At 34.9% G+C, this 72,089-nt stretch overlaps 2 protein-coding genes across 3 annotated transcripts; both read left to right on the top strand.

Annotated features, from left to right (window-relative positions):
- The first annotated feature begins 15,536 nt into the window (after positions 1–15,536).
- On the top strand, positions 15,537–38,299 carry LOC132302779 (inositol 1,3,4-trisphosphate 5/6-kinase 4). 2 transcript variants are annotated; one of them, XM_059799724.1, is made up of 12 exons: positions 15,537–15,851; positions 21,014–21,049; positions 23,506–23,704; positions 24,703–24,797; positions 25,994–26,062; positions 26,506–26,708; positions 30,551–30,704; positions 32,396–32,509; positions 34,843–34,905; positions 35,893–36,038; positions 36,193–36,349; positions 37,799–38,299. In XM_059799724.1, the coding sequence occupies exons 1-12, from the start codon at positions 15,717–15,719 to the stop codon at positions 37,955–37,957; spliced, it is 1,530 nt and encodes a 509-aa protein (XP_059655707.1). In that variant the 5' UTR covers positions 15,537–15,716; the 3' UTR covers positions 37,958–38,299. The 2 variants fall into 2 exon arrangements, with proteins under 2 accessions (XP_059655707.1, XP_059655700.1); XM_059799717.1 differs by having other exon boundaries at positions 24,703–24,803.
- Positions 38,300–51,418: 13,119 nt separating this feature from the next.
- On the top strand, positions 51,419–69,303 carry LOC132302768 (la-related protein 6B). Its single transcript, XM_059799708.1, has 10 exons — positions 51,419–52,107; positions 57,163–57,244; positions 58,465–58,559; positions 58,675–58,746; positions 59,028–59,107; positions 59,230–59,329; positions 67,505–67,552; positions 67,651–67,719; positions 68,173–68,328; positions 68,691–69,303. The coding sequence occupies exons 1-10, from the start codon at positions 51,544–51,546 to the stop codon at positions 68,937–68,939; spliced, it is 1,515 nt and encodes a 504-aa protein (XP_059655691.1). The 5' UTR covers positions 51,419–51,543; the 3' UTR covers positions 68,940–69,303.
- The last annotated feature ends 2,786 nt before the right edge of the window (positions 69,304–72,089 follow it).

Genomic DNA, 72,089 nt, shown 5'->3' with positions numbered 1-72,089 from the left:
AATTAGCAATTCCAAAAAAAAATTGGGATTGTCTTCAATTCAAATGTAGATTTCATATTTCTCCTAAAAATCTAACTGGAAATTAGAACCTATTTCTACCAGGGTATCAGTCTCAACACTTGCCTTAGCTAGAATTTTCATTCTGATTTAATTTTTTCCCCAAATAAATAGAGCCTAAAAGAGACCACACATTCTGCAAATCAGTAACAACCTAAGAAGTACGGATATTGACAACACGATACTAACACGGTGATAGCGGCAAATCTCAAAAAAAAAAAAAAAAAAAAAAATAGAACAAGGGCATGGATAAGTTAAAAAATAATATAATATATTATATATATTAAAAAAAATCAATTTTGGTCCCTTCATCCCTATAATTATAATTATGATTGAAATCACTCATTTGGACTTAAAGTTTAAATGTTGTTTTTTCAATAGATTTTATAATATATATTTTTAATTAATCCAAAATATATTTTAAATTTCATTGAATCTCATTCTTCTAAAAACACAATTATAAAATTTTCCACTCGTGTCTTAAATGCGTGTCTAAACTGTCAATGCAGTGTCTAATTAGAAAATAAAATATCCAAATTTAAGAACACGTCCAACCTCCGTTCACATGTTGGACAAGTGTCCAGACATAACATCTCAGAGAAAGGCCATAAACCAACTTATAACAAGGTGGTCAGTTGACGACATATGGTTGATGGAAGACTACACATAGCAGCCATTTCTGATCTTGACTGCCATGAGCCTGCATCTAACCGAATCAAGCATTTTGTTGATCACTTCCAAGGTGGATGGATTTTCCTCGAAGATTCTCAGGTTTTGGATCAAAATGGCCTTTTTTTGAAAGGTAAGAGCATCTGGGGCAGTACTCATTTTTGTGAAAAGTAGAGAGAGAGAGAGAGAGAGAGAGAGAGGGTGTGCATGTTATCTTTAGTACTCCATTGGTGGCCCCCACATCATATTCTCTATCACCTTCCCTGCATACAGAGATCTGTTTGGAGTACCGCTATTAATTTTGTGACTTTCTTTATTCGCTTTTTCGTGTATTGAATTGTACAACAAGAGCTACTTTACTTTTCAAATAATAATAAAATAATAAATAAAGAATGAGATAATTTGGTTTCACACCATGAAATATATGGATAAAAAAAATAGAGTACCACATCATCACTTTTTAACTTACATGATACTCTACTTTTTTAAAAGTAAATAGATAACTTGTGTGCCCACACTACTTGTTCTAAAACCACGTCCTTGTTTGGCTTGTTGGCTGCGGGAAAAAAAAAAAACAAAAAAACAAAAAATAAAAAAAGGGTGTACTATATAAGAGAGAGCCATTTGGTCGGTGGTAAACTATTATTTGAAATACACTCCTGTTTCAAAAAAAATATGTCATGTTTTTTTTTTTTTTTTGGTCCTAAAATAATTGTTTACTTTTTTTTTTTTTCAAATACATCTTTTTATATATATTCTTAAATTTTAAAATTTCAAACTAAATTAATAACTTTTCAAAAAAAACTAAGCATATCGTACATTCCCTCTTAAAAATTTTACTCCCCCACATCTAAGTTCTAAATTGGGATAGAAAACGTACAAGTCATCAAACTTTGACCAGATCACATTTGTAAATGAGTTGACTTGGTTGACTATCTATCAGATTTTGGTGGCTCTCTGACTGTGACTTTTTTTTGGTAAAAAAGAGAAGCCAAATCATTCTCTAACTTGTTATTTATTTATTTATTTTTAAAATAAAAAAATCATTGTATGGTTGTGTATACCCACTAAAAGTAACCTGTTGTCCAGATTGCTATGAACCTATGGTCCAACAATTTGGAATTGATTGTTGTTTGTTGCATGTTGAAATAAAGTTTATTTTCTTTTTCATCTTTTGATTCCGTTCAGAAATAAAGTTTTTTTTTCATTGTTATACAAATTATTGAAATGATGATTAGGAATGTTCGTATTTTACAGGCCACCCATTAACAAGAATAGAGGAATAAGCCTCAACTCCGAATCGTTTGAAATAGTATTTTGATACGAATGGAATAATAAATTATTCTCTTAGTACTTATGAATTCTTCCCATGTCCATGTGTTCAATCAATTAAATGATCAGATTAAATTTTTGGTTGACCAAGCCAGTCACCTTAACCTCACCTATGAAAAAGATAAAAAGAAAACCTTAGTTATATAATTTGTAGTAGAGAATTAAGGAATTTAGGCATGGTTTCAACAAAATGAAAGAACAGAAGTACCATCATGTTATTTCCTCCGTTCTATATTAAGAGTTCAATTCGAGAATTTTGTGAGTCTTAATTTTTGAAGTAAAATTTTAATATAAGACAGAGATAGTACAGAAAAACAAGACATACAAACACATATCTACCCCTGAAAATGATCAAATCTGATTATTTTCCATTCAGAGAAACTATTTTTCATTACATACTCATGACCATCATACATATATATACATATATATATATATATATATATATAGCACATTTCAAGAGCTCGAGAAAAACCTTCATGCTAGGCGTAGAGCACATTTCAAGAGCTCGAGAAAAACCTTCATGCTAGGCTTACGCCCAAAGGCAAAGTGCATTTTGGTGAGATAGGGTACCAAGTGCCGGAGCCTGTTGGGAGCGGTGGGGCCAACTATTTTTTTTTTTTTTTTTTTGGTATTATTTACACATAAGTTATGATAATTCTAAAAGCACCCACTAAACTTCAAAAAATTTCATAAAACATTTAATTAAAAAAATAAAAAAATAAAAAAAAATCCCTCATTTTGTAAATTATTTGCCTAACAATATTTTCAAATTTTAGTAAGGACTCATGTTCATGAATTAAAATTCAGAAAAGACTCCTCCTTTGCTATTGAATTTTAATTATTTGTATTTTCTAGGGTTAATTACAATGACACCAGCCCTTTAAAAGAGGTGAAAAGTCAAGATTGTCCTTCAATATTTTATTAAATTAGAATGTAAAATATCAAAACTCTTAAATGATAGTTTTGCCCTTATAACCAACAGTACACCTCACCACACACTCTGTCTTCTCTTACCTCATCCATCAGAACGATGAAACCTACTATTCCCTCTATTTTCTCTATTTCATGGGTATTGAAAAACTACCATGTTTGAAAAATTAAGGCAAGCGAATTAAGGCAGAAAATTCTCCAGCGAACTCGGTCAGATTCCAAACGATTAAGGTTGATCCGTCTTCATTCCACCAGATCATGTCATCAGTTGTATGATCCATCAACGAGCTCATACGTTTTGGGCAAGAACGACGTTGAAAGAGATCTTGATGAATCGTCGGTCATCACAGATCTTGATGCCTCGCTAGCCGTTAATTCTCCACCGGCCGCAGAGCCATCACCGTCGTACTTAAACCAATTAAACACCATCAATACATGCCGCTGCCACTATTGAAGTCGTGGCTGGACAATCTTGAAGGCGTGTATATATATATATATATATATATATATATATATATATTTATTTATTTATTTATTTATTTGGGTTTTGAACTAGGTGAAGTGGTGGGTAATGGTAGGTGATGATATAAACAAAATTATTGGTTTGACATTCATACCCATTTTTAACAGGTTTGATATTTTATTTATTTATTTATTATTATTATATAAATATTATATTTGGGTTAAAAAAGTAATTTCATTATTTATATAGGTCAACAAATAAGTCAAAGGGTAAAAATGTCATTTTATTATGTATTAGATGTTTCAGTGCTTTATTGGGGTGTCTTTGTTAACTTTATCCAAATTAAGGGGGTGTCATTATACAAAAAAAGCCTATTTTGTATATAGCTGTCATTGCAGCAAACCTCAGGGGGTGTCATTGTAATTAATCTTATTTTCTATACATCTTCATGGAGCACAAATGTAACACCCCCACATTTTCCACGCATAAGTTGATCAGGCTTATACACGAAAAACGAGGGATATCAAAAACAATTGGCAATATACAAGCATGGAATACAAAATGATGATAATAAAAGAATTTAGACAGGAAAGGAACACTAAATAATACAACATCCATCCATCTTTTATTTAATACAGTACTTCATTACAACTTGGAAATCCTATGTTAAGGATCCCTAAATATAACCTTGAGAGTTCAACGTCAAAAGTAAATAAAAACTGAAACTGAAGTAATACATAACACTTCTACCCTGAACTGGATCGTAAGAGTAGATGAGTTCGGATGGTGGTCCCTCACTGCTAACCTCAACCTTGGAACGGGTACTGACCGTATCCTGAAATAACAACAATGGTGGGTCAACCCCACGAGCAAGTCCTCTCTACTATGACCCAAATCAGAGAATCAAATAAATTAATCATTAAGAATCGGATGAGTACTATATCTGTATACATCCTAAGGGAACTATCCAATGTATAACATGACCTCAACCAGAATAGACGGTGATCACTTAGACTCACACTAGGTGGTTAAGTGTCGCCTTTCCCTACCCGGGAAATCAGCTATTATACATGGTGCATGGTACTGACAACACAGACTGTAAAGACTACGCAGTAGTAACACATCTCAATGTACTAATGAGGTACCGAGCATAACAATTAGGCAATACATGCCAATAATAATACTAAATAAACTGAGTATGTCAATTAGGCAACACATGCCAATAATATTAAACCACATACCCCGACAGCCACACATCTGTCTATAGCAACGAATGCATAAGGTATAAATGAGTCTAAACTTATTAGCCAGCTCACATGGTTCTATATGGCAACTCATCCATATAATATAAATGTGACATAATTAAACAGTCCATTTATTTCCTGAAATGCACACAGCGTAATAATCATGGTTTGTATATCATTAACAACATAAATAATCCTGCAATGTATAACGGACAATTTATTTGAATTAAAACCATGTAATCATTTAATTTTAACATTAATGATTTAATACTGTTTAATAAAATAATAACACAATTAATGATTAACAATGTCATTAAATTAACTACATCCGTTTAATGGTGATCTGTATTGAAAACGATACAATTAATATTTAAAAATATTAATCGGACATAATAATAACTAACGGTTAATAAAATAATAATTTAATGTCCCGTTAAACCCGTAAGTACCAACCATAGGCCCAAAAGTGCAAGTTTAAGGTTCTGGAAATTCCAAAATAGGCCCTAGGGGTATTCTGGTAATTTTCAGCAGCTGACAGGGCCCTTCACGCGCCCCCACGCGCCGCCCTAAGCTTCCCCTCGCGCAGCCAAGCTTTCTCGTTCTCCCACGCGCTCACACGCGCTTGCACGCGCGTTTGGAGAGTTCCACGCTCGCGCACGCGCTCCCACGCGCGTCTGGAATCAGTCACGCGCGCGCGCACGCTGCCACGCGCGCACTAATGGTTCCTTGCTGACGCGGCGACCTCCGGTTGGTTGGCTGCATCATCTTTCCTACATGCGCGCCACACAGGATCAATCCACCTACCTTCCCTCCATCCAACGCTCACGGATCCGGGTGTACCGCGGTAACATGGATCGCGGTGCACCGGATCAATCGCTGCTGTTTAATGGTCCAGATGCGCGCGCATACCCTCCTATGGTGCGCCGCATCACACCGGATCACTCCGGTCATCTCCCCCATTGCCGGCGACCGGAAAACTCGCCGGAAGGTCGCCGGAAATTGCAGAAAAGCCCCGGAAAAATCTAGAAAATTCTAGAAAAATCCCTAAAGCTTTATTTAATTATTTTCGGCCATTATTAATTTCATAGGATATTAAATAAATATATACCATCCTATATAATTAAAATTTTATTAATTTAATAAGATAAAATTTATAATTTATTAATCTACTAACCTTGGCTCTATGCATACAAATAAATTAAACAATTAATTTATTAATTCAAAGGGGAAAAATAGATAATAACTTGCCTTTTTGGATTTAAAATAAATCCGCCGGTTGCGCGTAGTCGGGTAAATTTTTCCTACACCGGTCCAAGCTCATTTCTTTCTTTCTCTTCCTTTCCACACTTTTACAATGGCTTACTAAAATTTATAATTTGTGTCTAACTCCCTTTCCTTCCTTCTAAGGTAGGCTAGCTAATTTATATACAATTTATATAATATAAATATTACAAATATCTATTTTTGCATTTAATTAACCACATTCCCAACCATAAGGCTTTAAGGCAAGCAAGCCAAGTCAAGCAAGATGTCCTAAGGTAAATCCTATCCTAAGATTTAATTTCTTCATCATTACATTGATTTAATACTATTATTATTTATTATAAATATTATTATTATTATTATTATAAATAAACTATTATAATTATTATTATTATAAATATTATTATTATATTATTATTATTATTATATAAATATTATTATTATAATATTATTATTATTCAATACAAATTAAATACTTTAATTAAATAATAATAATTAATCTAAAACATAACCAATAAAAATTTCAAAACTAATTATTATACTATATAGAACATAAAATCAATATTACATGCACACTTAAATGAATAAATTGACTACTTTAACATACACAATTGATTCACATGCACAATTAAATGAACTTAATATAATAATGTAGCATGCACAATAATAGGTAGAAAAATCTACACATAAATGAAACTAAACTAAGCTCTTTAATTAAATATGGGGTATTACAACAAACCAACAAAAAGTCCAGGCACATTTTAAATTTCCAAATTATTGATGAAGTATTTTTTATAGTATGACACAGAATTAAGGAATATTTATGTAATCAACATGAGAGGTCTGAAAGACGTATATGGGTTCACATTGTATCCTTGCATCCGCAAAAGCCTAAAAGCCAAAGCGTCCTTGTATATTTTTGCCGGTGCAAATTTAACTTTTGTCATCAGTGATACTTGTTTCTTATACATCTTGAGTGTTCGAGTTAAAATTTTCAAAAAGACTAATGAGGTTAGTACATAACAATAATCAGCATATTTAGTAGGGTGTTGTTTTATAAAAATGAAAAGGCAAAAGTGCAAAATACCCTTATGATATTTATTCAATCGAGCAAAATAGCCCCCTGAAGTAAAAAAAGTGAGCAACTCAGTCATAGTAATTCTGAAATGAAGCATATTGCCCCCTGCAGACGCCGGATTCCTCTTTCCGGTGAGCAAGTGGTGCACGTGATTGATTACTTTATTTGAATGCCAAAACTGTCCTCCATGATGACCATTATGCCCTTCAATGTTTTATCGTGGAGAAGTCTATTGAGCAGTTAAGAGCTTCTTCGTTCGAACAGAGATCCCTATTTAGGTAGGCTCTGCCTACTGGTTTTTCGATCTTTCTCGATTAGAAAGGATTTTCCCACGCAATTCCATCTGATTTCTATCGCATGTTTTCTGGGTTGGATTCTCATTCCATCTTTATTGTTTCTTTATGGGGAAATTTTTGTTTTTCTTCTGTCGCGTCTCTGCAAAGTTTCTGTGCTGTTCGAGTCTGTGTCTGAAATTAGGGTTTGTAGGGATCGAAATTAGGGTTCCTTCTGTGAAATTGGGGGTTGTGATTGGGGAGGATGATAATCAAGCGGAACTTGAAATTGGCAATGCCGAGTCTGAAGCGGTGCAGAGTCGGCGACTCGAGTGGTGAGGACGACGAGAATTCAGGGAATCGGAAGAAACTGAAGGTGAACGGCTATTATCCTTTGCATCTGCTAGGGGAAGTCGCCGCCGGCATAATTCCGTTCGATGACTATGGACTGTGACACCTATTAGGCGCTGGCGAGAAAGCTTTTGACAGTATAGCGGCGGCGTCGTGGTTCATGGAGGTTTTGTACTGCCCCAACGAGGCGGAGTCGAAGTCCATAGAGGGCGTGAATGGGAGGACTAATCGAGTGCCCGAGGCAATGACAATAGCGAATTCCGGCGACAGCCCAACAACTCTGGCAATGATGACTACAAAAAGGTGACCGGCGAGCAATAAGTAACAATTTCAGCGATAAATCAAGAATTCCAATAACCGTGACCAAAGAGGATTTCGGTGGCAACCCAAAAAATTCTGGCGACGATGGTGAGGTCTGTGATAAAGTCACGATTTCGGTGGTGGTTTTGGCAGTTCGTTCGGTTTTTGAGATTGGGGAGTTTTTTTATTATTTTATTTTATTTTATTGGGTTTGGGTTTGGGTTTTGTGATGGGGGATGATGATGGTTGTTGGTTGGAGGAGCGGTGATGGGTGGCGGCTGGTGGTGATAGTTTTGGTTTAAGGTGGTGGTGGTTATGGGTTTGGTGTAGCAGCGAAGATGATGGGGTAATGATTTTTTTTTTTTTTTTTTTTTTTTTAAATAAAACAAGGGTTTGGCTGTGTGATGGGTGATGAGGGATGTGCTTGGTGGTGGCGCTAATGGAGTGTTGGGTGAAGAAGCAGTGATGGGGTGATTGTAATGGTGGTAATGGAGGTTTGGCTTATTTTTTATTTTTTACGGTCCTTGAAAACAGTGAGAAGAGAAGGCTTTACATGTGTCTAAAATTAATTGGTCTAGTCCACCAACTCAACCTGCTAAAGTGCATGGACTTGATCCATACAATTAGGGATGGCAAAATCCCCATACCCGGTGGGTCCCCGCCCCACTCCGCCCCTGTTATGGTAGGTTTGGGGACCCATTTATGTAAATGGGGAGGGGATGGGGATTGCATTTGAAACCCCGTGGGGGAGACGGGGCGGGGTTGGGGGAGGGTAACCCAGCCCTTTCCTGCCCCGTTTATAATACATTTTTACAAAATTGCCCTTACATGTTATAAATATTACTAAATTACATAACCATATATATAATATATTCACTTCTAAAACCCTAGATCTATTCCCTCGCAGCATAGTCGTTGTTGTAAGAATGTTATTTATTTTGATTGATCATGTTGAAAATTTCCAGACTATTCCAAAAAATGTTATATGTGGTTTTGCTATAAGTTTGATCGGGTTAAAATGATATGTTTTAAATTGTTATAATTGTGCTGAAACTTTATTAAATTATTAGGTTGAAAAATATTATAGTTGTGTTGATTTTGTTGAAGGTGAATTGGAATTTTAAAAAGTTATGCGGGGAAGGGTGGGGCGGGGACGGGGGCTAATGTGGCGTGGCGGGGCGGGGCGGGGCGGGGACGGGGGAGGGGGAGGGAGTTGAAATTTAAACAGGTATGGGGGCGAGGATGGGGGTAAAAATTTTGACTAAGGATGGAGATGGGGAATGAGATCCTCGCCCCACCCCGCCCCATTGTCATCCCTATATACAATAATTTCTCCTGCAATAGATGAGGCATTTCTGGCCGAACAAGGCTTTACTGAGATGGTGGAGACTTTACAACTACTAAGGGTATAAACGACATTTTGCATTTTCATGTTTTTTTATTTTTTCTAAAATGATAATTATACGGGGCATATATGTAATTGCATTTATATATATATCACCGGAAAAAGGAATCCAGGGGGCAATATGCTCCATTTCAGAACTACTATGACTGAGTTGCTCACTTTTTGCTCGATTGAATAAACATCAGGGGAATATTTTGCACTTTTGCCAAATAGAAATTAAGTATTTTCTAATTAAGCACTAACTGTTAACTGTCTTAAGTTTCAATCTCCTCATTATTTGGATCTTAATTGTATATATATATGATACACTACCTGTAAACCTCTGATAAAGTGTTTTCGATCTCCTCATTGGAATGCTCGGACAACCCTAATCTTTGAATTTGATTTACCATACAAAGCTTTATGAGCTCCTCATCCATGGGATAAATTGATGGAACTGCACCAAAAAACAAGTTCAGATATAAAATCATAGAATTAAGAAGATTTTCATAACCTCCATGACCACATCTTCGAACAAGAGAGACTAAGTAGTCCATGCACTTCTGATTTCCAGTAGTCATATAGGCGCATGCCGTGGCAGAAGGTGATTGGAACAACTAGCTGTCTGATCCATTCAAGTGCATCATTATATCTTCTTGATCAATATCATATGTTGATGGCAAGGCCTCCAAATATGACAACAGTGGAGGATAAAGGTATTCATCAACAAATTCTTCCCCACAAATACATGCATTCGTGTTACTGATTAATTTAATATCTTGGTGTTCAACAATAATTTTAAAATTATATATCAATATGAATATGTGCATATTTATAGGTAATTACGAATTTAAATTTCAAGAATCCGTTGCCTGTGGAAGAAACATCCAACACCACTGCTCTGAGCTAATCAGGGAAGACATTGTCTAGACCTTTTGCTTGAGAAAGTTCAACCATTGCAGGGAAAACAATAGAAAACCGACGTGGATATATATATCCTTCCTGTTTTACTTTGAGAAGCATCCCCATGTTTGCATGAATAAATTCCAATCCTAAAATTTTGAAAGAAATAAATTGCTTATAAGATCATCTCATTAACTGATATATATACTAGGTAAATTTAAACGTACAATGGTCAGTTTGCATGTGTTTCTTACATTCTTTTGCTTTGTGGTTTTTGGTTTGGTAGTGAGAATTTACAAAATATTTAGTAGCTGTAGGTATCATTTATGAAATTATATTTTGGTAATGGAAATATGGAAATGCTGACAGCGATTTTATATATTTTTTTCTTTAAAAATTTCATAATAAGGTAGAAGTATATGATTGGACACTCATAGTTTAAAATTAATATTCATGCACATGGTCCGATAGTGAATATTTGGTAAATCATCACTACCAAACCAAAAATATATACCTATCAAAGAAACAGGACTGTATGTGTACACACACACATACATACATATATACCTTTCGTTATGTTTTGGTCTCCAACATTCCAAAGGGCAAAAAAAGCATTATCAAAGAAGTAATAGTTATTGTGTCTTATCAATTTAAAATTATTGCATTAACGATTTAAACTCATTGCATTGACAAACGACAAAAAATGGAACAGGAGAGGATGGCGTGTGTGAGACCGTACTTAGATGAGAAAGAGTACCTTTCTTTATGTTTTGGTCCCCAACGTTCCATGTTTTGAGCACAACCATGCAAGCAAGAGTTGCAGGAAGAGTATCAATGGTGTATTGATCCTCTCCCCAGAACCCTAGCTTCGTCTCTTTGGTTGTCGAGACCCCAATCCAAGCAACCCTTGAACATGGGACAATCATGGCTAACAATGCAGTACCGTCATAAGCTGAAGGACAAACAAATGAATAAACATCAATAGAATTAGTACTACTACTAGTAGAGAACACCTCTTCTTTGATCTCATTAACTAGGGTTTGAAGTGAGGTTGGTACAGAGGATCCATGGAAACAAAACCAAGGTTTTATATATATAACACAATTTCTTTATGCGTAGATGGGACAATGTGTTGTTTTTTGGAAAAATTACATATAAATGGAGTTAAAGTTCCATATTTACTTAGAGACTGAGTCAAAGTTCCATATTTCTCTAAAATGGATTGCTGAGGTGGCACATGGTTTTTTACTGTTTAGAAAATTGTGGTGCCTAAAATGCCCTTCCCTAACAAAAAAGTAGTACCTTCGAAGAAAAAGTAGTACCTTCGCAGAAGGGTATTTTAGGCACTACAATTTCTAAACAGTAAAAAACCATGTGCCACCTCAGCAATCTATTTTAGAGAAATATGAAACTTTGACTCAGCCTCTAAGTAAATATGAAACTTTGACTCCATTTATATGTAATTTTCCCTTCTTTTTTTTACGTTGAATGGGTACAACTGAGCTACATCTAGCTGTTACAAGGTCAACAACCAATGTGTTGTTGTTCCCACCTTTGTGGAGCCAAAATATGTTCAATGTACATTTTTGATGATTTGACGGAGTCGTAGACTTGTACATAGTTCCTGTAGTATTATTGATTCTGACGATAATCAATGTTTGGTTCGACTTTAACACATGAACAAATAATTATTGCCAATACTCTCCCTACCTACCATCGTGTGCTGTTTAAGATTATTCTTCATGCCTCCATATTTATGCGCCGAAATCAATGGCAGAATAGGATACAAGCAACCAATGGACAAAACCAGCTAGGTCTAAAATGTCCTAATAAATGGACTCAGCATCCAGAGAGAGGGCCCAAAACCCATCCCAGTGGGAGGTCTGACCTATCATCATAAGCTGATGGTCTGGGCTTTGTTTAAGGTTTAGAGGCCTTACTCACCAACAGATTGGCCTGATAATACCCAAAAAACAAAAAAACAAAAAAAAAAAAAGTCCAGCCATTTCTGAATGTCATAAATACATATATATTTATATAATCCAAAATCAATAATTTCATCTGGAGAAGTATAAATACAATGTAGAAAACCAAATAAGAGAGGAAACAATAAAAAAATTCAGTTTCACGGATGTATGCACCAAAGATTAGTGCCTATCATTTAACATTAGCACCACAATACTATGGATTGAATGGAGCACCAAAAATGAAGTCGAGCAAAAATCATTTATCGCTGACATAATCATTTGCGAAGCCCAAAAAAAAAAAAAACCCCGGATAAGTTGCATTTATTGACAATTATCAATGATGTTCAAATGAATATGTTTTCCATGATATTTGTGGTCACAACTTTTTTACCAATTAGTATAACGTTCTATTTGAATGAACATTATTAACTTATTATCATGAAAAACATCAATAGCTTTGCTTGAATTAGTAAGGGAAAAAGTAAAATTTCTGTTTTATTTAAAATATACAATGTGTTGGATATATAATGTCTTTTTTAAATTTATTATTATATTTTATAAAGTATGGGAGGAAATTAATAAAAAATGACAATATTTGCATCCAATTCAGGTTGGATGAAGTTTGTCCAATTTAGGTACGTGACTTAATAAGGGTATGACAACCTTCAACCCTATTTAAATGGGTTTGACCTGGCAGGACACTGTTTTTATTTTTATTTTTTTGTTTTGCTTTCAGAAGATCGCTCCCTTTGCTATTCCTCCAGTAGCACTAGTTTTTTCATTTTGCCTTCTTTCTCTCGCGACGAAGATGGCTTTCTCCTTTTGTCCTATATCTCTTGAAAGATGATGATGACCTAGTATTTTTATTACTGTATTCGACATCAGATTGAAACCTTTGCTCTCACTCTCATTTGGTTCAATTTTTGTATTCGACATCAAATCGAAGCCCTCTGGTCTCACTCCCATTCGTTCAATTTCTGTATTCGACGTCAGATTGAAGCCCCGGGTCTTTCTTTCTCTCTATATCTAGCTCGTTATATATATGTATATATATATATATATATATATACACACAGAGTTTGATATATATATATATATATACACAATTTGTAGTTCTTCGTTTATATATACTATTTCACTACTCGCAATTTGAAAGAGTATGTATGAATGGCTTGTTGTCAGTAGAGATATTTTCAAAAGGAAATAAATATCCCTGCACATCTTTAACGCTGAAATGAAATTACAATTGGATAAAAGGCAAGGGTATAAAAAGGGGTGGAGAGAGCACAAGGGAGTGATCTTCTGGAAGCAAAGCAAAAAAACAAGTGTTCTGCGGAAACATTTTCAGCTTCAATGTAACATCACAGATTTTATTTTTATTCAATTTATTACCATTTTTATACCTATTAAAGTAATTTATTACAATTAGATTCTTTCCAAACGTAATGTACAATAAAAGGCAAGTGCACAAAAATGGCTGGAGAGAGCGCAAGGGGAGTGATCTTCTGAAAGCAAAGCAAAAAACAATTGTTCCACCCAAAAAAATAATTGTTCTGTCAAGTCAAACCCATTTAAATTGGGTATTACCCAACTTAAATTAAATAGTGCTGAAAGACACATGTCGTGCCTTTATTGGGCCACGTACCCAAGTTGGACAAACTTCATCCAACTTGGATTGGATGCAAATATTGTCCAATAAAAAAAACATCAATTTGCACATTTTACAGCCGAAAGATAAAAACCGTTTTGTACATATGTATACTAAAAATGTATGTAGGTGTAAACTGTTGGATTTTTTGTTTACGATAATCAGCTCTTTTTTTAGACAAATCTCAAATGTATTTAATGGTATTTGAAATTAGGCATTTTTACTAATTTTTGAAGATAGAAAACATTTATCAAATTGACGCAGAGAGAGAGGACTAAATCTTTCAAACTGCTTAGAATAATATTAGTCAAACTGGTTAGAGGATTTTTAACCTTAAAACTACACTTTATTTATATGATAACTCAAACCGGCTACATTTAATGTTTCCACGAGATCTCAAACGATTAAAAAAAAAAAATTTCTTGAACGATGATGTTCAAACTAAAAAAAATAAAAATTCAAACTGCTTAGAGGGCTCTTTAACCTTAAATTGCGCCTACTTTGTTTTTATGACAACTCAAACCAGCTCCACTTATTGTTACTATTTATACTTTTAACTCAAACCAGCCTTGGAAAGTGAGAAAATATTATTAAGTTGTAGCTTTTGGTTTTTTTTATTTTTTTTGTTATCCGAGATATATATATATATATATATATATAGATAAATATAAATGTAAAGTGCATAAACGAAAATGTTCAAAATTGATTTTTCCTCCTATATTTGAAGGACTCTGTGTTCCTTAAAAGCATCTGCATCTGTCTTTTCGAATTTTGGCTCTAAAAAAAATACCACTTTAACTTTTTCAAGAGCTACTTCAACAATTTTCAAAACCACTTCAGCAATTCCCAAAATCACGTCAACAGCTTTGGCTATTCAAAAACAGGCACTCCATCAAGCTTTCCGGATTTTCTCTTTAAAAAAAAAAATTTTAATTTTTGATTGTGTGTTATAATAATATGAATATGGATGATTCATGGAACTAGATTGGTTTTGAAAATAATAGTTAAGATTAAGAAAATAGAAGATAAGAAAGATGAGTTAGAAATGAGGTGAATGGTGGTAGGAGTTGGGGTATTTATAGAAGAGAAATGAATGTTTAAATTTTTTTTTTAATTTTAATTTTTTAAAATAAAAATTAACAAAATTAATTTTTTGAAACTTTTTTTAAAAAAATTATAACCGTTAAAGGCACCATTTAGTGCTTAACGGCCATAAGCGCAGGTTGTGGCATAATTTAATAAAATAAAACAAATTTAAAAAAAAAAAATCAAATTTTAAAAGAATAAATAAAAAAAAAAAGTTTTTTAATTTATTTTTGATCAAAATCAAAATTATTTTTTGAACAACCAATATATTTTTTATTTAATGAATTTTATTTATTTTATTTTATTATTTTTTTAAAAGTTGAAATAAGTTGACGCCAACACAGTGTCGTTTTGGAAGAGAATAAAAACAAAAAAAAAAAAAAAAAAATCCCCATCGGGCTAGCCATCGCGCTTTTGCGCGAGTCAGCCCGCTAGCGGTTCGTCCAATTATCGGTCGCCTGCTGCGGTGCATTTGGGCCTCCGTACCGCCAAAATTGGGTTTGGCTAGCACGTGTGCATAATTAAATAAATAAAATAATAATAATAGAAATAAAGAAAATCTCAGACCCCACTTCAATAGACTAGAAACACTATCAGGCAATCACAACCCAGCGGCAAAAACAAGCTGAGAAGTCAGCGAGTACGCACTTCAATGCGCAGCGATTGAGTTCCGAGTCTCACAGCTCTAAAGCAAGTGTATAGTGTGCATCTCTCTGTATATATAGAGAGAGAAAATAGAGAGAGAGGTATCTCGAGACGAGTTCGAATGGGTGCCATTGCGGGAATTCTGCTGGACAGCTCAGTTCTGTTGGCCTCCGATGACGACTCAAATGGGAATGCTTCTCTCCGACCTGGAGCCGGTTATCTTCTTCGCAGGCTTCACTATTCTAAAATCCACACGGTATTACTGTTTTCTTCATTTAGTCTCTCTATATATATTTGTGTATCTATATGTTAGGAATTATTATTTAGTTGATTTAGATAATATGTTATTTCCTTATTTTCTTATATAAGAATATGTCAATGAATGAATGAGAAGTTAAAAATATTTGGTGGGTAATCCCAATTCAAAGGATTGTTGGTGGCTGATCTACAATCAACTTAGGTTCCAGAACCCTATCACTATATCTATATATAATTTGCTGAGTCTATATTTGTTTCTTCTTTGTGGAATATATTTAATTAGGCAGTTCCCCCTTTTAATTGATTTTATATGTTGGGATTTGTGGTTCTGTTGTTGGTAGTTTACATGCATTTAAGGATGATGGTCATGATGATGGTAATGGTTGGTATATGATCACTTTTTCTGGTGTTTGGTTGGTGTAGAACTTATAGAGGAAAAGAGGCATTTTGCGATGTATCATTCCTTAACATAAATGGAGTATTTGGTAATGGAAGATTGTTTATACCACACCAGTTTTTTTTTTTTTGTAAAATCTTCAACACCAACAATGGTGTATGAAAATGAGTTGGGTACTGGCACTGGTGATTGTTTATACCACACCAGTTTTCTTATAAAATCTTCACCACCAGCAATGGTGTTTGAAAATGATTTGGGTACTGACACTGGTGATTTTAATAGTTTATTTTATTTATTGAAATATGATTGCTGGTTGTGCCTGGATCAAATTTGATATGAAAACTTTGAATGATAAAGCTTTACATGCTGGGGCTTGTTCTCGATTGATCATTTTTTGTGGGATTGAAACCGAGAAAGTTTAGAGTTGTGGTTCTAAGCTATGATGGGAAGCTGATAGCTTACCAAATTAACTTAAAAGTTTCGAATTTGATGACATTGTGCAAAAGCAGGGATAACGAATTTGCTGTTGTGAAGTCTTCATTATTCAGTGCATGAAGCATTTATACACATTGTTGATGGATAACAGAATTGTACTATCAACATGAAAGACTTACCAAATGTGTTGTTTACAATCGTTTGTTATTTTAGCTAAAGAGAAAATGATTTTTGTGACTAAATAGGGAAGACCTAAACCAACTAAACCACATCCATTGGATGCATATATGTGTACCCTACATAAATGCAACCAATGGTTGTGGTTTAGTTGGCTTGGATGCTGACCCCATTTACTCTTATATTATTGGTTTAACATGACTGTAAATTTTTTACCAGGCCTCTATCTAGTTTAGACAGTGAGCTATGACTTCAGTTTTTAAATTTGTCAAGAGATTACAGAGCATGGCAACAAAGGATATTCCAAATCAAGCTAACCTTTACATCCAAGAGATTTAATGTATGCATTGTCAGAGTCCATTACTTTAATGGATATTGCAAAGCTCATTAATTGCTTTTGGAGGAATTGCAGGAGTGTGGAGCAGTATGTGTTTGGATGGATATCATTTACCAAGCATGGTCAAAGTGATTGGTAAAATATTGGGCAATTTGATATATAATATGGTTGGAAACAATCCATAGTTTAAGGAGCTGTGTTTTGTTAGGTTGAATTTGCTTTATATTTAACCTAATTAAAATAAACATGCTTTAGTTCAATTGTACCTTCTGGTGCAACTCCACTAAGATTTTTAATAGTTGAACTTCAGTGACACTATGACTTAGCACCCATTTTGAATCTAGGAAAGATCACAACGGTTGCAGCTCGGGCTAATGTCTTTAGTTTGTCAAAAAGTAAGGCTGGCTATTCCAATTTCCTCCTCACCCTCTCAGCCTCACCCAAATAATAATAATAATAAGAAAAACAACAACAATATTAAAGCATTATAAAATGGTGTCTGTCAAATAGCATTGGAAGCAGTTTTGATGGTCATCAGTCCCTAGGAGGAAAAAGGAAAAGTTCATATAGGCCCCTTTAGTGAATTGTGGCAGCAGCCACTGATGCCACATGATAGAGGACTACTTTTGTATGGTTGACAACATTAATTTGCTTAAATCGGATGTGCTTGAATTTTCTTTGGAAAGTGGAAAGATGAGCTTGGATTTTCTTTCATGTGGGGGAAAAAGGGCAGATGCAAGCTTGATTACCATTTAATTTCTATTGCAAGATCAATTGCATGGCTGCCCAACTAGGCTCCACCAGTGATTAACCCTTGAAAGTCATGTGCTAGTTATGTACTAAGGTGATTCTATTTTTTTTCTACTCTTCCAGTATAAAAAAAAATAGAATCAAAGTATAACACATGCTTTTGGGTTTTGGTCTGATTTCCTTAGTGTTTTTACGGGGTAATCTTTTTTATTAACAAATAACAAACGGCATGAATTGAACGCTACCCTTACTCACCTATAGGATGCCATGCCAACACTTATATTATTTTGAGACAACGATTTTGTTCTTTCACTAAGAGTTTCCGTAGAGTAATCTTTCAATTGTACTACCCTCTTCTCGAACTAGAAGTTTTAACCTTGTCTGCTGCAGCTCCAAGGGGGAAGTGTTTCTACTTCATGTGCTATACTTTTATCCTTGTCTCTTTCCTCTTCAGCATCTAACCGACTTAGTGAAAGGGGAGGGTTTCTACTTCGTGTGCCGTATGTTTATCCTCACTTTCTTTTCTCTTCAGCATCTAGCTGGTATTCTATGCCAGTCTACTTTTTCAAACCAACTTGGTGAAACAACTCATGAATTGGACAATTGTCCAATCAAACTTAAATTATTTTTTTCTCCAGTTTTTGTCACATTTTCTTGGAATCTTTTATTGGAAACGTTTCTCAAGTCTCACAATTTATTGGAAACTTTTTTTTAATCTCCATGTGAAGCTAGGGCAGGTGTGTCAAGTGCATTCCATAATTTTAATAATCTATTAGATGTTGCCCATTACTAAGAAATAATATTCTTCATAGGTTTGTGTTTCTTGGTGTAAGTACTTTTGATGTGTATTGAAAACGTTTATGTCTCAGGCTTCGAATTCATAATCGATTGCTAGTACATTTTTGTTCTCAAACTTCTTTGACTGTGCTGAAAAATCATGCCGCTTGATACCTAAGGCCTTTGAACTCCATTACTAGTTGGAATAGAATGGAAGGGTAATATATATATAATATGCATACATATTCACAAAGAAAGGTAGGTTTGTGACTACTTGATGTTTGGATGTCTTTGATTTCAAAACTGTTTAATTTTCTGTAACACTTTAATAGTTTCATTTTCTAACCCATAACAAACAAAGTTTAATTGAGAATACAAACAACCCCGCAATATTAAAATTTGTTTCATGTTCTGATTCCCTTCAAAGGATCGCCTATTTCTTTCCCACCACAATCCCCACCATATACAAAGGGGAGTCACTGCTTGCGAGCCGATTGTACACCCATTCTAAGCCTCGAACATGCTTATCATGGAATCGTGTGAGAGTGTGAGACCCATCTAACTCCAAAAAGGGAAAGGAATTTGCCCCACACATCGCTAGCCACCTCACAATGAAGCAACCGACTCTGCATTCCTTTTGCACATGCAACACCAATTCCCCACAATTTGGTGCCTCTTCCTAAGGTTATTGGCTGTCAATATTTTCTCCAAAACAACCGTCCATCCAAAGAAGGTTACCTTGAGAGGAGCTTTGGTGCACCGCATTGCCCTCCAAAGGGATAGCCGGCCTCTAAACATTCAAAAGCCTCCAATAGAAGGATTTCACCTCACTCAAACCTGCCTCGCCTAGAATTAGTCCACACCACTTATCCACTCACGCCCCCAACATCCTCTAATGATATATTAATGTTAGGAACTCAACCACGTCCTCCACACCATGGATCGAGCCAAAACTTGATTAGTCTCCTAGATCTCACCCTGAACCAGATGCATTTTGAAAATTCATTCCACCCTCTTTGAATAAATTTCAAAACTCCTACACCACGGGCTATTCACCTCTCTCAAACTCCAACCTGCCCAAATTTACTCTAGATAACCCTCCTCCAAATCCTATCCCTCTCTTCCCCAAACCACCAAAGCCACTCCCCTCTCAACGCCTTGTTGATCACTATGTTACTTGGACTCGGTATGGATATGTCCGCGCGTCAAATGTGTCAAATTTCCAAATAGGATACATGGGCCATGCTAAATATTCATGTTATTTAATATTTTATTATTATCTTTTAGAGTAAAATAATGTCTTTGTATAACGAAGTGTTTAGTGGAGGCATTTCACTTGCTTTAAGTCAATAATATAATAAAATTGAATTACTAAATGTGTTTTTAGGTGCATGCTTAACCAAAAGTGTCGGACACATATTGCATACCCATGTCCGGGTGTTGTGTGTCCGACACGGGTACTTTACTTACTTTTGAAGAGTCCATGTAACATTAGTTAAATGTGCCAAGCCTCTTAATCCTCCACCCCTCCAAGCTGTAATGGTCTACAAACTTCTTCCCACCTCACTAAATGATACTTAAACTCATCTCCCATCCCACCCCAAAGGAAGTTCCTCGGCAACCGATCAATGCTTTTCTCTGCAGCGGCAGGCATTTGGAGCATAGATAAAAAGTAAGAAGGTTTGAAAACCTTAATTTTGATTAAGGTTACACTACCGTCCTTTGATAAATATTGCTTCTTCCACCCTGCAAGTCTTTTCTTGAACTGCTCCACCACTAGCTTCCAAAATGAGAGACATCTTGACGATGAACCCAAAGGCATATCCAAATACGTCAACGCCAACCTAGAATACTAGCCAAAGAAACTATATCCCCATTCCCCAACCTCTCCTGCCAGCACGATCTCACTCTTCCCTAGGTTTATCCTCAAACTGGATACTGCCTGAAAACATACCAGAACACCCCTCAGTTAATGCAACTGCTCCTCCTCTGCCTAGCAGAACACTACTCACAAAAAGTAGATGTGAAATCTCCAACAGAACAGAGGGGTCCCTGCCTACCCTAAAAATTCTGATGAAACCCAGCTTCACTGCCCTCACCATCAGCCTGCTAAAAGCTTCCATGACCATGCTAAAACCCTGTATCATGTTTGCATATGATAGTATGACGATTGTATGAAATGTATATACACTCACTTCCGAGTAGACATGGATATCTTACTTAGCCTCATTTCTGTTTTGTGTTTATTATATTCTATTACTGACATGTATACTTCAATTTTCTGCAGGGAATAGCTTATGGACTGGGTCTTTCAGCTCATAAGGTGATTTTCGTACTGTGCTGCTATTAGTATATGGACTATTCTTGTATGAAAATAATATCTTATGAAGTAATTTTTATTTTAGAATCAAATAACTTTAAATTTTCTCTCTTTTGACAATAAATTATATAATGCATTTAAATTAGACCTAACATTAATAAATTACCTTTCTAATCTAAAGAATTCTTAATTCTGCCATTGCATATATAAACTCCACTAGTGTTCTGATTCTCATATACTTCACTAGATTCCCTTTCAGCCAGCATCTCTCACCCTCCACCCAACCTCCCCTTTCTTTCTCAAAATTCAACATCTTAATGTTGTCTACAGGCTCTACACACAAAAAACTTTACCCCCTCTGTTATCGCCATTTCTGGAGTTTGTTATCATTATTATAGTTAAAGTTTGGACCTTAATTTTCATTTATCTTTATGATATGTGGAATGAGAATCTCTCTCTCAGATCTGTGGGTTATCAAAATTTCGGTGGTCTTATAAATTGTGAAGCATGTACTGGAACTTCTTACTCTCATATATGTTGGTCTTTGGTTGGCTGGCTTGTAAGTTTGACTTTTGTTTTATTTTTATCTCAATCTTTTTTGTATGTGGAAATATAAGTATTTTTTTATTTGATGAATTTTACGTTTGGGTTGGGGCAAGATCAGTTTTGGAACAATTTTTTGGGGTTGAGGATGGGATAAACAAGGAACATGTCCAGAAAATTGGCTGGGCCTCAGGCCAGAAGGCTTCCGTAGCTAGGTTGGGGATCCCTGTCCCACAACTGACGTGTTGCCATTCCACACCCAACCCGTTGCTGGACCTAATGTGGGGATTCTGCTCTACTCAGTACATACAATACTCTTAAGTGTCTCTCTATTCCCTATGTTGTCCATCTTTTTTAATCATAACACAATGTTCTCTTCAATCCTCCCTTACGGGTAATTGGCTGGGGATACTAAAAGCGTCGCCTTTATGTATCTAGTTAAGCTAACTGGGAAAGTATGAGTTTGTCTTTTAGTTGCTCTTTTGACCTGTCAGTTTACAGAATACTAGAATGTGTGATTCTACATAATATTTCAGGTTTTTGACTCTCTTGCGGAATGGTTTCATTTTGAGGAATCTGGAACTTCTAAGTAATAGTGTATTAAATTCTAGAACTCATTTTCCCTGGGCATTAGTTGCATGATTTGGGGCCATTCACGTAGAATTCATGTGCTTGATATTCATGTTAGATTGCCACTAGCGTTTAAGGTATTGGGAAATGGGCCAAATAATGCATGTCAAGCTCTCACACCCTCCTCTTGAACGTGGAGGGAAATACAAACAAAATAGAGTGTGCCATGACACAAATAGACTATGGTATAGCTAGGCAAATTGACTGGGGTGTAAGAGCAGACAGAGTGGCTTGAATCATAAATTTCCTATAATCAAAGCCTAGGAAGCACGGACACTCCAAAATGGGCGAAGAATCCGTGTCCGACACGTGTCGGACAAGGACACGCGTCGGACACACCCCGACACGTGTCGGACACGCCAAAAAACGTGTCTGGAATTTTTTTATTTTTTTTAATTTTCGGACACGGCTCGGACATGGCTCAGACAGCTCGGACACGGCTCGGACACACTTTCTGGAATTTTTTTTTTTTTTTTTTTAATTTTTAATGCTGATATGTTATTTTTTATTTTTATTTTTTTAATTTTTAATGCTGATATGTTCTATTTTTTGTTTTGTACTACCCTAAAGATGCTGATATATATATATACTAACCTAAAGATGCCACAATTCGCCGTGTCCGTGTCCTAAAGATGCTGATATATATATATACTAACATATCAGTGATATATATATATATTCCAACCTAAACATATCAGTGTTTTTTTTTTAAATTATTAATGCTGAGATATATATATATATATATATATATATATATATATATATATATATATATATATACTATTCGCCGTGTCCGTGTCCTAATTTTTTTGGATTTGCCGTGTCGCCGTGTCCGTATCATGTCGTATCCGTGTCCCGTATCCGTGTCCGTGCTTCTTAGATCAAAGCTTTAATACAACGTTAGACAGGTAACGTTGGGATTGGATTATATTATTTCTCCTTCAGACGATTGTCTGGTTTTTTTCTCACTAATTGTTTTAGGTGGATTCGCTGAAATTTTGGGTTTTTACTTCTACAACATATACTGTACTATTCATTCTGATTATCAGTCCATATTTTATAGGGGCAAATTTTTTGTTTTTTGTTTTCTTTTCGATTTCTAGATTTTGTTCTGTGTTCAGGCATCACTGATTGTATACATTTAATCTTGAAGTTGTCATTCTTTGTCAGCTTACAACTGACACTATAGACTGATGTGCATTATTTTGATATCATCATCTTCTTCTTTTCTTTTCATTTTCCTTAATAATGCTGTTTTTGACAACTGTTTCTGTTTTTATTTGTAGGTTGAACTTCTTGAAAGCATGGCAAGGCAATATTCATTTGATTGCTTTATCCTGAATGCAACAACTGTAGAAAACACCATGAATGAGATTGTTCAGGCTTGGGGTGACAATGGAAGGAGTTTTTTGCATGTCATTTCTAACAAAAATATAGACCTCTTTCTTAATATACAGAATCGTGGTTGGATGATTGTCATTCTAAGTAAGTACCATCACACCTTCTCCCCCATTCTATGAATTCCCTAAATTTCCACATATAATCTGAGCTTCTATAGCACATACCACACATGTCTCACTAATAAAGAAGGATGACCAACCATTTCTCGGTTGTGTTTTGTTGAAAGAAAAATAAAAGTTGAGAGAAATTAAAACATGAAGAACACAAGAATATACGTGGTTCAGCCACTAGAGCTTACATCCACGACACAAAGCCCAAAGGGCTACATCTCTTTCATTACATTCTCACTTAATTTTGTTTACAATAACCACCTCTACTTATAGGTGAATTGGGGAAGACTGGTAATAAAGGAATTACACAGAGAGTCAAATATAAATATGGCAACAACTTGTTGCCCAAGTATAGCAACATTAACATTCTATCAAGGAGTGATTTAAGGGCTTAAATCACTCCTATAATTATTCTCCAACATGTTTCAATGATCTTTTAGATCAGTTGGCTATATTCACGGTGTTACTTATCCTTGTTAGAATTTTTTGATCTCTTTTTATTGGAAGTGAAATTAATATAATTCCAGTTTCACTTCCAAAAAGGTGTTGGGCAATTCCAATTTTATGTTGAATTTTTACACTAGACCAGATAGTGTTAACCTCTCCTTGTGTTTGGATAACTAAGTAGCAGAAAGAAAGGAATGGATACTAGTAACCCTTAATCAAATTTTAGTTGATTATTTTAGTATCTGAGTGGTGAGCCCACAACAGGAATTGACTTGTCATAAACAATAGAGACAAAATGGATAATCAGTACCTACTCTTATTCTTTCATTCCAAATCCCTCCACTTTTGGGAGGATAGTCAAAACACTATTTAAGGGGGGTTCTCCTGCCTCTTATTCATCTCCTTACCCTCCTTATTTTCTAAACAAGCACAAGATAAGCTATCCCTCCTCTTTTCCTCCATTTTCCTCCAACTCCTACAATTTGAAGTTTCATGTGCTGCTAAATTGAATTGCTTTTCTTTCAGATGTTGACAGTGACATTGCAAGAGATAATTCAAGCATGCTTTATATCGACAAATTAGAGGAGCTGCCTCTGACTATTTGCCGCTTGAATAGAAAGGTAAGGGTGAGTATGATACCCTTAATTTTATAACTGTTCCCAGGGACAACTATGCTCCCTTTCTTATTTTTTCAATAAGCAAGGAGCTACCTTTACTCACTGTGATATGACATTTCTAGCTAAGGTCAAAAGTAAAAATGAGACATACTAAAGTTGAACACAAATTGAACACATCTGTGGCACCATCATTTCCTGGACTTTGGTAGTAATTATGATCTCCCATTCTATTATGGTCATATGTAGACATTGTTTTTAAGTGAATATCATAACAACATTACTCCCAGTAAGCTTATCCTCTTGTACATTTATATTTCTGAACCAACTCAAACTGGTTTTATGAAACTATCTTTGTTGATCATTTGGTAGTTACTTTCGCTGCGAGACTTTTTATCAATAGCAACCACACCGAAGATCTGATGTAAGTTATGTAACAGTTTAATTATATATTGGAGATATACAGTAAACTTTTTCTTTTTCTGAATGGATTTTAGACAATTCTTATTAGATTGGCATCTAAAATATGTCATGCTCTAGTTCATGTTGTTGAAGTAGAGAACCTTGCTAAATGTTTATGAAAAGGTAGTGGATCGAACAATTTCCATTGATCCATTCAAACTTTAGTAGCTGTCTTGCCTTCAGAAGCTGAAACTATCTGACTGTGGGTTTTCCAACAGCTTTGGGGTTTCGTGTAGAATTTGAAATTTTGAACTCTGTGGCCCATGCTTACAATTTCTTTATCACAATCTTAATTATATCCATAATTTTCTACTTTTAGTGATGTTGGTTTTCATAAAATCAGCGACTCAGTCCCTTTGAAACATCTCGAATTGGCATCATACATATATGTGTCTGTGTCTTAGTTTAGATTACATTCAATTACCTTCTATTGCTAAATGTAAACCAACATCACTAAAAGTAGTATATGATAAGGTCATGTGTTGTTTTATAATGTGTTTGTGTTCTTTTATTAGTTAGGTTTGCTAGGCTTTTCTTCACCATCTATACATTGTTAAATACAATATTTAAGGGTTCTAATCAGAAAATATTCACTTAAATAGAGTCCTTTTGGGAAAATTTCGTATTTTTGAACTGCCTTAGCATTTTTATGATCAAAATTTCAATGTTGATATATTTAATTAATGACTTCCTTTTTCTTTTTTCTTCTTTTTCATTTCTGATTAATTTATTGTAAACAGGCATCAAGCAATGATATAGTGACAGTTGGCTATGTTATGAAGCCTTCTCGCGAAGAAGATTTTGCAAAGGTGAGCCATCTATGAAAAAGTAATCATAATAACACTACAGTCCAAAAAAGGGAAGAAAAAAAAAATGACAAGGAAAAAACATTGACGGTATTTGGGCAAAAAATGTTGTTACCGTATGCACACCCATTAGCAATATAAACTCGTGATGATCCTCGTATAAAAGGTTCATGTATGACTCATTTTTTGTCCGAGTTTGAATATATCTATGACAGTTACTTGATGGTTGATAAATTCTGTTCTTATTTTCATTTGATCTGATAGTGATATATTATATAATTCCATTATTTTGATCTAGCTGAGTTTGGCCCCTTTGAAAGCTTATGACCTTGCACTGCCGTCTTTTATAACTCAACCCATTTACAGATTATAGTGTTTGCGTTCTTTTACATTATAATTTTAAATAGATGTAAAAGCTACTAAAGTTGCCATTTTTGTTTTGGCAGAGAGGTGCATTCCCCTTGTATCCTACTCAAAATGGATTAATATTTATGCCGCTTACATTTGAGCTCACTATGTCATCTCAGTTACAAGAAGTTGACATAGTTCTCCACAAAGCAACTGACGAAATTGTCTCCGTTGAAATGAGCAATTCTTCAGAATTCATTAACAAGGTCACTTACACCAGGGGCATGCAGGAATTGGCAAGGTAACTCCGAATTCTATAAAGTTGTTGCTTCATGATAGTGACAAAGAGATAATAGAAAAGAATAAACAAATCCAACTTTTTACCTTTTACCATTGCTGCCATTTGTAACTCGCTGTGACATTCTATAAAAGATCAAATGTAGAGTGAGTTGTCTTTCAGATATGCCATTGCATGGACGGCATCTTGGTTTTGATTCATTAGGAAAAATGAAATATAACATCTCCTTTAAGCACGGTTTGGAAGTTAACAAGAAATGAATGCCTCTCTTTATAGGATGTAACACAGTCATATTAATAATAGTTTTAATGTAATAGGATTTGATGTGAGATCCTATGCTTTTGGTCTTGTTTAAACACCAATTCAGTCAAATGAGTTCTCACAGTTTGTTGCTGCAGTACAAAGCCCCAAGAAGCTTTAGATTTGAGAGAGGAATTAAGTGAGGAGTTTGTAACATACCAGTGTCATCCCTTTGTGCTTTGTAGATCAGCTCAATATCATTATATAATCTCATATACGAAAAAGGGAAGCAATTTGTAAATTCAATGCTTTAGCCAATAAAAATTTAGAAATTGACAGTAGACTATTCATCTTGTTTGCTTCACTTAGAAGAAAAGAATAGGAGATTCTTTGAAAATAGTTGCAAGAATATTGATCATATCATGGATGTAAGGTGGAGCGATTATAGGAATTTTTTCCCCCCTAATTGGTAATCACCCCCCCCCCCCCCCCCCCCTCTCTCTCTCTCTCCCTCTCTCCAAGGAATTGTTCGCACCCAAGAGGAGTCGAACCTTAGACCTGATGCGATTATAGGATTCAACAAGTAAAAAGTTCAAAAACATCACTCTTTTTATTTTACCAACTTTTCTCAACAATAACTAGGGGTTAATGCATGATACAAGGGGGGAAGCTCCGGCTGCGAAGCTTAAGAATGCAGGTTTAAGTGTAAGGGCAACCACATTGTGCAAGGGACCTTATTGGGTCATGGTCTTTTTTAGCGTTCTTTAATAAACTACCAGATACTTCTTTCCCTTGTTTGTTCTAATAAGTAACAAATTTTAGCATCTTATTCTTCAGAAACTAAGGAAAGAAGGATCCCAGTGTGCATATTGACTGAGTAACCAGACCCCAATGTATGTGAAAGAAAATAACAATTCTCCGGGGTTGACATAAGAATCTGTCGAGATGATTAGGCTAACACAGACAATTTAAGCATCTTATTCTTCAACTTTGGAACAAGTTATCCCCACAAGCATTTCCGCAATGCTTTTAACATATAATCCCAAATCAGAATACTGCAAAGAAAATGGGTATCTTGTCAGTCCACAACCCCCTCTAAAACAATTTCCCGATCGTGCACAAGGTAGCTGCTCTAAGACAAACTCGTAGCATCACGCTCTTCAGCCCGAGCCTTTACCAATGCACCGAGCAATGGCCATTCCTTTTTTATATACTTGCCGCATAGAAACCTTTCACATCTCAATACAAACATTCAAAAACGGAATAAGTTCGATAAACCTTTATCAACTATATAGACCCAGTGGAAAAAGATGTTCATTTCTCCTCACATTCGTACTTTTCAATTATTCATAAGCCTAAACTAAAAATTACGTTTTTGTACAACAATAATAATAAATTGAAGCAAAAGCCATCTGAAATCAGTGGAGGAAAATCTTTCAGTAATTGATGTTGTTTCCTATTATTGAAGATTTGGTGTTACTAGAGGAATCAGTGGAGAAAAATCCTCCTTGTTTCCTATTTTCTAATTCTTTCCATTCTCATAATTTCTTCTCCTATATAAAGGAGCCTCCACCATGTATTGTATATGAATTGAAAGAGTATTATAAAAGTGATGTAGCCCTTTGGGCTCTTTGTGCCGTGGATGTAGGCCCTAGTGGTTGAACCACGTAATATCTGTGTATTTTTCTTGTTTAATTTCTCTTCGCTTCCGTTTTATGCTTTTCAACATGGTATTAGAGCCTAATTTCTCTTCCTAGGTTCGGACCCCTATTTTGGGGTATTCCCTTAGCATCTGAAATGTTGCTAAGGGTTTCTCGGTGCTATTTGTGACTTGTTTGGGATGCCGGTTTGTTCGGCAGTAATGTTCTTCACCTTTGTCGTGTTTCCGGTAGTTTTTATCAACTTGTTTGGGCCGTCGGTGTGTTCGATAGTATTGTCCTCGACTTTGTGGTGTCTCCGGCAGTTTTTTGTTGCCTTGTTTGGGTTATCGGTGTGTTCGGCAGCATTGTCTTTGTCTTTGCCATGTCTCCGGTAGTTTTTATCGACTTGTTTGGGCTACCGGTTTGCTCAATAGCATTGTTCTCACCTTTGCCGTATCTCCGACAATTTTTTGTTGACTTGTTTGGGCTGTCCGTGTGTTCAGTAGCATTGTTCTTCGTATTCTCTCTTTATCATTCACACTTGTTGTTAATCGTCATCTCAATAGCAAGTTGGGCATTCATGCTCCAACTTGAGGGAGAGTATTGAAGATTTAATAGAGAAATCAGTGAAGGAAAATCTTTCAGTAATTGATGTTGTTTCCTATTATTGAAGATTTGGTGTTACTAGAGGAATCAGTGGAGAAAAATCCTCCTTGTTTCCTATTTTCTAAGTCTTTCCATTCTCATAATTTTTTCTTTTATATAAAGGAGCCTCCACCATTGTATATATGAATTAAGAGAGTATTATAAGAGTGATGTAGCCCTTTGGGCTCTTTGTGCCGTGGATGTAGGCCCTAGTGACTAAACCACGTAATATCTGTGTATTTTTCTCGTTTAATTTCTCTTTGCTTCTGTTTTATGCTTTTCAACATCCTGTAAAATCGCAATATACAGAATATAAAAATATTTGAACAATAAGCTACCATATGCCTATATGATAAATTTATAGATTGGTCAAGAAATTTACATACACTTAAAAACACAGAGATATATCCATTTATGCATACACACACATTATATATAACAAAAACAAAAATTCAACACTGTATTGTCCATTTTTATTATTTTAAGAAAAATCAATTAACAAAACGAGCATACAAACAATTTATATATTATATGAAACTAAACATTCCTCGTGTCAGTTTTTCTTGAGCTTTTCTTCTTCTTCTATTTTTTTTTTAAATAATTATTTAGCAAACTCATATTGATAAATTTTCATCAGTTTTGGTGTGCTCCAATAACTTTCAAAGAAAAAATGACATAATTTTTATGTGATACACTGATCGTGTTACCAGGTGTCTAAAATGTCTTATAAATCTTAGGGTTGGATTGGACCATTCTGTTCGGGGAGGCCTTGTAGTTGTATTTTGAACAGTCTGGTATTGTATAACAAAGATACCCCTTTTTTATTTTCTTCCAATTGTTATTTATAGTCAGACGCCTCCTGGCTTTGTTAAAGACAACATCCATGTCACTTGACATTTGTATCAGACACTACTGAATTACAGTTCCATTGTTTGGCGACTCGTTGTTGCAAACACACGTCTTGGACACAGCATCAATATCTTTGTCCATGTTAAGTATGTGATGTGCGTCTCTTGCACTGTTGTGATATGTACTGTTATCATTGTATTCTGCTCTTTTAATTTCTCTTCCTTTCCATTAAGATTTTTAATTTTTTTTTTGGCAACAACACACTCACACACAAAGGTAATAATAATAATTTGCCAAAGAGGTACTTCAAATATCAGTGTAGTGTCATACAAAAAAACCATTTGGATAGAAGTATAAGGGAAGAATGTTCTCACATTGTGTTTGAACTTTGAATCCAAACAGTTGTCCATTACAAAGAATAAACTATCTAAGATGAACTAAAATCTTATCTGGTATGTTCTTCTTGCACAGGTTTATTGAACACCAGCCAAATTTCTGTGTGATCGACCCACTAAATAACATTTACCCTGTACTAGATCGGTTGAAGATCCAACAGATTCTTCTTGGTCTGGAAACTCTCAAGAGGGAAGGTCGCTGTGAAGTCAGGCCCCCCAATTTTCTCAAGGTCTTTTCGCCAGAATGGTATCTATTTGTACATATATTAACTTCACAAATTAATGGAACCAACTCAGATAATTTACAGGCTATATTTGTTGTTCTTATTTATTTGGTAGTCTTTTTATGTTTATGTTCACTGATTAACAGCTATGCTATTAACTTAGCCTACACTACTCATGGTTGCTAAAACTAGCGCCTTATATTGTATCCCAGTAGCATCAGTGAACCAAGAAAAAACTGTACTTTTATGTAGTTGCTCCTCCTAATTTTTTTCATCAACATTACGTACGAAGTCCCGCTGGGGAGGGGGGGATCCTTCCAAATTTCTGGTTGCATAGGGTCATGTGAGACTTAGGGATGCTCCATTTGGATGCCCATAGAGTGCAATTTCAGCAACGGGATGGTAAGAAATGTGTTTTCCTAGTCCTTTCTGAATGATATGATTAAGCACCACTGATAATCTAGCCTATTAGAGAGTTGAACCTCAAGAAATCAAGCCCCACCAAAAGAAACAATGCAAACCATAATGTAGCTATCTCGCTGGTCATGAACAAGTGGTCAATGATTTTTAACTCAATTTCAATTAAAAGCATATTTCTGGTTCAAGAGCCTCTTTTGTTGGGACAATGTTGACCAATCTCCAGAGGAAAACTTGAAAGTTAAAAGGAATTTGAGAATTTTATCCGAAGCACCAAAGGTGGTTATCTTCAGAATCAATTTTGTAGTTAACATGTATTTCATTGTGACAGACGTCACAGACCATTCCTGGAGATACAGAGTACCCTTACCAAAGACATACATAAAGATGCCAAAAAGGGTAAGATGGAAGACCTTTTTCGGGAGAGGGAAAGCACAAACACAGTTAGTTACAGTGGGAGGACAAATCTTAATCACTAATCCCCATTGCACCCCTATTTTGCCGATTGATAGGTTCAGCGTTCAGATGGTTATTGACACCAATATGAGGTCTTGGAATTGATAATTGTGGATTTGGAATCCAAGGGGTCTCTCATACTTCCATATGATCTCCAGAAACGGTACTTCAAAAGGCAACTCCTTCGCATAGATAATCCTCTTCCAGTCCCAGGGAAGCAGATTCAGGCAGTCCCACTTCTAAAAAGTCCTTAATCTTTGTAATTATTTTTCAGGAAAACTTGGCTCATGAATCGTGACAGGGTTAACTGTCTGGACAATTAGTTCACCTAATCGGAACTATACTCAGAAATTTTTTATTTTAACTGCATGGTCTTTACGCTTTTTAGTGAAATCAGAGATTTTTCTTCTTCTTCTTGTTCTTTCTTTTGTGGGCGGTTTGGAATTTTTAGGTGGTTGGTTTTGAGTTTTGTCATCTGCCCTTCCTCATCATACACATGGGTCTGACTAAACTATTTAAGTGGTGAAAAGTTCCATTTCTAGTTGAGAAGTTTCTATACTGGACAGTTCACTCACATCAACAAGGGAAAGCCTCCCTCTGCAGAAGTGGATAGATTGTTGCTGCTATTTTTTTTTCTGCATTAAATTAATGATAATGCTTTTCTCATTCAGTGAATCATACAGGTTCAGTTGGAAATCGTATTACTTGGGTACTTTACTTGCTGATGGTTAATAACAATTTTGTCCACCCCTATTTATGGTTTAATTGCGTATAAGCTACTATTTTACCTCAGATCTAGTTACCTTGGGAGCCTTAATGTGCAGGTCGATAATTTCAATGAGCCCAATTTGGTACAAAGGTTATCAGAAGCTAAACTGTCTCTTCCATGTATAGTGAAACCTCAAGTCGCTTGTGGTGTAGCTGATGCTCACAGTATGGTAATAAATATATTTAGTTTCATTGAGTTTTCATTTCAAGTATTAGAAACCTGAATTTTAATGTTATTGTTGATTGAACTAGCTGAATAACTTGCACTGATGCTTTATTTTCTTTGGTTATATATATTGCTTTATATCTTAATAAAATCATCAAATTTTTGTCTGCTTGCTGAACCATCATTCGGGAGGAATTCTTAAATATGCAAGATTCATGCACTTGGATGAATGATTTGCTTAAGGCCTCAAGTAGATGAATGTCAGTCACTTATCGAAAAAAAAAGGTAGATGAATGTAAGATACTTAAGATGGTTGCACTTTTACTGTAGATATAATTACTGCTTCATATTCCCATCATGATAAATTTTGTCAAATACATAACCTAGCTCTTGGCCACCACTTGTCCTCTTCTTGATTTGAGGTATCTATTTCAAACAGCTAAACTATAGGTATCTAAATGAGCAGTCTTGAGTTACTTGCATACACCACAAGCAACTTTGGCATAGTTTCTTGTCTATAAAATTAAGAATGTCTTAAATTTTTATTATAATTTAAATATATAAGACAGGCTTAACAGCTCTCATATGGTATTTCAGTAAAATAAAACTTAGATATTCTATGGTGTTGAATGGATCTTAAACTATCATGAGGTATTTTTCTGTCTGTCAATCTATAGGAAAATTTTACATCCCTAGAGCTATGAAGTTGTGGCTTCCAATATGGAAAGGAAGTGGGGAACTGGGGTGGGGAGACATCTTCAGAATTGTTGTTGTGTAATGAAAATGCCTGTCCTTCTTGATCATTCAAGATTTCATATGTCAAACAATAATTTTTATCCTTAGGTCCAAATACCTTGGAACTTTGTCATGTTATAAGGTTCACCAATGAAGGAGGAAAATCCTAGTTCCTATAAAAAGGCAAGGAGAGCTTCTTGAAATTTAATGCACTTTTATAAAATATATATGTAAAGACATTTTCTGAAAACTTATTGGTTCAGCTATCAGATTCAATTTTTACTCCTTTCCTGACCAATCAGCGCTACTTTCAATGTATGAATATGTGCATTTCTATATTTTCATTGTCTTCTCACACATTTATCTAAACATTCACATTTCTGCTACATTTACTTCATGAACAAGTTGTTTTCTTGGTTGCCTAGCATTTTATGCCATTAAGCATGGCTCGTCTTACAGGAAGCAAGAAATTGAACAGTTATCAAGCAATGGTTTCACAAATCATATCTGAAATTTATTCCCTGAAATTTCATGTAATGGACATTGCAAGAGTATAGACCCCTCGATCAGAAAATGAAAAATGAAAAATGAAAAATGAAAAAGAAAAGATAATTCTTTAACATCCCTAAGAAGATAGCTTTTTGTACATAAAAGATCCAAAAAACCTGTAAAATTGAACTTAGACTTAATTGCATTGTACTAGGACCCAAAACTCAAAATGATAAAATTACACCTAATCACAAATTTATTATTGAAGCGCCTCATAACGCTACTTTGACTGTAATGTGCCCTTTATGATTAAAATAGAATAAATTACTTACCATTACTTACTATTACATATACTTATTTGTTTTTCAATCATATTCCTTTTATTTTCAGAGTTACATGTATATCATAGTGCTCTAGAACCCTTCTCCACTTAAGCTAACTTATCTTAATTTTACAAGCAACATTCTCTCTGGTATTTCTTTCTCCATTATATAATCTAACCTAAATGAAAAATATTCACTCTTTGATTTCTCTTGGACATCAGCCTTCAGTACTTCCCTCTTTTCAATCTAGTATTGCTAAACGTGAAATTTAAAATATTCTGTTTTAGTCCTACTTATCTTAAACCTCTTGATTCTAAACCATCCCTTTTTCAATGTTATTATATTTAAAATTTATTCCCTAAAAACCTTGTCTATTGGACATTGCAAGTGTGTAGACCCCAATGACAAAAGGAAAAATAAGAAAAGGACAAGATAATTCTTTAACATCATAAAGAAGATACCTTTGTGTATATAAAATACCCAAAAGATCCTACAACAACGAACTTAGACTAGATTGCATTGTACCAGGACCCACAACTCAAAATGATAAAATTACCTAATTCAGAATTTTTTTTATGTCACATTACGGAAATGTTTGCACATTTTTGTTTTTAGGATGTCTGAGGAGTGTGTTGTTGAGCATGGAGTCACACACTCTACGTGCTTGAATCTTAAGTTTCATCTTTGAACAATAATTCTAGTTTAGCATACTGGGCTATAATGATCTAAGTTTCTCAATTTATTTGTCATTCTTTTTTAATAAGTTTTGTCTGTTTACTGTAATTGACAGGCAATTGTCTTTGGAGTTGAAAATTTCGAGGGTTTGAACGTTCCTCTTCCAGCAGTTGTGCAGGTAAGCCACAAATTGTTTATATTATGACGACTTTAGTCTGATCAAGCTGATCCATTCTAGCCTGGTAATTGGTGGGCGAATCACTAATCATAAATTCAATAGTTCTGGTGGTTGGCGAGTATTTCACTAATTACATGGTCGCATTCAGGGACGGGGATTCTCTGAATGACCCATCATCCAAGACTTTCATTCACCATAGTTGTTTTATCATGGATTAAGGTTTTAACTTTTTCTTTTTAGTTTTATGAAATTGTCCGCTGGTGATTTTGCTTGTGAGTACTCTCTTCTAGACCTGAACAAGTTGATGAGTTGACATGCAGACTCAGCTAGCATCTATGCTACCAACCATTTCCATCACTTGGGCTCACAGCTCACGTAGGCAGAGAGTGTGTTTGTAGATTAATTTGGTGCTATTTTGGCATTGTGGTTTGTTTGCAAAGTTTTTATTTGCAAGAACCTGATGATCTAGTATATGACAATGCCAATAATAGTAGTTAACAAAAAACATCTCAAACACAAAATACCCTGGAGGATTAGAGTACTCATTTTACCAAAACTAAACCTATTCTCACAGGGTTCTAGACTGGTCTCTTAATTTGAAGGCTGTTTTTATTATAGTGAATGCTACTAATGGCGATTATTCAAGCTTTATAGTGGAGTTCAGAATTTTCAATGGACCTTAATTACATGTATATATGTAGAAGAGAAATTTTTTGTTCTTTATTTATCTTGTTCTGTTGGAGATATTCCCCTATTAACTCTCTTATAATTCCCATGTTCCAATTCTCCATGCTTCTTAAAGTGGCATAATAGACTTCTGTCAATGGTAAGGTCATGAAACAAAGTTGCAATTTGTTAGAATAGCTGTCAATGACTCAATGTCATCTGCTTATGTGGCCTAATTTTTTGTGTACAAGGGATTACTTTTCCAGTAACTGTCATGAGTTTCTTATCTGGAATGATATATTAAAGTAACTGGAACTGCAGGAATATGTGGATCATTCATCTTCTCTGTTCAAATTCTATGTATTGGGTGAGAAAGTTTTTTATGCGGTTAAGAAGTCTACCCCTAATGCAGATATTTTGGCAAAATTATCTGAAAGAAATGGACCCAAGCCCTTACACTTCGACAGGTACACATGTTCACTTTTTCTATTCTATTTTTTTTTATTTATAAATTTAATAGTATGGAGCATGCCTTGGCAACCTGTAACCACATGGTTTCTTCTTCTTTTTCCTTGTTTTTTTTTTTTTTTTTTTAATATATTGTTTTTTTGGTCCCCACAGCTTAAAGTCTCTACCTACTGGTGCTGAAAATCCACATTTTGGAGATGGGGATTTCCACAAAGTCAATGATCAGCGACTCGATGTTGGGCTAGTGACTGATGCTGCAAGTTGGCTTAGGAGAATGCTCAACCTTACCATCTTCGGCTTTGATGTTGTTGTAAGTACCCAGTCATTTTCTTTAATTAACTATTTATGGCAGTTTGCAGTTTAGCATAGCATGATCTCTGTGTACTTTATAAAAATGATTGCATCGAGATGAAAGAAGTACAAAATGTACATGAACGTGAATTTTAGAGAATAAGAAAACAAAAGAAAACTGACCTAATTTTAGAGAATAAGAAAACAAAAGAAAACTGACCAAAAACCTTCAGCAGCAACAATGTACTTCTAGATTGAGATGCACATAATCTTCATCCACTCTATGTGTGGACAATCAGTGCAACCTCTAGACACCAATGTCCACTATGATGGCATCTTGCCGAAATTCTTCTACTCCTTTCCTCCCACCCCATTCTAGTTAAGAGCAAAAGTGATCATCCTCATGAGTTTTGAGCGCAATAAAGACTGAACCTGTACTTTTGTGAAATTAATAGCTCTTAAACAAACCTGGGTCTACACTATATTTCAAACTTGATCAGGTAGTAAAACCAAAAGTTGAGGCTGAAGAACAATGGTCTTATATAAAATTAAGACTACGGAGTACCTTTATATTATATATAATTCATCTATTTGGAACCACTTGTGTTTTATGAAGTTAGGTGATGAATTATTAGGTTTTTATCCCAGGCTACTTCCCTAACTTAAAAAGCCACCTTGTATGGGATGGAAATCTTATAGATGTAAGATTTGGTGGAAATTCCTCTCATTCAATACCCACTAAGCAATTAACAGTGCACTTAAACGAAAAAGCGGTTTGATCATGACAGGATTTACACCTTCCTATCTAGAGTTGGCCAGGCCTACATGGAATCCTATAAAGCATTCTTAAAAACTCCTTCACAAATTTAATTTCCCACTCCTGTTAAGTTCTTATGGTACAGAGCATTATACAGAACCAAAAGGTAATAATGATGCAAGAAAAGTTCAGAGCATCTCTTTATACATATATTAGTAAAATCTTTGTCAGGATATTGAGTCAGAGATTGTCTTTGCCAAAGTGAAGTCAATTATTACATACAAAAATTGTGTACCTTTTGTGATCAATTTCATGAAGAAGAATCCCAAAACCTCAGTGATGGTACCCAACTGTGAACTTTAAGAATGCATGCAAAATCACTATTAGTGTGTTGAGTTACTCAAATGTGTGACATGTGTCTCCTACATATCCCTTGCTTTAAGCCAGAGTCAAAACCGATTTAACCCTTTGTCAGACATGGAATTAAATTTGATTTGTCCTTTCATGTCATGTTCTAATTTTGTAGTGGATAGGAAAAAACATGGAGCATGGATAATACAACATGCACAGACATATTCTATATACATATATATATACATATATAATAGTAGGACAATGAGAGAAGTATCTGGGGTTTTTATTTTATTTTTGTTTTCCTCTTAACGTTCTTTCTCATTGGTTTCCCCCCGATATCGTTATGTGGAACTTCAGATTCAGGAGCGCACTGGGGACCATGTAATTGTGGACGTAAACTACCTCCCATCATTCAAGGAAGTGCCTGATAATGATGCGATACCTGCCTTTTGGGAAGCCATTAAGAGGAAGTTTGAATTGACAGAGACTAAACAAACAACGATAGCCTCCTCTTAACTCATCGTTTTGCCGGAAACTGAACCTACAGCTGATCAGAACAACAAGAAGAAGAGAGAGAGAGAGAGATCTCCGTTAAGAAGTACATGTTTGTTTCCTCTGGAACAGATATCTGAGTTCCCGATAACACATTATATTTGAGGATGAATTGCCTTTCAGTCTCTAGTTCATTTGGATTTCTTCAGAAATGCACTATACTACCTTGATATTTGAAATTTTGACAGTGCTTGCAACTTTGAACAGTGTTTATCTTCTTACCTGATATTCTAAGTAGCAACCGGTAATCATAATTTTGGAGGATGACATGGTTTGACTTTATAGGTTTATAGATTGTTTGGGTAATGCTGACATGGCATGATTTTTTTAGTGTTAGAGAATCTAGACTTGCAGAGAAATTTACCGTTCATTGAACCTCAGTGTAAAAATCCGCCATGGAGGAGCTAAACTCAATTGACCTGTAAGAGAGGTTCTACATTCACACACAATGGCATTCTGTTCATAAAATGTCCTCAAATTTGCTCCAATTTTGCCAAAAAGATACTTAGTACTTCTAGGAAATTAAAAGTTTCTGTATTTTATCCAATATTTTGAACCTTACCTACAATTTGTGTCAGAATATTTGATTTTTTGCACATGCTGATACACATTGTATAAATAGAGAGGTCATCCAACTTCTCTCTGTGTTATTGCCTTCCAAATTAGAAGGTTAAGGCCCTGTTAGGTACGTGTTTTGTTTTTGGTATTTTTGTTTTTTATCGGGTACTATAACAGTGAATCATAAAAAAAAAAAGCATGTTTAGTAAAAAAAAATTTGTTTTGCATATTCGTGAATAGTGACAAAAAATCAAAACATTAATTTGGTGTTTTTACATGATTCAACTCTATAGGCAGAGATGAACGGTAAAAATAAATTTTTTTTTTAGCCAAAAAAAAAAATACTTTTAAATGACATTTTTAAGCACTTTTTAATAAACATGCTTTTATGTTTTTGTTTCAAAAAATATTACAATAAATGGACGTTACTAAACATGTTTCCGAGTACTAGTCAAATCACTATATAACAAAATACTTGTTTTGCTTTGGGTTAAAACAAAACGTAAAAAACAAAACGCAAACCAAACGTGACCTAAAGTTTCAAGTCGGATTACGGGTTGAAGTTGGACAAGTGGATGCTTGAATATGTCTCTTTGAGGTAAAGGTTGGTGCATTTAGTCATCATTAATCTTGTCAAACAAGGTAGAAATGGAACTCTGATGGCAATAGAAATATTTAGTTTGTAATCTGATCAATGAATTAAAAGGGAATATAAAGCTTTCCCATATCTCCCTTTTCAACTCTCTTTCCCAAAGAAATAGCCTTGATCAACTCTGGAAAGTTTTGATCTCAACTATGTATTAGAACTATTTACGAAGGATTAGGTTTGAATATTACTAATTCAGATTAATCCACGTTACATGGCCGGCTCCCAAACTGATACGAATAAAAATTGTTTGGCAGAAAATTATTACGAAGTATTATTTTTTCATTCAGAAAATATCCAAACGCGCCATAATTCACCAAAAAAAAAATATCCCTAAACAATCTTCTCAAGAAGCGTGTACAATAATGATTTGAGACGATTGTTGAGAATGACTCATTTCTTCATATTCTTTTGTCTTTAAAAGTGACGAAAAAGTGATAATAATTTTTAAAAAATATCTTCATATAAGATTTGTCCAAACCTCAATAGTGTATCCTCAAAATTTTACTAGTACAACATATGACTCCTTTATTTATTCTCTGCCATTTTCCTTATATATTAAAAATATATATATATTGATGGATGGTGTGAAAAATAATACCTTAGTTACCTTTCAATAATAGCTTGCCCATAGTCCAAGTGGTTAGTACTCATTGGTGTCAAGTGGCTCAGATAGGTCTTCCAAAAATTATTTATTTTTATTCAATAATAATAATAAGGTAATCAAGTAAAATTAAGGATGGAAATGGATAGCCAATTATTAATAAAGTCATATATATATATACACATACGTATATTTCATGGACCATAAGAATCCAAGTGACTGGCCTTAGTCAAACCATTTCTCTTCTTCTAATTTATCGCACGATAAAATAATATTTCACAAATATTCCATTATTAACTTACAGTGTTGTACGTTCAAGAATTGGCACTCACGGACATGGATAATTTTTATCTTGTTTACGATAATGAGAATAAAAAATAAAATAAATTATATTGAATTTTTTTTTTTTTTTATAAAGTTTGAACAAATTACACATAGGTAGAGCGTTTGGCCTTTAGTACTTTGATTTCTTATGATATTTGACGCGTTTGTTTAACGACACCCCCTGTTATTAATAAATTTTTAAAATGACGAAGTTGTCATTTCCTATATTAAAAGACCTCAATAACTTTATATTTTGATATGAAATGATAAAAATACCATGAAATGCCATTGAAATTGCAAAATATGAATATTCATACCAATTTCATATTATTAATTTTACAAAAATATATGTGTGTGTGTGTGTGTGTATATATTGTTAATGGCATTTGACTATGTTTTTTTTAGGGGTTGATTAGGTTTTTGATTTTTTTTAAAAAAATAAAATAAAATAGTAGTAATTAGGTAGACTAATATGGTATTTACAAGAAGGGGGATAAAAGGGTAATATGGTCTTTTGGTTTGACAATTTTTTTTTATTAAGCTATTATTAAATTGGATAAGAGTATGAAAGACATTTTACATTTTAGAAAAAAATTAAAGTAATAAAGGCCAAACATTCTATCTATATGTAATTTGCTCAAATATCAGAGAAAGTGTACTTTACTGTTTGAGTAATGATACTTGCACCGATTTGTTGCAGTAAATTACCAAACCGAATGTTTCTGATTGATTATTTATGTACAATACATGTAAGTGGATGGCTCACTCCTTCATAATTACTCTGGTAAAAAATCACGTTATCTGCCAACTGGACTGCCATATCATTCTTCCTAACAATTCGGTGGTGTAAATATTATTTCCCTTATTGTTTATACTCACTATACCCCACTGAAAGAAAATTATGAGAAAAAATTATGAAAAGAAAATTAATAAAAATTTAATAATTTACCCTAAAAAAAGTAATACCTTGATTTTGACTCGGGTCCAAAAAGTTAATACTCTAACATCCAATAAATAACTTATTTGGCTTTAATATTCCCACCAAATTACCAATTCATGATACTTGTATTCAAAGTCCAATGACATCATGCAATTGATTTGAGGGTAACAATTATCTATCCAAGTATATATAAAGTTGTGATTTTTCAGTTTATTTCATAAATAATTTTTGTATTTATTTATATCAATGGGAGCTGAAAACGGAGAGGATTTTGTTCTCGCGGGCTGCAGCACATACGCATATATGCACAAATAGGCATATCCAAACCACATAGGCAATCACGTGTCTATTGGAAACCGATATGACTACGGGAAAACAATTTAATACATGAATATCTCGGAACCATCATTTTTTTTCTTACGGGAAGGTCTACAATTCTTTGGATACTGAAAATTTTAATCATTTTTACTTAATTAATGATCCAACGAGTGAAAAATTTCAAAAGTACAGTATCCCGAGTATTATAGACTTTCTCATTTCTTACTCTCAAAAAATTACACATACAAACATTCTCATTTATACCAATTACATCAAATTGAACAATAGTCAATAATTATAGTACTTTCTATCCTAACTTCAACAAGAATTCTTAAATTATCATTTTGTCAAACATTACATAGGCATTCAATTACAAGCATGCTTTCATTATAACATATATTCATGTATTAAGACGTAAAATTATCCAAACCACACTACAGTACCAACATGTAAATAATATATGCACAAATAAGAAAGTTAGTATACTCTAAGTCACACAATTCTTTTTAACGGGTACCGCTCCCACACTCTGAGCATACTTTCGCTCTCATGTTCCGCGCGCACTCTTACTCATTTTTTCACTATTTGTAACTTAATTTTGCCTTTTTCGTGCTCCCGCTATCGAATTCGCTCTTACTCCCGTTTCATGTGACTTAAAATACACCCCTTCGAAACTATCAAAATTCAAGGACTGTAGAAGAGTAGAGAAGATTGAGATGATGCAAGAGATGAGAAACATCTGTAAAAATAATTTTAAAAGTGAACTATTATTTTCTATACCAATATAAATATTTAGTACCTTTTGTGACTATAAATATTTTCCATACCATTAATTGTATTTAATTTTTTTTGCATTTTCTATGTACCATGTTCCATTGCCATCATTACCCCCACTAAATATTTGCATTTTAGGAGCATTAGTTGATCAGTAAATCATGTATAGTTGTATACATGTGGTGTGACGGTTCTATCCAAGTGGTAAATGGTCAGGTTTTTAGTGTTCCCACCTATAGGTCCAGAGTTTGATTCCCCTCCAATCTAAATTCATATCATTAATCAATTAATTGCTTCCCTGAGAAACACCGTGTTTATCATGAAATTACTGAATAAGCCCCCTAAAATTCCTAAAATAAACGAAAGAGAAGTTTCTTACAAGATAATTAAGGTTTCTATTAATGGCCTTCTATAAATTTTTTTTTTTTTTTTTGGTATTGTTGAACGCTTAAATTAGGGTTTTCTATTTGGGTCTGGTATTATTCAAATGGTAACAACCGATTATTAAACGATACAAACCATACAAAAAAAAATGACTACCAAACAAGCCTTGTGATCTCGTGGTCCATTGTTGAAATATTCTAGAATCCTTCAAATAATAGACTATACAATGCTAAAAAATTCTAGAGCAATTTATATACATTTATACAAGTTTAGACAACTTCATACTATTCTCGAGACTTCCGTTTATATAAACAAGTTTAAAAAGTCTTAGTTTATGTAGGCTGCCATGTCATATTTGTTGTACGGCTGAGGGGGCCAAAGTAAACACCCGGATTTTGGTTTGTCATTATGACAATTGATATTGTGAAAGTTATGTTTGGCAAACATTCAAAAACAAAGTAGGTTTTTTTTCTCCTGAGGCCCATGATTCATAGAAGTGTAGTGGATCGAAGTGAATTATTGCATCAGACGGCTAATGATTCAATTATTCTAGATAATCCATTTCACTACTTGGTTGCAACATCGTTTTCATATATTAAATTGTTGGACTTTTGAGCTAGGTGTTCGTATACATTACAATTAATTACAATTAGTTTCTAATTAAGACATTCGATTATACCTAGTTTATCGAAAAATCAACTTCATTATACTTTTGATTTTACTTTTTAGGAGTTAACAATGCAAAGGGAACCTCTTCTTGTCAGTAAACAGACCTAATTGATTTTTTATTTTGCTTCACTAATCTCTTGATCTTATTTCGAAATTCATGATTTACTCTCTCCTTTTTTTTTCTTTTTTTTTTTTTTTTTGGTACCTTCTTGATTTATTATTAATCAAGTGCGTTTTCTCAAGGTTTGAGTTTTTTTTTTTAGTATCAAAACTCTTTTAAGGCTTGTATTTGTTAAGCAATGAATTCTTGAAAAAAAAAAAAAAAAATTTCCTCAAATCCAAGACACTAATTCTATGCCACCGAACATAACATAATTGACTATTAACCATTTATTACATAATACTTTCCCTCTCACAATATTTAAATTTTGTTAGGTGTTTTTTATTTGAATTGTTAAAGCCTCCTATAATTCTTTTTTTTCTTTTTTTTAGTTATAATTTATTTATTGAGAATATTAAATATTGAGACACAAAGGGCTAGTTTGGTAGAATGGAAACGGGAGGAATAGAAAAGAAAGGTAATGAAGGGGGATAAAAAGTTGTGTTTGATGTGAAAGGTTGGAAGGAAAGGAAATGAAGGGTTATAGAGGGATAAAGAAAGGCTTAAAATACTAATTTTTGTTATTCTCTAAAAAATGGAAGGAAAGGGAAGGAGAAACTAATTTGATTTTATTAATACCAAATTCACTCTTAGACAAAATTAAAACTACGCTTGGATTTTAACTTTCTTGGAAAGCTTGTAAATGAAATTGAGTACCCAATTTCGGGGTCCCTAATGGTTAAATTTTTCGTAGTAGTATTTTATTTATTGAATGAATAAGGTGAACTTGCATTTTAGAAGTTTGTTTAAGTTTGTTAATAATTTAAAAAAGTATATTATGCAAGCTTATAATGGGTACTTCACAATTAGAAATGGCAATAGGGCAGGTTCGAGCGGGTTTCTCATTCCCCATTCCAGTCCTTGTTTAGATTTAGCACCCCCAAAACCGCCCCATAATTGATTATTTTTTTACCCCTAATCCCCAAAACCGCCCCCGCCCCATCCCCGCTTTCCCCCGCCCCCGATTAAATTTGAGGGTTTTTTCAGATTCTTATTGCTACAAAATCAAACTATGAAAGAGAATCAAAGTAAAAACTAGATGATCAAATCAAATTATGAAAACAAAACCCAACTGTGAAAAGTTAGAACTTGTTACTTTAATATATATATATATATATATGTCTAAGGTCTTATCATAATATCATTGATCGGAAATCTGTGGCCGGAAAAGAAAAGAGAGAATATGATGAAAGACTGAACGAGGTCGCACGATGGTGAGGGACTAAGAAATGTCGATTCACTTCATCGTTTGGCTAAGGTTGTGGAAATATGTGGTCGGAGAAGAAGAGAGAGAAGATCTGAAGATGGTGAAGGAATTCGCTTCATCACTCAACTAAGGTTGTGGAGATCTATGGCCGCAGAAGAAGAGAGAGGAGATCTGATGATGGTGAAGGTTCGAAAGAGGCTGTAGGACGTTTGCTTCATCGCGTCACACACAGCTTCATTCTTAGGCTCTCATCTCTCGGCTGCCGCTTTAGAAGATAGGAATGAGTAGGGTTTATTTAGAAGTGTGTGTGTATGTATATATATATAATATGTTAAATTGGTAAGTAAAATAACATGGCAGGGGATAATAGGAGTAATTTTATGTGTAATCGGGACGGTTGCAGGGCGGGGGTACCCCTACCCACCCCCGCCCCAAATTCGGCCGGGTTTTTTCCTAACCTCCATTCCCACCCCACTTAAATAAACGGTTCTCCAAACCCACTTTAAACGGGGTAGAGGCGGGGCGGCTCCCCACCAGGTTGGAATAAATTGCCATCTCTACCCATAATATCAAAATGTGATAAAAATTTTTAATAATTATTATAAAGAAATAAATAGTTTATGCTGATAGATTCAAACTTAAAATGGTTAAAAGCATGTTTAGTTATTACTAGCATCAAGCTTAGAAATTGCACGCTTTATCTATAAATTTATTTTTTAAAATGTAAAAGGGTATAATGGTAAATTAATTAAAATAATTTAGTTTCCTAACATGATTATTATATTTTTCTTTCATTAATCAACCAAACACATAACAACATCTCTAGCAATATATTAAAACACATTTTTGTGTAAAATATACACTGTCAAGTATGATGTGTAATTTTTTTTTTTTTTAAATTTTCAGTAGTCTGTTAAGATTCACTTCACTAATGTGTAAAATTATTGTGTATTTTACACAACCTTTTTACACTACTACACCAACATATTTCTCATTCCATTCACGAATCAACATATCTCTTTCTCATTCCATTAACAAATTAATCCTATATTAAATAAGTTTGTAAAAATTATGTGGGATTATGACATGACACGTGAGTTATGTGAAGCCCTAACATTTCACGTAATCGGTTATTATGGAGGAATATATTTTTATACAAAAATATATAAAACAACCGTTAGGGATTACCATTATTCTTTTCTTTTCCCGTAACTAATGGTATCAATTATTTTAATCTCTTAGAGTAACAAACATAGACTAAGTCTCATTTCTTCTCTCCTCTTCCTCGTATTTCTTTCCCGCCATCCGAACAGGCGTAATGGACCACCACTCATAAAAATAAAAAATAAAAAATACACTCATGTTAAAAAGTTGTCCTTATCTCCAACAAGAGATGTCTCCAGTGATGATGCAAAGAGAGTCTTCAGAAAATGTCATGCGGTTCATGCCCGCTATGGACTCATCACATTAGTTGGCATCCAAAAGAGACAAATCTCTTACATATTTTTGGAGCTTATATATCATATTTGTAAAATATATATATATATATATATATATATATATATAATTATCGAAGACAACAAAAACTGATTGATGCCCAACTATTTAGATAAACACTGCCTTAATAAGAGGGTCTATCTTTATCTATTCATTCACGTGGAGTCTCTCTATTAATTGATATTGTAATTCGATTTTTTTATTATTACTTTTGCCAAAAACAAATGCGATTGAATGAAATGCATGTCAATCTAAATTGTATATAATATAGTTGAGTTGGCATAAAGTTGATGGCATTTATCAATTACTTTATTATGGTTTAAATATTTGAGATAATAATATAATGTTTATCAAAATTATAGAGCCCGTTTAATTTGTAATTCTAAAAATAATTATTAGACATTCAAAAAATAAATGACAGTTTTTAAAGAACAATACAAGACTATTGTTATCTGAAAACAAGTTTTTTTATAACTAGAAGTTTTAAGAAAACCGAACCAAATAAATTTTTTTTTTTTTTTTTTTATAGTTTTAGAAGAAGAGAAAATTGTTTCTATATTTACAACCCAAACATGCCCATAGTCTTTCATATTTATTACCAACATTAAAACCTAATATATGAAGAATAACATTTCTTATTTAGAACTTTTCAATAAATTGTGTAAATTTTTCTTTATCTAATATTCTAGAAATCCTCTCATAAATGATAATCCAAATATAAAACATTCTAGAGATAATTAAATGAAGTATATGAGATATTTTAAATTGACATCTTTGCATAATTATTACCATTGCTAAATTGAATTAGTTTGTATAGTATTTTAGAAATGAAATTAACTTGCTTGCTTGATAATACTGAAAATTTTGAAATTTTAATTTTAAGTGGTAGTTGTAAAGTGAGAATTTTCTATATATTCTTTAGATTTAAAATATTCAATATTTAGTATTAAGTGACATCTATGTCACTTAAAATTTTATTATTAATATTTTAATTACGTATAAAGATTGCTAGACTGGACTTGTAATGAATGAGACGATGAAAACAACAACAAAAAATTAATAACTAAGAGATTTAATTTGTTCTTCACGATTTAACAAAAAAAAGAGGATAGAGAACTTATTTTTATTTACGCATTAATAATATTGATGTAAAATAGAATGAAGGTGAGTTTTTGAAAAATCTGATAGAGTAAAGAGTTTAAAAACAAAGAGAATATATTTTTGTACATATACTTGGATGAAGAAGTTATTTATAAATCTGACTAGATGTATAGTTGTATCTTTTGTAAATAAAAGAAAGGTTTAACATTTATTTAGTGTATGTATATATATTTATACAATATATAGTATTATATGTATATATATAATAATTATTATTATTAGAGTTTATGCATAAATACAGTGGCACAGCCATGAGGCAATTAAGGCGGTCAAAAATCCCCAATGGAAGAAGAGCCCCGTTAAACTGATCTCATTATATTATTTATATATTTCTTTCTTTTTATATATTAATTATGTTTAATTGTATTAATTACCATATAAATATCATTGTTTTTCTATCGGTAAATATAAACTTTATCTTATCACTACTTCATTCAAAATTATACTTTTTTTGGACTTTGTAATTTATTGAATTTATTACACATCAATTATTATTTGCAAGTTAAGCATAGCTGGTGTAAGAAGGCCTAATTTAACATTTCACTAGGCCTCAAACTGCATAAACCTCGTTTGTGAAAAATAAAAAAATAAAAAAAATTCTCGTAATATAAAAATTCTGCATATAACCTCTTATACTTCAAAGTTTGTAGTATGAACTTTGTACATGTAATCACTCTTAATATAGATATTGGAGTTTTACTCTGAGGGCTAGTTTGATGTGGTGGAATGAATTGAAATGGAGGTAGGAATGGAATGAGAATGGAATTGAATGGTCATTCATTTTGTTAGAAAATGGAATGATTTTGATGAAATGACCATTCTTCAAGAATAGTGGGGAATGATGATTTCAATTTTAAAATTGACACGAGAATGGAAAAAAAACCCATTTCATTCCATTTTCTTTTATTTCATTCCACCACACCAAACTAGTCCTGATTTACTTACCATCCCAAAGTAAATAGTGAGGGTTCGATTTTCTGAACGAGCAAAGTGGATGTATGAACGGTGTATGTGAGTTTCTTATCCATGACAATATATATATATATATATATATATATATATATTGGAGGTTTAGAGTGAAATTATATAATTATATATGATAAAAATGAATAATTTAGGAGTATATAATATAACTTTAATAAATGTGTAAATATGAAGAAAAACTTTCATGCACCTGTTGCTCCTTCCGTGTAATATACGTGGCGAATTGTGTTGTCATGACTTAAATGTACCCATACGGTTCCACGAGTGGGAGAAAATTTTCTACTAAATATGAAGAGAGTGATGATTGGGGATTTCACCACGAACGAGAAATTTGTGATGATATTAAATATATAAGTTTTCACTGGAGGCGTGCTTTTGAAACTTTGTATGGTATAAGGTACATTCTCCATCATCAAAATAGAAGTTCTACAAAATTGCTTGATATTAAGCCAATTATCGTACAGATATTGACCAGTTTAGAAACAAAGTACATACTCACAAAATGAGTTTGACACAAATGCAAAAATTAATGTGTTGTAACATATCATTTCATCATATGGTATGATTTGTTCATTTTAGATAAGAGCTTATACAATTTTGTTCTTGAATTTTATCTCAAAATGACACATACTATTTGGAGTATACCAATCCCATATATATAGCATTTCCTCTTTCAACACCTGGAATCATACACTCGTATAGTTTACCAGCATGGTAGTTTGTCATGCCTTGCTCGCACCTGTCCACACATACTTGTCTATAATGGCACTACAATCACTCCCTTAATGGTCCAACGTTCTTGTTGGCAACACTTTCGGCAGGGTTAGACTCTGATACCATTTTGTAACATCACATTCCACCATAGAGTATGATTGTTTGCTTAATTTGAGCCTGAGTCACGTGGTTTTGTTATTGAGTTTTAACCTAAAAAGACTCATACCATTTGGAGTGTACCAAACTCTTCCCCTTTTCCACATCTACATGATGTGGGATCGTGCACCCATTGCCTGTTAGTGCCTCGTGCACACCCGCTCACAAAGTCACCACAATCCACCCACTGGGAGGCTCAATGTCCCCGTTGGCACACTTCTGGCTATGTCAAACTCTGATACCATTTGTAAGAGCACATTGCACCACATGTTTTGATATTGTACGTTTTGGGTCCGAACTCAAATGATTTTGTTTGGGGTTTTACCCTAAATGGTTCCATACCATTTGGAGTGTATCTATCCTATATATATCACTTTCACTTTTCACACCTGGGCGATGTAGCATCGTGCATCCGTAACCTATCAGTATAATAGTTTGCTAATGCCTCACATTGCCGTCACACATTCACAAGGTCACCATGCAAGAAATGATAGACTTAGATATGAGTACATTCTTGAGATGAATTGAGATAAAATGGGAGAAAATGAATTAATATGGTTTAGACATGTGTAAAGAGTCTACTAAATACACCCGTTATGAAGTGTAACATGATTCACATTTTTGTTTTATTTTGGGGGTCATTGGCAAGAAACTCACACACATTACACTTACACCCACTTTGCTTGTTTGGAGACTTGAACTCTTACCATCTACTTTAAAAAGAAGAGGAGATATCACTTAGAGGTTAAGGGTAATAATATGTATGGAAATCGAAGACCAAAATTAATATAGGTAGAGTTAATAAATAAATTAAAAACATACTAACACGTGGATTGATCATGGTTGTCAGTTGTAAAAGGGGTATGAGACATACCCTAATAGAATCGCATGTCACAGCTGGTTAAGGCTGGCAATGGGGCGAGGCAGGGCGGGGATCTCATTCCCCATCCCCGCTGAATTTTTCAATCCCTATCCCCGCCGCCATCCTTGCTTAAGATTTCACCACCACCCCCATACCCGCCCCCGCCCCCAACCTCTTGTCCCCATCCCCAGTCTCGGCCCCAATTAACATATATTATTTATATAAAAAAACCATAATTTTTCTTATTTTCATATATATAATAAATTTAATTTAGTAATAAATTATTAAATATAAGGGTATATTAGTAATACTTAATCGGGGCGAGGCGGGGTGGGTTTACCCCATCCCTGACCTCGTCCCTTGCCCGATGGGTTTTCAAAATTTACTCCCATTTCCATTCCCGTTTACATAAAAGGGTCCCCATCCCCGCTATAAACGGGACGGGGTGGGGCGGGGACCAGACGGGAATGAGGAATTTGCCATCCCTACAGCCGGTCATGATATTTTTTAAAAATCTTTTTTTTACATCACACACACGGCATGAAACAGCTGACACACGAATTTCTATTACATAATTCAATAAATATATTTTCGAATGATTTTTGTTGTATCTTTAAAGATGATTTAAAACAATTTACCTATGTCTTGATTATAAATCATTGTTGGCAGTAAATGCATAAACATTTAAACTTGTTGCTAGATTAGTGGGCAATAATAGACTTTTTAACATGATTGTATAAAAATCACATTCAACACATTAATAAATTATGATTCATGTAATTGATCTCAAATAATTAAAAAAGATTTTACTTTTTGTTGTTGCCATTTATACCATTTTCAACACATTTATAGAATATCCTCATTTCAAAGATTTTTACACTTTACTCTCATTAATAATTTATTTATTGTCAAACGAGAAATGTGTTAAATTTATAATAGCATTGTTCAATTTTATCGGGATGATGTAAATTTCATGTCTTTGAACATTACACACAAAACACATCCCCGAAAATAAAATTTGTGGTTTGGGTTTATGCCCAATTACATAAACCTGATTCGACATGAATGTAAAATTGACTCATGTAAATCTGACCCGACTTGAATATAAAATTAATTCGGCATTGATATATTTTTCTAGTAACGAAAAATTGACTTCTGTTAAATTGATTGGTCGTGAACATAATTGTCTGGTTACATAAAACATCATTTTTCCATTGTGTTGGATTTGCTATCCCATTGCTGAACTTATTTGTGGATGAGGTAAATCTTATGTGTCCAACATTATACTTAAAACACAGTTTTTTGATCATGGATTATACCCAAAAAGGTTCACCGACTCACCGCAAGCGACTTGTATTTTATAGATAATTCACGCACACACAGTAGATATGTATTATACACATACATCCAGTTTGTGTGGGTCCCACATCCCCCTACCTCTTCTATAAATATGCAAGTCGGAAGATCTCCAAAAACCGAGAAATCCTCTCCATTGTCTCTGGCCCAGGGGACTCTCCATCTCCCTCTCACTCATCTTCACTCACTCAATCATCTCTACCTGTTCCTCAAAAACCCTAGATCAAAACCTCAAAATGGGCCCGCAAGATTCAGACCCGCTATCCGAAACCCTAGATTCGTCTCTCTCCGTCAACGATCAAATCATAGACAACGACGATCATCAATCTTCTTCTTCCATGACCACATCATCTTCAGATCCATCTCTCTCCCGAAACGTTTCCTTCAGTCGACTCAACGCTCAGGCACCGGAGTTCGTCCCTCGCAGCTCATCGTCATCGTCTTCGCCGACAACGCCGACTCAGCCCAGACTCGTGATTCCTCATCAGGCTCCTACGCCTCATGGGCTGGTCCATGTGTATCCGGGTCCCAATTCTTCATTTAGGGTTCCGATTCAGAGTCATGTGACCGTGCCGGTCCAGAATCATCATCCGCTTCCTCACCATGTTCCAGTTCAGTATCATCACAATCAGCATCATCATCATCATCACCAGCATCGTCATCACTATGGTGGTGCGGGGTTTGGTGATCATCAAGACAATGGAGTTCCAGCTCAACAGCAAGCTCCTGCTGAGCATGACCATGTCTCCTCCTCTAGAAATGGTCTATCGGAGGAAGCTACTCAGAAGATTCTCAATCAGGTAAATGTAGTGCAAGTGTTACTTATGACTTTCTTGATTCGGATTTCTTTTGCAGCGATTACATACCAGTTACATTTGTTACTCTGGTGTGTATATGTGTGTTTCTTCTCATTTGGAATGACAATAGTGATTCATTAATTCGTCATTGTATAATTGTATAGTTAATACATATGTATGAGTTATTGATTATTTATGATGACTGGTCAGAACCCTGGTCATATACATGTGTGGCCCCGTGGCAGCATGTGTATACAAGATTAGGTTTTTTTCAAATCAGGAAGATTGTTGCACAACCCGGGGCACATCATTTAAACGTTAATACCTACATATGAGCTCTTAATTACTAATGATGACCTGTGGTAATCTAGGGAATTAAACCTTACTAATGATGACCTGTGGTAATCTAGGGAATTACACCTGTGCCGGGTTGGTGTTCTTTCAGTTCGCTCTTCCCTGGCTTGCTTCGATGAGGTTACTAGAAAAAAAGAACCTACCCTCCTATTAGTTATGTTATTTTCCTACCGGAGCCTGGGCCCAATAAAAATTTCTTTGGAGTTTCAGACAGAGATAAAACCCCCTCTACCAACTAAACAACTTCAACCCAACTGGAACTTCGTAGTTAAGCACCCCTAAAAAATGATAGTAATTGCTCACCTGAGCATCCCAAGACTAGCTGGGGTATCGGTACTACCCACCCGAGCATCCCAAGACTAGTTGGGGTCTGGGTACTCCCTCCTCAGTGCCTCGTGTGTGAGAATCGGAACCAAACCTTGATCAAAGTCCTAACGGATTTGTTAGGAAGGTTGTTGAGGAACCCAGTGTATAGATATGTATGCTTGTGTATATAGCATTAGACTTTTTATCTGGTTGGGAAGTTGCATCACTTTTCAAATTTGGTAATATATGTTGTTTTGGATCTGCAGAATACGCTGGTCGTGAACTACTTTATCTTCTTTTTGACTTTTTAACGGCTGAAACTTAAAAGTGGTAAATATACCTTTAAATTTGACAGAAAACTAGCTCCTTTATTTTTGCTTTGCTGATGATTTCATTCTTCGCCGATGGAGATGGAGATTTTTCTTCGGCACCAATCCTCAAGGAAGCAACCGTCTGCGTCTATAATATATATGGAAACTTTGTCACCCTTCATCACTTCTATTTGAGTTCATAACAGAACACTTGTCATAAAATCAAATGGATGAGAGAGGATAATACTAAGTGGATAAACATGAAAGATGATGAAGATTTCCGTGGATGCTTTCAAGAGAAATAGATTATAGTTTCTCTTAGATAAGATCATAAGGTTTTACTCAACAGTAGAGGCTCGAGCAAATTAATCTTATCAATAATTATCAGTCTTTTTTATTATGTGATCAAAATAAGGTTCTTTACATAATTTGTTCAAACTGGTTAATTTTTGTAATCTAGAATCATCTTAATACTCGTACATCTGTATATCAATTTTTTTTTTGGTGTAATGATTAGTTCTTCGAAACGGAAGGCTGAGTCATGATTTGGAGTGGGGCCCAGTAGGACCCGCACGGGCTTCACTCCAATGCATCTGCATTAGATACGCTTTTTATTTCGGTCAACGGTTGCAGAGGACCTATCATTGCTCTTTATTAAATGGTTGCTGTTATTGTAGGATCAACCATCAAAGTCAACTCTTCCTTATTTTTTCCCTAAATTTGATTCTTCAACTCCAGTATGTTTTTAATTCCACGAATCTTTTACAATATCTTTCTGATGGAAATCTTCTAAAACATTTTCCTTAATTTCATTTGTTCTCTATGATCCTTTACAGTTTTGTTCATGTCATTCATTTATATTTTTCATTAATTTTTTCCTATTAGGAAGCCATCCTCACAATGAATACATTTTATTTTTTCGCTTCCTTCCTATTGATATTAGCAGGCATTACGTATTGTTTATAGCTTCATTATTAATTACTAAACATTTTAAGCGTTCTTATGATAGTTCTCTCTTCTCTTCTCGCAATGTGGACTCGGGAAGATAGATGCAAAATTTGTGTACAAGTATTTTAATACTTCCTGTTTTTATTTATTAAAAACATTTGGAGTGACATCCTTGAAGGTGGAATTTCCAAAACATTTGGGAAAGGAATCTTGCATTTATCAAAATAAAATAAATAAAAATTGGGAAGTGGGATTGTGCACTTGTTCTTGGAATTGTTTTATGGTGTTTTGAGTGTGGGAGGACATGGGAGATGACTTGAGATTGATGGTAGACAAAAAATGGCAAGAATGTTGATCTAAAATCGAGACGTGATGACACTTCTTTATTCCCTTGGAAAACAGTTTCGCACATTATGGTTCTGATGAATGCGACTTTTGACTTTCTTTGCATGTACGGCAGTTTGGGAGCATTTCTGATTTCCAATAATATGAGGCACGCAGGAGATGTAATACTAGATTGGTATTACATGTATAAGTACTTGGGAGAGAAGTCATCTGTTGTTGAATCGTGGGTTCGAGGGAGTTATGGAGTCTTTTCCTGCTAGTATCTACAAGTAACCTGATTGGTTGTCAGAGAGCGGTTGCTCCGTTGTGTTAGTGTTGTGATATGGATTGAGATTTGTTTTTTTAATTCTAAACACATGGTTTTTTTTTTTTTTTTCCCCCTTTCTAAACATGTGTTTTTTACCATGAAACACTTAAGTCGTGCTATCACAATCAATGTTTAAATGAAATCTCAATTATATCATGTTTATGCCCTAAATTCATTACTATACAAAAGAATTCAGTGAAATATAAAAATGCTACACATATTTCATCGCCTTTCTAATAATAGAAACTTGTACTCCCTCCGTCCCAAAATAGTTGTCCATCTTGGGAACAGTTGGCTGTTCCCAAGATGGACAACTATTTCTGTTCCCAAGATGGACAACTATTTTGGGACAGAGGGATATTAATTAGTGGAAATAATTAATACCTTTGAGCCAACTGTTCCCAAGATGGACAACTAGTTTGGGACAGAGGGATATTAATTGGTGGAAATAATTAATACCTTTGAGCCACGGTTCCCAATATGGACAACTATTTTGGGACAGAGGGTGTATTAATTAGTGGAAATAATTAATATCTTGTTGAAGGCTGGACTGTAAGTCTGTAACCTTTGGACTCTTTAGGCCATAATCTTTCTGGACAAGGCATCTCCATCATTGGTGAGACAATTGCCTTTTGATTTGGTGCACTGCAACAAGTGCCTCAACTGTGTTCATTGAGTTTGAAAGAGAAAATGGTAGATCTGTTTGCTGTTGGAGAAGAATTTACTTCTATGAAGAGAGTAATGTGGGCTGGTACACCTTACACACTATTACACCATATCGAGTTTACAACTCCAAGCACATGAAAGGAAATAATCCATTTTATATTCCAAGCACTTTTCAATTAGCATAAAAGTATAAAGCACTTCAGTCAAACAATCACAATGAGTCACAGTTCCCAAGATGGACAACAATTTTGGAACAAAGGGAGTATTAATTAGTAGAAATAATTAATACCTTGTTGAAGGCTGGGCTGTAAGTCTGCAACCTTCAGACTCTTAAGGCCATAATCTTTCTGGATAAGGCATCTCCATCACTGGTGAGACAATTGCCTTTTGATGTGGTGTACCTGCAATGAGTGCCTCAACTGTGTTCATTGGGTTTGAAAGAGAAAATGGTAGATCTGTTTGCTGTTATAGAAGAATTTACTTCTATAAAGATAGTAATGTGGGCTGGTACCCTTACACACTATTACACCATATCAAGTTTACAACTCCAAGCACATGAAAGGAAATTATCCATTTTATATTCCAAGCACCTTTTCAATTAGCATAAAAGTATAAAACACTCCAGTCAAACAATTACAATATTTGAATCAAGTTCAGAATTCTATAGTATTTATGCCATAAATTTGGTTCTATAGCAGATAATACAATGGAATAATAAAAAGAATCTATGCATACCTCAACGCCGACTTAATAGTACAAAACTTATGTGTAATCTATGGAAAGATATAGAATTCTAGTGTAAAGTGTTCTTTAATGCTACATGATTCAAGATCAAATCCATTTGCATATCAAACAATGACCATTGATAAGGTTTGGAAAGGTGAAACTTACAAAGGATAAAAAAAGAAGTAATAAGATTTGGCAGGATGTTGGTCTTTGACAATTGAGGAACGTTTCATAAACTTTAGAACTCCGAGGTCTCCCTCCTGTTGTCACATGTTAGGAACTGGCGTGTCCGATGTTTGGTTCTTGTGTCCAACGCATGTCAATGGAGTTATATAATTTGAGAAATTTAGGATATTTCTTGTGGCTTGGATTTCTTTTTTCCTTATAGTGCGACATAAGTTGGGGGATCACAGACATGTAGTGTTTGTGTATTGGTGAAAAACAAATCCTCGGATGTTTATGTATAGGAAAATATATAATTATACTTGGATCATGAGGTTCTAGATACACTTGTATATATTTAATAAAAGTATGGAAGATTTAAACTTGATCGATTGTATCTACTACCATATTGGGTTCTTTCTATTTTCTACATACGTCTACATGTTCCCTTGAATTTATACTGTAGTTTTTCACATTTTATCCTGCAAATTTGGATAATCAATTCATAAATTGGACGCAGAAAACTTGATTTATCATGTCAACTATTATCACGTTTGTTGTTTCTGTTCTCTTCACATGCCCACATGCTTAGGGCCTGTTTGGTACAGTTTTCTGAGAACAGTTTTTGTTTTCAGAGAATTGATAATCAGAAAAACTGTACAAAATGTTCGCTTTACAGTTTCTGAGAACTGTTTTATGAAAACTTCGACTTAAAAAAAAAAAAAAGGCCTGTTTTCTGAGATCAACCTTTTTTTAGTTATTTTCTGTTCTATGAGTTCTTAGAGAACTGTTTTTAGAAAAGAATGAAACAGGCCCTGAAACCTTTTTTTTTTTTGTGTAGTTTTCACTTTGTTTCCTGCTATTAAACATGCCCATCTCTCCTTTTTTCCTGAACTTTGCTATTATTCTTTAATAAATTCAAATGCATTGTAGGTGGAGTATTATTTTAGTGATGTAAATTTGGCTACTACTGAACATCTAATGAGGTTCATCAACAAAGATCCTGAAGGATATGGTAAGATTTTGGTATTTTGTGTTTTCATAATGGTTTGCAGTATCTGATTGTATGTCTTCAGTTATTTCTAGTTTTAAGTGCTTTGTAGCAAACTGTTCTCTCTGATGTCTTCAATAATTGTTCTCTCTTTGATGGCTGATCTTATCGTGAGGAATTTGATAAAACATTTAGCATTTGATGGAGTTATCTCATTGATGCTCATTGATGCAAGAATTTGATAAAACATTTAGCATTATTGGATGTTCCTGAAAAATTGATACTATATATTTTTTTTCCTAGTATTTGATGGACTCATTGCAAGCAAAAGTGAAGCTTGCAAATTGAAGTCATCACTGAAAATATTAACAACATTACAGATAATGAAATTTTGGTATAAAAAATACTCTGTAGGTAATAGTCATTTAAAATGTAAGTGGGGGATAATACATTTATCGTTTCATGTACAGCGTTATAAAACAAAACTAATTCTATGGGTGTCAAACATCTGCATCCTTATATTCAAATTGAAGAGGAATTGGTCTTAATGATAGTAAGAGAATTTGGATCTCTGATTTAGCAGCAGCCCAGGATTTTATCTTGGTGACTTTAAAATAGGTTCTTACATGATTTTTATTATTAGTATGATTATTATTTTTTAATAACACAGAGATGTAAGTAGGAAACTGAATCTAAGTAACCTAGATATGAAAACTGAAGACATTTTTGTTCAGACTGATAAAGAAGCAGGTAGAGAACGAGAGATTAGTTCAATTGGTATTTCCTCAACTTTCCAAGTGGAAAGTTAAAGGTTTGAACCTCGTAAAGGGTGTGTGCGTGAGTCTTACCTACCATAAAAAAGAAACTAGTAGAGAAGGAAAAGACAGAGAAAATGAGATGGAGTAGAGAGGAAGCAACCAACTGACCAAGTTGTAGAGTTGAATTATGCTCTATCTTTTTATGAGTAAAAACCCAAAGTGGGCTTTCTGTCTTTGCACTTGTATTGGTAAGCAGGTAAGCTCTATGTAAAGCAAGTAAACCTAATTTAACTTGTTTATACTTGCGGAAAATGATAAAATCAGTTTGTTGCTTGATTCCATGCATAAACCAAGTTGAGCAGGTGTACAGCCATCCAGATCTTCATTCTACCATGTTGCCTGATTGTTACAAAGTTTTTATTTGTTTTTGGGCTTTAGAAAAAATAAGCTTTCCCACTCTGACCATTCTTCCCTCCTCTTATTTAGTGCCGATATCCGTTGTAACATCTTTTAAGAAGATTAAAGCACTCATAAGTAGTAATTCCCAGCTGGCTACCATTCTGCGGAACTCTGGAAAGCTTGTAAGTTCCACACTATTTTGTGGACAACTCACTATTTTTTATTGATATCCTCCTATTATGCAGATGTTCCTTTCTACTTCTTTACTGTCATTATTTTTTAATGCTAATCCTGTAGGTAGTTAGTGAAGACGGGAAGAAAGTTAGACGCCAGCATCCTTTGACTGAGTCGGACATGGAAGAGTTGCAGGTAGTTTACTTCCATTATCTGGTTTACTCATATTCTCCTTATGTCATGCGAGATCAACTTGCTTGTGGTATATAATGTCTATGTGCTCTCCTAAATTGTGCCATCTTCAAATAGATTCATGAATAACTTATAATGTATATTTTACCACGGAGTGTTCTGTTTTTCCTGCCATTATCTTGTAAAATTCAAAGTTGATGTTTGCTGTACAAAATGAGTGGTAATTGGATTCTCTTAACATCTTATACTTGCCCTTAACATTTTATACCTCTTTTTCCCTTTAGTCTCGCATAGTTGTTGCTGAAAATTTACCCGAGGACCATTGCCACCAGAACCTAATGAAGATTTTCTCCACCATTGGGAGGTAGCGATATATATATGTATATATGTATATATATTCCCTTTTAGAAGAGTTACAAACTGTATACATAAATTTTTTTAAACAATATTTGCTACTATTCTGATCATTTATTTCTTTTTTGCCAGTGTGAAGACGATTCGTACCTGTCAACCTCAAGCCTCCAATGGTGGGGCATCTTCGGCATCTAGATCAGCAAAATCAGACAGCATGCTTTATAGTAACAAGGTATATATTTGCATAGCTGTTTGTTGGGCAGTTTTTATTCAGTTCCATAGAGTTTAGTTGTGTTTTTCAGTGATGATAGCTAGCTGACTTGAGTTTTCTTACGATTCTAGCATTCTCTGCAGCCGAGCTACATCTATTTGGTTTTACACTTAAGTGATGATAGCTGTCTTGAGTTTTCATGTATGGGATTTTCTATATTTTCATATGTTTGATGCCTCACACATGGGAATGCTCACACAATTACAGGCTACAGCTTACAAGTTTGTTAGGAATGGACTGATTGTAGCCAAACTATGATCCATAGGGTTAATTTCTCATGCTCTTGTTTTAGTGCTGCTTGGGACATGTTTGGTCTCGTAAATCTCTCTCTCTCTCTCACACACACACACACACACAGTTTGTGTGTCGTAACCCGCACACTGGAAGTAAGTTTGATTATGAAGGATTTAGGGTCGAACGACATCACTTTTGAGGTTTGGAAGTGTCTAGGGGATATCGAGGTATGTTGGCTAATAAATTATTTAATAAGGTAACAGCAACTAAGAGAAAGTGTGATGACTAGTGCATGTATTTTATTACTTATATATCAAAATAAAGGGTACTTGCAAAGTTATAATAATTATTGTTGTATTAAATTAATGATTCATACTTATCAAAAAAAAAAAAAAAAAAGTTAAATTAATGATTCATGCTATATGAAACTTTGGGAGAGAGTGGTTATATAATGATTATGACGAGGAACTGTTGTGTTAAAAATTCAAATTGGAATGGAGGCCATATACTTATCGAGAAGACTAATGGAAAAATACGAGGAGAAGAAATATCTTCATAATTTATTTATTGATCTAGAAAACGCCGATTGGTAGGCAGGGCTACAAAAAAGCTTGAGTCTTTTGTGAACTACTTGGGCTCGGCTCGTGTTCATTTATTTACTAACGAGCTGATCCCAAACAAAATTATTAGGTTCATTTATTAAACGAGCCAATCTCAAATATATCAATGCTTGGCCATTTGTTCATGAACATGTTCGTGAACAAGCTCGTTTAAGTTCTCTTTTATGTATGTAAATAAATAAATAAAAATATATATTTAGAATTTATATAGAACTATGTAAAAATTATTTTATATATTTAGGCTTTAGCCCAAGCCAACTCAACCCAATCCAATTAACCCAATCCAACTAAGTCAAGCCCATCGCCATCTCAAGCCCATTCTATATATTCTATTTAACCTAAACCTTTCATATACTCTCCTTAGCAACGACCTAGTCCCCACCACCCAGACACAGACATGACGCTTCTCTCGGGGGCAATTCAAATAACCACATTCTAGCAACAACAAAATCAAACATTGCCCATCAACACAACTTCTTGAAGGTGAGTTACCTTCTCTCTTCCTAATCTGAACTCATCCACTCTTAATCTCCCTCACATGGCATCAACGATGGAATGAGTGCCTTTGGGTGGCACAAACTGAGGAGATTGGTAGTGAAGATCGAAACTGGCTGCAACCTATTGACACGAATAGTTACGACATGTATACACACGCACATATTATATACACGTAGATTGCATAATATACTACGTGTTTGTGTGTAATATAATGCGTGTATATTTGTAAACGAGTTTCGAGCCAAGCCTCGGGTGGATTGTGAACGCTGTCAAGTCAACTTTGGACATGGAGGTGGGAGCTCAAAGCTCAAGTCGAGCTTGAGTTGAGTTTGAGTACTTTGGTTGCAAGCCGTCACTAATCTCTACTAGGGTCATTTGTAGCCTTATTGATAGGGTACCTAAAGTATTGGGGAAATAAGTTCAACCACCAAAGCTAAAAATTGATTTTTTCCCACCTGTTTTTGCGAATCATAAAGTAAGAAAATACTCGCATTGATTTGAGTAAAACAAGTTTCAACCAAAATTTTAAATAAAAAATTGATTAGGCTTCAATGCACCTCTTGATCTTCACTCCTGTCACCTTGAAAGAATTCACAAGTTTTGGAAGAGTGGTCTCGAATAGAGCTAAGAAGAATGCTAGGAATATTTTAGAGAGAGATGGAGAGAGAGACGAGTCATTTTTTTCTTCTCAAACTCTTTTGCTTGCTCTTCAAGTTGGACTAGGAGTGACCAAGATGGAATCCATGTGGTATTATTTATCTTGGCTTGGTTTGTTTGATCACATAGAACTTGGCTACTGATTTTTACAAAATTATATATATATATATATATATATATATATATATTTATTAGATATATTTTTCAAAATAATTATAAGTGATCAAACAGAATAAACCAAGAGACCAAAATATGGATAAATTGATGGTATTGCCTTACTGTTATCCAAACACTAATTAATATGGAGGGGTTAATTGGTGGTATTTAGCACAATAGTGGGTTCTATAATTTACTCATGTCTTGGAGTGCAACTATTTTTCTTTAGTAGAATTGAAAATGATTAATAAGCTAGTTAAATGGGTCAAGAGTTGATAAGCCATCTGATTGGGCTTATTGGAACCAAGACTTGGGTAGGCTCATCTAGATCCCACTCCTAGCCGAGCTTGGAGAGTAAGCAAAAGAGTTTAAGAAAAAAAAGGGGATGTAGGAGAGAGGGGCGGCCCACACATTTTGCCCTAGGGCAACATTAGGGTTGCAAATGAGCCGAGCTGATTAGTGGCCTTAGGGATATCAATGGGGTGGGTTTGGGATGGTGCCCCCTTATACCTTGAATTAAAAATTATGATAAGAAATATCATAGCTAATAAAATAATATATATTGATATATTAATTGTTAATCGAGTCGGGTTCGGGGCTTTGCAAGTTTCAAATTTTTTTTTTTCCAAACCCACCCCTAACCCTATTATGATGATCCCAAACCCATCCCAATAAGGGTGGGGCGGGGCGAGTTAAATTGGCATCTCTAAGTTTCTTGATCAAGCTCGACTTGGTCTACAGCAAAATTACTCGGGCTCGACTTGAGCTCCATCCTCAATGTTCGAACCCAGCTTGATCACTTCGCGATACACTCGAGTTCGGATTGATACTCGTTTACAAATATACGTACATTATTTTACACTATATTATGCAATTTGCTCGTATCTATATAATATATATGTATATATGTTGTACCTAATGATTGGTATCCCAATAGATTGCGGCCAGTTTCAATCTAGTACAGGTCTCCAAGTTCCTCAATTTTGTGGCACCCAAAGGCCCTCATTCTCCTGTGATCCATGTGAGAGAGATGAAGAGTGGATGAGATATGGAGAGAGAGAAGACTCACCTTCAATTTGTTGCAGTGTAGATGGAGAGTGGTTTGATTTTGCGGTTGCCACAGAGGTCTGATTTTGCAGTTGCTGGAGAGGTTTGATTTTGCGGTTACCAGAGAGTGGTTATGTCAGTACTTCGTGTTTGTGTGGTGGCGATTGAAGCGGCGTTGGGGTTTCTTTGTAAGGAGAGAATAGGCTTACGTTAGATAGAATATGTAGGATGGACTTTAGTCTTGCAATGGTCATGGGCTTGCCTTATTGGGTTTTTGAAAAGAAAGAAAATTGGGTGGGGTTTGGTTGGACTTAATAAATAAGTTAAAATGATTTAAGTATTAAATGGGCTAAAGTCAAAATATACGTTATATTTTTACATAGTTATATATATATATATATTTATTTATTTACAAGCTCAAAATGAGCACTTTATAAGCGCAGAATGAGCACTTAAGCGAACTTGTTCACCAACAAACGAGCCGAGTATATACATATGTTTTTTTTTTTTAATAAGAGTATATACATACGTTTGAGATTGGTTCGTTTAACAAATGAAGTACGAACCTAATAATTTTGTTTGGGCTCGGTCCGTTTAGTAAATAAACGAACACAAACCGAGCCCAAATCGAGCTGAGCCCGAGTGGTTCGCGAATGGTTAGGCTCATTCGTAGCCATAGGCAACATGTTCGCGCGCACACACACATATGCATTAGGGGATGGAGTTTGTGGATAGCTTGAACTTTTAGTGTCACCTTGGACGTCCTTTGTTTCCTTTCGGGTTCGCTCCCCTTTTTGAGTGCCTTTAATAATTTCTTACTTACCGAAAAACAAAATTGTATGCATAAGGGGAGGGGTGGTTGGATAGTGTGGTGTGTGGAAAAACACAAGACTCCTCTCTCTTTCTAAAATATTCCTACGGTTCTTAGCTCTATTGGAGATCACTTTTTTAAAGCTTGTGGATTCCTTCAAGGTCATAGGAGTGAAGATAAAAGGTGATTGAAGCCTAATCAATTTACTATTCAATTTTTTGGTTGAAGCTTGTTTTACCCAAATCTATATTAGTATCTTCTTACTTTATGATTCGCAAAAGCAAGCGGAGAGAACTCAGTTTTTCACTTCCGCGGTTAAACTCTTTTTTCCAACATAAATTCTAATAAGGAGAATTTTAGAACATAATGAATTCATAAGGATTATTATAGTGACGCAATAAAGGACGTGTATGATTTATGTTTGACTATAGTTAGGATGATTGTGGGAGGCCTCTTTGAAGGGTTGAAGCGTTTTTTGGCCTTTTTGTTTGTTTGGGATCCGCTCCCCCTTTTGAGCGTTTTTTATAAAAAATTTCTTATCAAAAAAAAAAAAAAACTTTAGGTTTACATAAGGGTCAGCATTAAGTCTATATCTTTTTTCCTTAGTTCTGACAAGACAATTTTAGATGAGATTTAATGGTGTATGTTATATGCTGTTGATATTGTTTGTGCTAACTTTGGAGGTTTGAAATGACACTCTAGAATTGAAAAGTTTAAGATAAGAATAAAACTGAATGTATGGTGTGTAACTTCAGTAAATCTAGAAGTACAAATAGATATGTGGTGAAGATTGAGTGGCACAAGGTATAAAAACATGAACACATTTCCATTAGTTAGGCTCTAGTATTTTGTGTGATCAGTGTATTCCTCTAATATTGGTAGTTCCATAAAACAATTATTAGACAAGTGGTTCTTTCTTGTACAGAATGTTGAGCAACTAAGAAACAAAATACACATAAAGTGAGTGGTGAAAATGTTAACGCTAAGATGGATGTGTGGGAAGACAAGAATACAATCTTGAGTTGGTCAGAGTAGCACCAATTGGAGATAAAATGAGATAAACTCAAGTAAGATGGTTTGGTCATGTGCATAAAAGATCACTAAGGGTATGTTTGGTACGGTGGATTTGAAGGTGGAGGATAAGATTAGTTATGAGGGAAAGGGAAGGGAAGGATTATTTTAACCCTCCATTGTGTTTGGTTAGTCAATGAAGGAAAAGAAAGGGAAGGATAATAATTATGTTTGGGAGAAGAAAGGAAAGGGAAGGATAATAATAAATTTACTATTATACCCTTATTTTATATATATATATATATATATATATAGAATACCTGCACAAAAAAAAAAAAAAAATTTCAGCTCCCCATTCTCGCCTCCATCCCCATTATATATATATATATAATATAATAAAAGGAAAGAAACAAGAAAAGGAAAGAAAAATTTCTTTCTTGAACAAGGGCGATCCAGATCCGGCTGTAGCACCTTCGTTCTTGAAGGTTCCGATCCAGGGCAAATCATTTCAGCCTCCCCAATCTCGGCCTCCATCTCTATTATCGTTCTCAACTCTCTCTCTCTCTCTCTCTCTCTCTACAAGATTCAGAACCCAAACCCATATATTTCAGTTTATCTTTCTGTCTGCAAGAATCAAAAATTCAAAACCCGTATCGGTATATCAGATTGTTCAGAAAATCAAAACCCATATCTTTCAAGTTTCCATCGTCGCTGTTCCAGTTTGGGTTCGCCATCGCCGCTGTTCCAGTTCGGGTTCGCCGTTGCCCGCCGTCTCTTCATTCTTTCTGCAACTGCTATCTTGTATGTATATTGATTTGAGGGTAAAATTGGCATCATCAACCATTACCTTCCCTTTCCTTCCATTTCCTCCCATTTTTGGGAGGTTAAACAAATCACTGTGGAAGGCTATGCATAACCCTCCAAACCCTTCCCTTTCCTTCCCTTCCCTTCCACCCATTTTACCCAAACACAGTTTTTTAGTCACCCTCCATCACCTTCCCTTCCCTTTCCTCCCATTTCTACTCTACCAAACTGAGCCTAAGTGCAGCAATTAGGAAGAGTAACATAGTCCATGTTGAGGGTAATGTTAGGGAAGGGAAAGACCTAACTTGAGTACACTTGGTAAGAAAATATATCATAACATGTGGTTTAACTGAGGATGTGGCTTTGGATAGGGTGGACCCCAAGTAGTTAAGGAAAAGGCTTTGTTGATTTCCGTTTGCTCATCATGATAAGTTGGTGAGAAGATTGGCATATGCGAAATTTGTTCCATAGGGAGACCATAGTAGCGTCCATCCTCTCCTTTTTTTTGTTGTTGTTGTTGTTGTTGTTGTTTTAGGTTCCCTTTCTGGTATGAAAAGAATTTGGAAAATTGGCATATACAAATTTGTTCCATAGGGAGACCATAATAATGTCCATCTATCTCTCTCTCTCTCTCTCTCTTTATTTTTTATTGGAATGTTCTAACGTTTCACATCTAGTAAATGCTTAAAAAGAAAAGAAAATTACATCATTTATAGTGTACTCTTTTATGGTAATAATTACTCTTTAATTTTCATTGTACTGATATTTGAAGATACAAAATAATCATTGGATAATACGGTAAATGTACGTGTGTTTGTGCGTGTTTATGTACATTACGCGAAATTTTATGTGCCGTTAGATATTAGTAAATTGAGACTTTGTCATTCTTTAGAATAATTTTCTAGCACGCTTGGTATGAGTATAATGTCTCAATAATCCGGAGTTGTATTGGAAAGAGAGGAATAGGAGATCCTTTGATGGGTGGAGTTTCCTTGGGGGTGGTTAGATTTTCGGTTCTCAACTTTCTATTCTTTTGGTTACAAGGTTCTTAATTGAAAATCTATGGAGATTCTTTTGTGGATACCTTGAGGCTATAGTTTTTGTGCACATGTTCTGGGCCACACCCCGGCCCTTTTGGGTGCTCTTCAATGAAATCTTACTTTTCAAATAATAATAATAATAATAATAATAATAATTGTGATTTTGCGGCCCAAATTTTGTTTCAGTTCTGAAAACCTTTTGACCCGTTTTTTTATCTTGCGGGACATGGACCCTGTTTAGAACTCTTTTGTAGCCCCCTATATAAGGGCGCTTAGGGTTTGGAGTGGGATAACAAGAGGCATTGAAAATCATAGGGAAGAGTGAGAGGTGTGGTTTGGGGGTTGAAACCTGATTTTTGCATAGTAAAATCTTTTGCCGGATCGTCACCGTGGACATAGGCACAACTTGTGTTGAACCACGTAAATATTTGTGTTCTTTGTGTGCTGTGTTTACTTTTCTGTTGTGATTTGTTCTTGGTTGGCTGCGTTTTGTCATAACAACAAAAATGATGATGATGATAATGATGATGATGCAGGGTTAATGTATAAAGTTATTGCAGGGTTAATTTTTAAAGTTATTGCAGGGTTAATTTAGAAACTATAGAATGGTTTTGGGCTTTGGACACAAGGTTCATTTTGTTTATATAAAAAGTTGGAATGGGTAAATTCAAACTTAAAAATGCTGAATTGGATTCAATGGGGATTAAGATTTTTGTTTTACTTTCTCACTTCCCTTTTTTCCTTTGGTGGGGGTGGGGATCATGCATGCATAAATTTTAAGGTTCCACAGCATTGAATCATCACAAAAATGTAGCAACTTGTCAGAACTCTGGGGGGAGGGTCATTGCCAATACCTACCCTTCATGCAATTGCCACTAGGTGAGAAATTCATTGAAACATTGATTTATGAATCGAGAAACAGTTTAGGGCCTCCCTTCTGGGGACACTATTTTGATGTCTGGTTGATGTGTGGTTTGCGGATGCACCCTAGGAGACTCAGCATGCCAGAAAGCAGAGCATGTGCCATTGTGTTTTTCTTTCTTAGCAGTGATGTATGCTCAACTTTCAACCCTGTTTAAATCCCATCTGCTATGAAGTTTTACTGTTCAGTAATAGATCATCTGGAATTTGGATTGTTAGAATTGTACTCTGTGAACTTGTTCTATATCTATGCAATTGCTTGTTTTCTATGTTGCTTGTTTTCCCTGCATGTAAGATACTAGTCTCTAATTACTGAACTCCATTTACTTTTTTGTAGTTGCATGCATTTGTGGAATATGAATCAGTCGAATTGGCTGAGAAAGCGGTGAGTATTATTTCTTTTTCTGATCTAAAGGTTTCTTTACTCGCTTGTTTCCGCGATCTGGTCATACGAGAAGATAACATTTGAAGTCTCTTTCTCAGGTTGCGGAACTTAATGATGAGGGTAACTGGAGGAGTGGTTTGAGAGTTCGTTTATTCCCTAGACGCACGGTATATACTAAACATCGTTCTTTGCCTTGATTTATGAAATGTCAGTATTTGCCAAGTTAGGGGATTAACGTGCAGGATGAGGGCTACCCCCTGGACCTAAGAACATAAAAGAAATGAAGAGATTGGAGCATTTTCTGTACTTGTTTACTAAATATAAGTTTGAATTATTTCACATGGAACCTAGCTGTGAAACCTATCTAAGTTGATACTTCCAATGGTTTAAACATTGATCCCTATGTTTTGGCAATGATAGTCCAACCATTTCCATGGATTTAACCCTGAAATTTCCTTTCCTCTCCATTCAAATACACAATTGCTTGCATTTTGATGGCAGGATTTTGATTGTAAATCATATCAAAGCTTGATAAAGGAAGTTTCATGTGTTCACTCAATATAGTCGATCATCTTAGCTCCTGGATTTGACCATTGATGTATGTATTCTTCAATTTGCAGGCAAAATCTGTTCAAGCGCGATCAAAGAAGGTTGGGCATGAAGGTGAGGCTAACCATGATGAGGAGGACACATCTACATCAGACCCGCAGCAGCCAAGTGAGAGGAACTTAGAAGATCTTTCTCGACAGTCTGATGCCCAATCACATGAGCATGCAGTAAGTGCAATTGGAATTTGTCAAGATTTATCTGCTGCCATTTCTGATGCGGTTGTTTGGAAACCACAAGATAATAAATTGATTCAAATTCAATTTCCCACCCTTTTGATAAAGTTATTTGTCCTTGTTCTTGTATCTGTTTAGTATTGGTGGATAAAGTTCTCCCATGAGTGGTTCTAGGAATTCACACTACAATTCCCTTATAGCACCCTGTTCCTTGTGTTAAACAAGTTTTCTGCTTTCAATTGCTTGGAGATGGATACAAAGAAATTCATATGTTTTTTGTGGTTCCGAAACCTTTCAACGTCTATTTGCCTTGTAATGAGTTTTATAAGACCCATTTTGTAACTCTGCTTGGTCAGGGAGATGATCACGCGAACGAAAAGGAAGGTGTACAAAGGAAAGGGCGTAATCGTGGACGAGGAAAGGGACGTGGAAGGGCTCAATATCATCATAACAACCGTGGAAGCCATCATCATGTAGGGACTCCCCCTTCAGATAATGCTGTCAACACGGAGCATGCAATGGTGGCAAAACAGCCCCCTGGGCCCCGCATGCCAGACGGCACTAGAGGGTTTTCCTTGGGTCGGGGAAAGCCACTTGCTGTTTAATATTGGGTAATAAATTCTTGTCTACAAAGTACATGTGGTTTTCTTGCATCTGCGCAATCGAGTAAATGTTGGGATGGAGAATGTCTTCTGTTTTTTTAGTGTTGATGTCAGGGTTTTGTAAGTGGATGGATGTAAGATCCATTATAGTTGGTATAAGGGTGAGTCAAGGAGCTTGGGTTGAACGTTGCTTTATGCGTTGTGTTTTATTTTATTTTAAAGGATCTTGTAAAAGCAACTGTTTTTTCAGGGTCTTTGTCATTGTAGAAATTTAAAGCAAAACTTGGAGGGTCCACCTATATACCTGGTGATATGTGTGAGTGAAGAATCAGCAATGCAATAATACTAGTTTCTTTCCCTTTGCATATATGTGAAAAATCATCATTCCCATAATATTTTACTACTACGTGTTCCTCGGTCTCTCTACGTATATGGGGGGAATCAGTATTGCAATGATCTCCCTCCTGCATGACATAGAACAGGTGGATTCAATTAGAGGAAGTTAGTCGGAACTTCCTCTAATTGATTGAGGCTATGGCCTTAAATAGAACGGAATGGATGGTCCCAAATAATTGGGAAATGGCTTTGGTGGTGGTTGTGTTGGTCAGAGCTTGTAGTAGATTTAGTTTGTTCTACAGCCTACAGAGGACAAGTTCTCGAGTGTAGTAGAATCAATTTCAAGTGTAGAATCAAATTGCTTCTGTTTCTTTGGTTTCTTGTTGGACCCATTATATGTATAATGTATTTGATGATTAAGTGGGAACTAATTTTGGGTATATGAAGATTTAACGTTTTACTAGATCCAAAAGATGAGAAATGGAGAATGCTAGTTTAGAGTGTTTTCTGGAGTCATTTTGTGTTGTATGTCTGATCAATTGCTTAGGGCTCGTTTGGTGTTGCTGCTGTTCTAGTGTTTTGAAGCAAAAACACTTGCAATTGCGTTGGGGTTGCTTTGTTGTTTATGATGTGAATGACATTAATACCTGAGCTTGAACGATTTGTATTATGGGGTAATGTGGTGTTAGATTTAGCTGTGAAAGATTTATATATATATATATATATATATAAATGAGAAACTCGTCAATTGTGTATGATGTATTTGATTGAGAAAGAATATTGGTTTGATTGGGAGAGAATATTGGTAGAGTGAAGAAAAGTGGTGTGAAATTGGGGTATAAAAAAAAAACAGAAAAACCACAACAAACTTTTACACTGACGGCCGAGTTTCGTACAACACAACCGAGTAGACAAATCATGAACTTAAAAATCTCTACATTTTTGTTTTTTTGGTTGTTTAGACAAATAACACACTTCACTTATATTTATTATGTTTCACGTTGACGTGAACTCTTATTTATTTTTATTTTTTGGTAAGTTGACAGGGTGAAAATTTGTCATTCGGCTACAAAGTTTTGTGGTGCTAAAATCTCTCTCTCTCTCTAGCAATGATCAAAAAAAGATTTGGAATCACGCCTGTGTATTCTTTTTTGGGTAAGTAAGGATAAATTGAAAAGGAAAAATATACAATTGTAAAATGGGGCATACCCCATGCCCTTACAAGGGGCCCATAGCCAGCCCAAAGGTTGCTTGGGCCAAGCAAAAAACCAATCTACACAGCCACGTACAAAGAAAACAAAATACAAGGCGAAAACCAAACATGGCCTTGGATTCAAAAAGTAACGAACCCTAACCATCAACTAACTCAAACTAGAGAGAAGGCATGATTATCAACAGAAAATGAAAGATTCCGACTACTAATGAGGAGGTGGTGGTGGGTGATGGTTTGTAGGAGGGTTGGAGGAGGTCGCAGCACTGGTGTTTGTGGCAATGGAAGGATGTGGCTGAAGGTTTGGGAGGTTTGTGCTTTTGCGAGAATGACCAGCAGGGATTCGTATGTGAAGTTTCGTAGAAGGATGATGGCAGATTCCAGTCATTTGCAATGTCTTCAGCGTAGGGGCAATCACATTTTTTGATTGAGAAAAGCTAGGTTCGTACAGTGTTGATCACTAAGTTCAGAATCTGCAATGGAGGTAAAGTATTGCCTCTAAACATTATGTCGTTTCTCTGCTTCCAAATGTGATAAACATAGCTAGCTAGCACCAACTTCCAGGTCAAAATTCGGCTGAATTTTAATTTTTGTTTCCAATTTGAGGATGCCCAAATAAGGAAATCCTTCCATGAGTTTGGATTTGTATAAAATCCACATTTTTCTTGGATGCCATTCCATATGACCTTTAAGTATGTGCATTTGTGGAAAAGGTGATCATGATCTTCCGCAGCTTGTGGACACAGTAGGCATACATTTGGTTGCATGGTGTAGAGAATTGATGGCTTATCCTGTCTGAGTTTTCCTTGGATTGCCAACCAAAGGCAAAAGAATGCTTGGATATAGAATGTTTAAACCATACTAACTTGTGCCAATAAACATTTGGGGTAGGCTGGTTTATGGTTTTGAGGGTGTGCTTGAGGGAATTTGATTTGGATGGTGATGGAGTCCACTGAATGAGATAATTTGAGTTAAGGTTTGGGAGTGGTAAGGTGGAGAGGTCACAATGAGGAATAATTAGGTTTGATAGGTGTCTAGGCCATGTCCATTGATTATTTGATAGTAGAGAGGAAACTTTCATGTATTTGTTGATAATCCAGTCTTGCCTAAGATTAAAGTTAGAGAATACCTGGTACAGTGGCCCACATGGTGGCCAGTTGTCAAAAAGAACCATTGTTGAGCTGCCATTATTGATAGTATGCTTGATGAGAGGTCGTACAAGATATCTATTTTGTAGTAACTTCCTCCAAAACCAGGAGAAGTCATTTGGGATGCAAATCTCCCAAATGTTCTTGTGCTTGATTAGGTACTTGAGAGTCCATTCCATCCATATGCTGGTTGAATCATTAGAACATAGAGTCCAAAGATGTCTAAGGATGGATGCATTGTTCCATTAGTGAAGATCATAGATGCCTAGCCCTCCTGCCTTCTTTGAGATGCAAACATTTTCCCATTTGACCTTTGCTCTGAATTTGTTCATGGTAGGGCCACTCCATAGGAACTTCTGAAGAATTTGATTGATTTGTTCATATACTTTGGATGGAAGTATGAAGAGATTTGTCTAATAAATATGCATGCTGAAGAGAGTTACCTGAATTAGTTGAATT

Source organism: Cornus florida, unplaced genomic scaffold, assembly GCF_030987335.1.
Source record: "Cornus florida cultivar Cherokee Brave unplaced genomic scaffold, ASM3098733v1 CherokeeBrave_3.0.0_Hap2_Chr01, whole genome shotgun sequence".
In the NCBI taxonomy this organism is placed as follows: Eukaryota; Viridiplantae; Streptophyta; class Magnoliopsida; order Cornales; family Cornaceae; genus Cornus; species Cornus florida.
Note: the sequence above shows the minus strand (reverse complement) of the source record. Positions and strands in the feature narration are given on the sequence as shown.

Bases quoted from the DNA above. Each gene is read 5' to 3' on its own strand.
- LOC132302779 (XM_059799717.1), top strand. From the start codon at position 15,717: ATGGGTGCCATTGCGGGAATTCTGCTGGACAGCTCAGTTCTGTTGGCC. The intron at 24,804-25,993 runs GTGAGTATGATA...TATTGTAAACAG, and splicing joins GCTTGAATAGAAAGGTAAGG to GCATCAAGCAATGATATAGT. The intron at 30,705-32,395 runs GTCTTTTCGCCA...CTTAATGTGCAG, and splicing joins GGCCCCCCAATTTTCTCAAG to GTCGATAATTTCAATGAGCC.
- LOC132302768 (XM_059799708.1), top strand. From the start codon at position 51,544: ATGGGCCCGCAAGATTCAGACCCGCTATCCGAAACCCTAGATTCGTCT. The intron at 59,330-67,504 runs GTATATATTTGC...ACTTTTTTGTAG, and splicing joins GCATGCTTTATAGTAACAAG to TTGCATGCATTTGTGGAATA. The intron at 67,720-68,172 runs GTATATACTAAA...TTCAATTTGCAG, and splicing joins GTTTATTCCCTAGACGCACG to GCAAAATCTGTTCAAGCGCG.